At 37.1% G+C, this 72,089-nt stretch overlaps 1 protein-coding gene across 9 annotated transcripts; it reads right to left on the bottom strand.

The window, feature by feature from the left end:
• Positions 1-12,802: 12,802 nt before the first annotated feature.
• LOC105034517 (uncharacterized) lies at positions 12,803-66,464 on the bottom strand. Of its 9 annotated transcripts, none has more exons than XM_073254508.1 (30): positions 66,143-66,459; positions 60,181-60,405; positions 59,766-60,105; positions 59,136-59,296; positions 54,177-54,242; positions 50,841-50,970; positions 50,627-50,736; positions 50,422-50,517; positions 47,367-47,490; positions 43,647-43,714; positions 39,282-39,368; positions 38,975-39,127; positions 38,808-38,903; positions 38,573-38,632; positions 38,332-38,453; positions 38,133-38,220; positions 35,341-35,445; positions 35,157-35,261; positions 35,024-35,076; positions 34,881-34,944; positions 34,636-34,770; positions 34,406-34,518; positions 34,233-34,326; positions 31,338-31,557; positions 29,490-29,620; positions 27,189-27,335; positions 26,826-26,954; positions 19,999-20,097; positions 14,937-14,975; positions 13,378-14,046 (listed from the first exon to the last, which is right to left on the bottom strand). In XM_073254508.1, the coding sequence occupies exons 3-30, from the start codon at positions 60,004-60,006 to the stop codon at positions 13,909-13,911; spliced, it is 3,174 nt and encodes a 1,057-aa protein (XP_073110609.1). In that variant the 5' UTR covers positions 60,007-60,105; positions 60,181-60,405; positions 66,143-66,459; the 3' UTR covers positions 13,378-13,908. The 9 variants fall into 9 exon arrangements, with proteins under 9 accessions (XP_073110626.1, XP_073110609.1, XP_073110611.1 ...); XM_073254510.1 differs by adding an exon at positions 65,974-66,051 and having other exon boundaries at positions 59,766-60,405; positions 66,143-66,189; XM_073254525.1 differs by lacking the exon at positions 13,378-14,046 and adding an exon at positions 12,803-13,191 and having other exon boundaries at positions 59,766-60,405; positions 66,143-66,464.
• Positions 66,465-72,089: the final 5,625 nt, after the last annotated feature.

The raw sequence follows: 72,089 nt of genomic DNA, 5'->3' as shown, positions 1-72,089 counted from the left end.
GGGCTTGATCATTTATTGGTCCGATTCACCAAATCAAATCATGTTAATGGTTGGACCTAATCAGATTTTTTCAGTGGAGGCCAAAGCCTACTAATTAGGTTCTGGGGCAAAATTAATTACTAGAAGTTGTTTAGAGAAACAACTGGTTATGAACCTACCCATAGATGCACATGGGTTGACCAACCAAAGTTGGACTCGTGTGTTGTCTGAGTGGATTCTAGTACCCACTAAGGAATTAAAGTAATTCCTCGAATTGGAGGTTGAGGCTACCAATTTGTAAAAATGCTGGGAGAAACTTTAGACTAAAGTCCAAGTCTTTAGTATTAATAATTTATGTACTAATATAGGTCTGGTTTTCCTTTATGCAGCTATGGCCACTACCCTGTCGCTCCGGTCATTATTAGATAATGACAAGCTCATGGGACCTAATTTTGATAAATGGTATCGAAAATTAAAAATCATCCTTGAGCATAAGTGGATCCTTTATGTAGTAACGGATCCGGCACCTGAGGAGCCAGCCCTGAATGCTAGAGGGACGGTCCGAGATACTTACCAGAAGTGGCTCCAACGTTCGGTGCATAATGCTGGCGGCAAGGAATGATGAGTTCAGTCACAGGTTCGAGAATACCCAGCCATAGGAGATGCTTCAAATGTTGAACGACTCTTTTGGCACGCCTGACGATGTTGAAAGGCATAAAACTAGTTGTGCCATTTTCAATGCTCGAATGAGAGATGGAGCCTCAGTCACTGATCATGTACTGTACATGATTGAAATGATTGAGTGCCTAAGTAAATTGGGCTTTCCTTTGCACGAGTGGCTCGGTAAGGATGCGATCCTTAATTCTCTGCCCAAGTCCTACCTTCCTTTCCTTACTCATTTTCGAATGACAAAGCCTGCAGTGAACTACCACGGCTTGTTGGGGTTGCTACAGAACTTTAAGAAGGATCACCAGCTCTATAAGGAGTCGGTGAATATTGTGGGAGGGTCTTCTTCTGGTCGTCGACCCTTTAAGAAAGGGAAGAAGAACAAGAAGAAGAAGAATAAGAAGGTTCAGCTGCATGCTGGGATATCTGCACAGGGTCAGACCAAGAAGTGCAAGCCCGACCAGAGCCAGACGGAGTGCTTCTTTTGCAAGAAGCAGGGGCACTGGAAGAGAAACTGTCCTCTATACATTGCCTCACTGGACCCGAACAGACCAAAGAAGATGCAAGGTACTTATATGATAACACTTTACAACTTTTTCATTTGTGATACTACTGCCTGGGTATTGGATACCAGAAGCCCTTATCATATTTGCAATTCGATGCAGGGTCTGTAGGTCAGTAGGAGATTTGATGAAGGCGAGAGATTCCTGAACGTTGGAGATGGAAGCAAAGTTTCAGTTCTAGCATTAGGAATCATGAACCTTATAATCAATTCTCAAAATATAATTCTGAGTGAATGTCACTATTGTCCAAGCTTTTTATTAAATATTATTTCTGTAGGCCTTTTGGCCATGAACGGTTATCAATTTTTAATAAAAAGAAACGTTTGCAATATCATTTTGAATGGTGTTACAATATTTATTGGACAACTTTATAATGGAATTTACTTTCTATCACAACCTGTTGATGTGGTTTAAATCTCTGGTAAACATCCTAGAATAGATAATGTGTCAGAAGTCTATCTTTGGCACTGTAGGCTGGGTCATATCAATAAGAATAGGATAAATAGATTGGCTCAAAAAGAAATTCTTGAAGTAGTTGATTGTGAATCACTTCCAACCTGTGAGTCCTGTCTTCTTGGTAAAATGACCAAGTCACCTTTTACTGGAAAAGATGAGTGAGCCAGTGAACTCTTGGGTCGGTACATTTTGATGTATGTGGACTCATGAGCTCAAGTGCAAGAGGTGGATATTTCTACTTCATAACCTTCACAGACGACCTATCGAGGTATGGGTATGTCTATTTAATGAAGCATAAGTCAGAGTCGTTTGAAATGTTCAAACTATTCCGAAATGAGGTAGAAAAATAAACTGAAAAGTGTATTAAAACTCTTCGATCTGATCGAGGAGGTGAATACCTTTTCAATGAGTTTCTGACATATCTTGGGGAGAATGAGATTCTCTCTCAATGAACTCCTCCTGGAACATCACAGCATAATAGTGTGTCTGAAAAGAGGAATCAGACCTTGTTGGACATGGTTCGATCCATGATGGGGTTTGCTGGTCTGCCGATCTTCCTTTGGGGATATGCGCTTGAATCGATTGGTTACCTTCTAAATAGGGTTCCAAATAAGTTTGTAACCAAAACGCCATATGAGATATGGATAGGACGTAAGCCAGTACTCTCGCACCTTAGGGTTTGGGGGTGTCCGGCTTATGTTAAACATTTAATTACGGACAAGCTTGGACCTAGGTCTGACAAGTATAATTTTATAGGGTACCCAAAAGAGACCAAAGGGTATTACTTCTACCTAGCTAATGAGCAAAAAGTGTTTGTCAGCCTTAAGGCAATCTTTTTGGAAAGGGAGTTCCTTGATGAAGGGACTGTTGCCTCTAAGGTCGAACTTGATGAAATTTGATAGGTGAAAAATCCGACGCAAGTTGCTGAATCGGATTTGATTAGATCAGATCCGGAGCCCATTGATCAAGCATCCTTAAGGCGATCTGGTAGAGTACCACATCAACCGAACAGATACTATGGTTTCTTGGTCTGGGATGATGATCCTATCGAACTTGATGAAAATGATGAGAATCCGATCACCTACATGAATGCAATGCAGAGACCCGACTCTGAGAAATGGCTAGAGGCCATGAAATCCGAAATGGAGTCCATGAAGGTCAACGATGTGTGGACATTAGTTGACCCACCCAAAGGAGTAAAACCGATAGGGTGTAAGTGGGTCTTCAAGAGAAAAAGGGGCGCAGACGGAAAGGTGAAAACCTATAAAACCTGTCTGGTTGCCAAGGGATATCGTCAACATTATGGTATAGACTATGACGAGACGTTTTCTCTTGTGGCAATGCTCAAATCCATTCAGATTATGCTTGCAATAGCTGTCCATCTGGACTATGAAATCTGACAGATGGATGTAAAGACAGCTTTCCTAAACGGAGAGCTGGACGAAGAGGTGTATATGATACAACCTGAAAGATTCACATCCACAGATGAGTCTAAGGTGTGCAGACTACAGAGGTCCATTTATGGACTTAAGCAGGCATCCCGGAGTTGGAACATACGTTTTAATAGGACGATCAAGACGTATGGCTTCATTAAGAATGGAGAAGAGCCCTTCATTTATAAGTGGGCTAATGGTCCAGTAGTGATATTTCTTGTATTGTATGTGGATGATATTCTCTTAATCGAGAATGATGTCCCTGCATTACAGGGAATAAAGATTTGACTGTCATCACCGTTCTCCATGAAGGATCTGGGAGAAGCTTCCTACATCCTAGGGATAAGGATCTATAGGGATAGATCTAAAAGGTTACTTGGTTTATCCCAGTCTACGTACATAGATACTATGCTGAAGAGGTTCAGCATGAAGAATTCCAAGAAAGACTATCTACCGATAGGCCATGAAATTTCTCTCTCGAAGAGGGATTGTCCGACAACACCTCAAGAGAGAGAGCGTATGGGTAGGATTCCATATACTTCGGTAGTGGGATTTATCATGTACGCAATGACATGTACACGACCAGATGTGGCATACTCACTAGGGGTAGTGAGTAGATACCAATCTGATCCAGGAGAGAATCACTGGAAAGTTGTTAAAACCATCCTGAAGTATTTAAGAAATACTAAGGACCAGTGGCTTATTTATGGGGAATCGGACTTGAGACTTATAGGATTTACAGACTCTAATTTCCAGTCTGATCATGATGACAGCAAAAGTGTATCGAGATTTATTTTTACCCTTAATGATGGGGCTATCTGCTGGAAGAGTTCCAAGCAACACACAGTGGCTGATTCAGTTTACGAGACGAAGTATGTCGCTGCATCAGATGCTGCCAAAAAAGTGGTGTGGCTGAGAAAATTCATCATCGAGCTCGGAGTAGCACCCTCCCTTGTTGGTCCAGTTCTGCTCTACTGTGACAGCTCTGGAGCCATTGCTCAGGCGAAAGAACCCAAGGCACACCAGCGGACGAAGCATATTCTGTGCCGCTACCATCTCATCCGAGAAATTATGGATCGAGGTGACGTCGACCTTCAGAAGATCGACGAAAAGGAGAACCTGACCGACCCATTCACTAAAGCCATTGCGGTGAAGGAGTTCGATGACTACAAGTCGAAGATGGATATTAGATACTGCACCGATTGACTTTAGGCCAAGTGGGAGATTGTTGGGAATAGTGTCCCAAAGCCAATCGTCAGCCTGTTGACGGTTGTCTCATTTTTGTATATGTATATGAATTATGAATAAATAAAAATTATTTTGATATTTTTCATCATAAAATATTTTATCTTCTAATGAACTCCTATGTTGTGGTGAAGCCCTTAGGACTATTTAGACTCGACAAAGGAGGATTTGTCGTTTAGTCCTTAAATCTGTTCGCGACCAAATGATACGTTGTTACCAAGGACGACAATGTTTATCAAGCATAGGTCGTTGTATGCCATATAGGTTGGTTGTCCTCTTAACCAATGAGTGTGGAGACACTGGTATGGCATACAGGTGAGATGTAAGGATACATCTGCACTGAACGTGACCGACTCCGGAGCTATTTCTGCTGTCAAGATTTGCTCCGATGGAATATGGGTATAAATGTTCCTCCGACCTAAGACCACCACGGTGACTTGCAAGCAACTCACTGCACTTAGGCACTGGACTATCTGAATTTCTAATTCAGTGACGGAAGGCTGCTGGGTGTAGTCAAGTACTTAACTTGTCGGTGCGTGTGTCAAGATGGGATTGACCACTCCAATTTAGGAGATGTATACAGTCGTGTTTCAATTTAGCAAAACCTTGGCTAGGGTAATCTTTGTGAGGAGTCACAGGACTGTTTGAGTTGAGCACGATTCGGATGATCTAATCAGAGTTGATAGTTTAACCCTTAGTCGTCCTAAACACAGAGGTCAAAAGGATGAATTATACAGTAACCATATTCACGTAGATTCTGAGTGTTGCGATTGTGACTATTTGACCTATCCGATCATCGGGTACCATTGCTAGATGGTCACTTCGATTAGTACAGGAATTGGTTCCTGTGCTATCGGCTTAGGTTTGAACCTGTGGGGTCACACACATTAGAGGTTCCTATCTGATTTGATGGCTGATGAAGAGTCCTAATGCTCATGGACTATGAGTTCTATGTGTTTGGGACTCTGTGATCGAGAATCAAGATTCTCTGATCATGAGTCCCACACATTTTGGGTACCGGGGTCAAGAGTCCCACTGGTTTGGGACTCTTCGATCAGGGTTACATATCAATGAATTCTGATGCCCGATTACCCATCGAATTTGGACTCAATATTTATGAGAGATTTAATTAGTGATTTGATCATTAATTAACTCAATTTGATTGAGTAATTATTTTTAGATCAAGTCCAATTGAATTGGATTCAGTTGGGTTTGACCTGATTAGGTTAAGAGTTGACCTAATCGTCGAGATGGTTTGGTCCCTGATTTGATCAGGGGTTGGGCTTAATCAATTTTTGATTTGATTAAGATTTTATTGAGCCTAATTAAGCCTAATTTAGTTGGGTTTAAATTAGTCTAATTGGGCCTAACTTATTTGGTTCAATTAGGATGGTTTAAATAATGAAACCACCTTGACCTATTCTCCCTGCGCCACCTCACTTCCACTGCGCCCATTTGAATTCACGAGAAAGAAGTTCTCATGAATTTTTCCTCACGCAAAGCCCTCCTCACGCCCTACTTTAATGCGCCAAATGAGTAGATAAGGATGATTTGTTGGCCATTCAAATTCAAAACAAAGTTTGAACTTGAATGAGCAACCAATCTTAGCGCCTTGACCTTATCCTCTTTTAGCACCCCATTTATTACATGAGAAAATATTTCTCATGAAATCACTCACGCACAAATTAAGCCACGCCCTCCTCTTCTGACGTCCTTAGTGGATAGGGATAAATTGATTTTTATTTGAATTCAAAATTTTATTGGAATTCAAATGTGCAATTACTCATCTTTATCCTCTCACGTGGATAAGATGTTTGACATTGTTTTAAAAGGAGAAGAAGAGTGGGGCGTGTAAAAAAAAAAGAAAAATTTTGGAGAGAAAATCTAGGCATGAGAAATCCTTGTGTGCAAGGTGAAGGTCTATATCCTTCCGAGAGAAAAAGGAAGAAAAGAAAGAAAAAGTGTGCGCAGGGTTTCAGTGAGTTCTTCAGGGTTTCAGCCTGGAGTTTGGGAAGTGAGAAGGTGAGCTACAAATATCGTGAGCCCACCAAATTTTAGAAAGATCTTTAACATCCTCTCAAGCACGTCTGCTGATGATCTAGAGCATCCAAAGAATCGACAGACATCGATCGAAGGAATTCGATCAGCATCGGCCGTCGAAAGGGCTCTACAATGAGCTAGCACTCGTGAGGAGTCGATCAGATCGGAAGCTTCGTGTGGATGATCCATAGAGGTCAGACACGCTGTGTGGCTACATCGCGATGATCAGACTCTCCCGATGGTGATCAGATTGCGGCGATCTACTATCCGCACAAAGGTATTGTGTTCTGAACACATTATAGTAAAGTATTTACTGTTCAAATTCGAATTTCAAACTTAAATGCATGCATGTTATATATCATATTTAGATCCTAGTGTAGGATAAATTCTTATTAATTAATTAGATTAATTAATAATTTTCGCTGTAAAATAATGATTTTGAAAAAGTTTTAAAATTACCATTTTATCCCTGCACTGAATTTTCCCCACACCACTTTCCTTCTCCTACTAGACTCAGACATCCTACTCATTTTCACCTCCACTATCCTTTTTGATCTCATCTTTTTCTACTACCTCTCTCTTGGAACCTCCTTTGCTCCATCGAGATAGACTAAGGCATAGGAAGGTACCCCCATCAAGAAACCCCCAACAAGTGGACTTTCTTTGTTTTTGGTATTTCAAGGTACACCAGGAGGTTGAAGCATGGATCCGAACCTTTCCAATGGCTTCTCAACTTCCAACTAGCTTTCAGAGTCCCTAAATCACTGCTTTCTACTCCTTATCCCTAGCTCTAGCTTATCGGCCTGAGCCCTATCAACCCTCGATGGAAATAGAATTGGTGCTAACGGAAAGGTGCCTGAAGCTACAATCTGAGGTTCTGACCATTTATCTTGATCCACCATGAGATCTAGAAGGGCACAAGTGGCACCCTCTACCATACATCCTGATGCGCTTGTGGAGTCCAATTACTCTGCCACAAGCATCCATCAAGCTCTATTCCCAATGGAGGTGTCGGTTGCTCCAATGGTCATTGCTAAGTAGTTCCAAGTCCTCCTATAGTAGGTCCAGGCCCTGACTACTAAGATGTTGTGCCCGCAATAAGTGGCCTCCCAACAACAACACCAGTAGCAACCCAAGTGCTAGACGATCAGTTGGTCCAGGCATGCCCGAGCCATCCTCCTCCACCATGGAGTTTGGAGTGGAGACCACTCTTGCTCCCTAAGTCCGGAGAAAGCTCCTTAAGGCCATTGATCTTCCCATGGGATCCCAAAGTGGGCATCCCACCATTGCCATCCTTGATCGCTGAGCTCGAGGAGACCACCTTGCAACTGTCATTCTTGCCCATGGAGTCATGAGTGAGGCAAGGAGCACCTACCCAATCCTCCTTCTTTAACCTTGTAAGGCTAGATTGCAACTTGGTTGGTGTTTCACCGACCTGAAGAAGCTTCCTCAATGTAGGATGATAACACCGACCTGAAGAAGCTTCCTCGAGGTAGGACGATCTCATCTAGAAACTCTAGGTGGATCAGTACCTTGAGGTCTTGCGCTTGAATCAGTCGATCTCAATGAATGAGTGGGAGTTCTCCACCCGATCTCCCTTCTTGCTATAGATAATGGAGGAGCCCATTCCTCGCCATTATCAGATGCCATAGCTAGAGACCTGTGACAGCACCATCAATCCCTACAACCATCTGGAGAGCTACAAAACTCTGATGATGCTCCAGAGGGCCACTATCTTCATGATGTGCAAGACCTTCCCTGCCACTCTTCTGAAGATCATCTAGATTGGTATGCTGGGCTTTAATCGAGCTCCATCCACTCGTTCAAGGAGCTCAGCCAACTCGTTGCTGCTCACTTCAAAAGCAGTGGAAGGTAGAGGAGGGGGATTGACCCCCTCTTCACCAATAAGTAAAGGAAGGATGAGTCCCTCCATGACTACATCAACTACTTCAACATAGCTACTTTAGAGATCCACAACCTGAATCACTTGGTCATGATGTCAATCCATAAAAAGGGGTTGAAGATCTAAAGCTTCTTCTCCTTAGAGAAAAGGTTCCCCCATGAGTATACCGAGCTTGTCACCCATGCCAACAAGTACATCAATATCGAGGAGTGCATGGTAGAGAAATTGAAGGAGAAGAATGAAACAAAAGTAGTAATAAAGAGGGGCAAGATGATCTAACCATGCCCCAAAAGAAGTCTAAGAGAAATAGGGATAGTTCCCACCGATCCTAGAATCCTTGAAGGTTCGAGAGTTCACGCCTCTCAATGACCCCGAGGTCAAATATCAATGGAGATCAAGAATCGAGATATCATTAGATGACCAAGAAAGATGAAGTCGAATGCCCAGAAAGATCCAAAGAAGTACAACCATTTCTATCGAAACCACAAGTATGACATGAAGGACTGCTTTGCTTTGAAGAAAGAGATAGAGGCCCCAATCAAGTGAAACTTCCTCAAATCCTATGTCCGTCACCCTCAATCTGAGGAGGCCCCAGGTCGGGAACAATCTGCTCTAGAGCTTCTGGTCGACAACAAATCAATTGCTCGAGTCATCAGCATAATTACCGATGGACTTGCAGTCGGAGGCACTAGCTCATCTGCAAGGAGGATCTATACATGTGTAGCTTGGTCTGAGAGTCTAGCACTAAAAAGGTAGAGGTCAGATGTGGTGATCTCCTTCTCAAACTTAGATGTTGAAGACATCCTGTTAGCTCTAGAATTGATTTGGATAATATCAAAGGTGTTTGAGTGCAAATTATGTTTACTAATGATGTTTTTGAGAGTGATTGTAGGGTTTCTCAAGGTGTCTAATTGATTTATTCAAAAAGAAGCCCTCTCAAGAAAATTTATGTTTTCAAATTAAAGACATTTAGTTGGAAGCAAAAAAATTAAATTTTCAAAGAAAAGTCTAGTCTAATAGTATCTCTCAACAAACCTACACGTGTACAAATTAAGTTTATAGAGATAAATCGAGCCTAGAACAAGTTTAACCAAGGAAAGCAATTTAAAACACCATGTGGCATGGTTGGCACATCTCTAAGTCGACCAAATAAGGAGCTTAGCTGATCCAGTCTCAGTCCAAGGAAAAGAAAAAAAAATTAAAAAAATCATAACAAGTCCCTTAGCCGATCATGTTTTTATTTTAGTTGACCAAGACAGGATCATTGCCGACTCAAACTTTCGGATAGCCGATCAAATCTCAGACTTAAGATGAAAATAGAAAGATAAAGATTTAAAGCATTTTTTCTGAATCCACTCTATGATCAAGTTAGTCGATCAAGATTGGAGCTTAGCCGACTCAAGAAGAAATATAGCCGACTCAGCCCCAGAGACGGAAGAACATAGAAAATAATATAAATCAGCAAGTCTTCTGAGCTAATCTAGAAATTAATTAGCTGATCAAGTAATCAAGTTAGCCAACTAAGAAGAGATATGAACCAACCCAATCTCAGACAAACAGAACAATAAAATTTTGGCATCTACTACTATACCATCTCAGAGTTTTTATTTAGCTGATTTAATGTTAAAGGTTAGCAGACTAAGAGCCTGAATGAGCCGACTCATTAAATTATGATAGAATAACAGCTAGTTTTGCATAATTTTCAAACTATATCTAAAATGGTTCTAACGGCTATTTTCAAGCTTCCAATAACTAGAGTATTAATTATAAATATTTTTTAGATCATAAATATGAAGGATTCATGGAGAGAATAAAGGATATGAAGTTTAAAGAGTTTATTGAGTTATTTTCTTGAGGCTAGTGTGTGGAACATAAAAGCGAAAGAGGAAAAATTCAAAAAAGCATTCAATTCAATTCTTTCTGCATTCAATCCATTTGAAAGAAAGGAAGAGAGCATTAATCTAAGATATCTACTCTTATGCAAAAGCATTGAAAACTATATGAATCCTCTGAAGCAATCAACAAAGAAATCCAAGCATTGAAAGCTCACTTACCTCAACTTCTTCAAAGCCCAAAAGGAGTTTTATTATTTCTAAACTCTATTCTTTATATATTTCTATTTGTTTTATTTTAATAAATTTCTTAAGTATAGAAACTTGGGTTAGTCCAAGCCTAAAGTTGGATGGTATAAGATTTTAATTAGTATCTTTGCAAAAATCAATCGGAGTTAATTGTAAGTCCAAGATAAAATAATCCATTGTAAGATTATGGTTGGTACTAACTCGATTGGATTGTAAACCCATAAAAATAATCAAACTGTAATATTAAAGAGATTATAGTTGAAATTTTCAAGTAGATTTACTTGAGGAGTGGATGTAGGATCCTCCACTAAACTCGATTAAAATCATCAAAAAAAAAAATTACTCAATTAATCTTGGAGAGAAAACTTCATAGAGAGAGGAATAATTCTAGAGAGAGAAAATAAAAATTTTTAAAGAGAAAATGGAGAGAGAATCATTTCAGGAAGAGAAAAGGGGAGGGAAGAGAGAAGAGAGAGAGACTCTTTCTCTCTCTTTTTTTTCTTCATTTCTTTTTCTTCTCTTTCTTTCTTTTCTTTCTTTTTTTCTCTCCTCTTTCTTCCATGATGAAACATGGGATTATTCTTCCCTTTTATTTTTAGAACAATGGAGCACCACCGGCATGGCTGTGGCCATGGCAACTGAGGATACAACGGCACAGCCCGAGGATCCCAGACCAATGGTTGGTGATGACCATCGGTACTAGAGAAATCAAGGAAAACACATGGAAAAATAGGAGAAAATATGGCTCCATTTATCCTAAGAGAAATCCGGCGATTGCTGGCTGGAAACTGTGGTTTAAGGCTAAGGAAGAGGAAACGAAGGGTGAATGAGGTTTGCCGGTCTCTTACCTGACTTTTTTGACAACGGTCAGGCTAAAATTTGGTGAACTCCTTCGGCAAAATCTGGCATGATTTCTGGACAGTGAGCCTCCGATCAATGATGGGATGGAAACTTTTCTTCTCATCAAATAGAGCTCGATGGGAGGAGTCCAACTCCTCCCTGACTTTGTTTTCCATTTGAAAATCGGGAGAAGAAGACTCTTAATCAGAGCCTTCTTCATCCCCCCTTTTCTTTCATTTTTTTTTTTTGGATGCTTTAAGATTTGTGCATTAGATGGGGTATTAGAGAGAGAGAAGGCTTGGAAAACATGAGAATAGGAGCCCTTCTTGTCCTTGTCAAGGCCCCATGGCCAAGTTCTTTATATACGAGAATCCCAACTTTGTCACGACCCTCATCATCCACATACTCCAGCCCTCCACCTCCACCCTCATCTCCTTCTCCGCCTTCACCTCTACCTTCTCCCTCCCCTCCACCTCAAAATTTAGTCTGTCGTCCACCCTCTTATCTCTCTCTTTTTTCATGATAATTTTTGTGATGTTTTTCCCCTATTTTCCTTAGGGAAGATGGAGCTTGACATGGCTCCACATTTCTTTTAGAATAGCTCATAAAGTCTCTTCCTCTATATTCTTTATTCATAATGCTTTCCAAGTATTTGTAAGAACTCCTACTCTTTTTAATACTCACCTTGGAATTAGAACTTGCAGTTGGTTGGAGTTCACCTTGATAATCCGAACAAAACCAAACCAAATATTTTAGATTGGTTTGAACCAATTTTCCCTTCAGATTCATTTGATTTTAGTTTCAATTTTAGAAAATTGATTTAAATCAATTCAGTTTTGAAAATGCCCCTAAACTGATCCAAACCGTGCACACCCTAATACTCAAGACGACTCTTATCTTATGCATGATTTTATATTCTAGTTGCATTGGATTCTCACAAGAATCGACATGGGATCCCATAGCTTGAATGAGCCACCAAAGATGAAATGAGCTGGATGGAAAACTAATAGCCATTCCCATCTTCCAATTATTGCGAATCAAATGTGACCAAGAACAGAGATTTTCATTAGATTCATGGACAGAAAATGTGACTAAGAAAATGGCGTGAGAAAGATTCCTTAGGTATTGCTTGACATCATTTTCACTTTTTTTATATTTAAAAATAAAAAATAACAATTTTATTTTATTTTTCTATTTTTTAAAAATAGAAACATATTTGGTATCAGTTATTTTTTAAAAATAAAAATGCCAATAGCTGTAGAGATGGTGGTAGGCATGAAAGTAATGTAGATAATAAAAGCCGTTGATACTAATGATAACAGTAATGACGGCGACAATAGCACCAACAGGGGAAATAACAATGATTGTACAAAAAATAGAAATGCTGTGCTATAACAGAGGTGATGACAGTGAGAATAATAGTGAGAAGTTGATCAAGAAAGTAGTCTACAACAATAGTGACAATAGTGATGGTGGCTAAAAAAAATAAATTTTTTATTTTTAAAATATTGAAAATAAAAAATTTTTATTTTTATATTTTTTATAACTAACCTTACTGTACTGTTTTACACAAGTAAATAGAACAAAAATCCCACAGCAAGCCAATAGTGTAAGTCCATTATTTTGACGACCAAACCAGTGACATCGGCCATCCCGTCAAGGCACAAGCTTGATACGGTAATACCGGGGTTCGGGATGGATTTTCCGTTCTTGTTCGCATACAACATTTTTCAACAAAACATGCCGTTCCAACATTATGATTCCTTTTGTCAGAAGCAAAGGGAGAACCTACAAAATACACATCCAACAGTCAAAACGACAGCACCACGATCAACGTCATAAACAATTACACAATTTCATAGCAGAAAGGCATTCAATCAAGAATCTTCATAACGCCGCATCTTTTTTCCAGTATTCGATAAAATATCTCGCAGTGGTTCGAGTAGCAGAAGTCAGGGATCCCATTGCTACCACCATAGAGAAAACTGTTAAGCATTTGGAAACCAGCCAAGACAAAAATCAGAAATGAAGCGTTAGCAACATATTCCAAAACATGAATAGTTATACATAACTATAACAACTCAATCATTAACCAGAGATTCTAATACGCCTTTGAAGGGTGAGAAACAGAAGCTTCCACGATAAGATATCAAAACCATGGATGCCACATGAGCCGGTAACAAAAGTATTGGAATATGAAATAACAAAGGTTAATGTATATAACAACTCCAACAAGAAAGCAGTATTTACATCTTTTTATCTTTCTTCCCCTTGAGAAAAAGAATTAAATCTTTTAGACACGGATGTTTGTTTCGGACGACCTAATGACAGCCACCATCCCTTTTACAGCAATTTTACAATTTTGCTGTACAAAATAACCCTGTAAAAAACCCAACATATTTTCATTCGCAGTATAAATACGACCAAAATTAACCACTGGTGTAAACCTACATGGATACAACTCTCTAGAGAAATGTAGCAATCATACCCCTCCCCTTCCCATTTCCCGTCCCCATAAACACCCTCCACGGGGAGACAAAAGAACATTATATATTTTCAGCTGTAAGCACAACAGTGAGTACCCTCCCCTCATGACTGCATTAAATCTAACTGCAGAAAGAGGGTCGCATAATGGAATGGAGCTGGGTCTACAGGTCACGCCAGAAAGGTTTCTCCAAAAAAGTAATGCTAAGATGCTGGTACTATTTGACACGGAATTCATGTCGAAATATAGTGAGATTCTGAGTAAATTTGTCTCTGTTCTTTGAATCCAAACTTCTTGTGACATCAGCCATCAGCTTATCAAAACATAGTGAAAGGCGTTGCTGTTGATCCGACGGCTGCATTTAAGCAAACAACGGCTTTGTCAGAACACAGGAGCAAATTGAGACAAGTAGATTCCTAGGCATGATTCTTCAAAAAGGGGGGAAAGGGATTGTTTGGAATTGCAAGAACCGATAATTAACAGTCTGGTTGCAAGGAGAACCTCATCAAAAACTTCTTTTCTACAAAAATCTAGGGCCTGCTTGGTATTGCTTTTGCTTCTGCTTTAGTTTTCAAAAAAACTAAGAAGAAAAGCGAGCTTGACTGAACGCAAAAGCATAATGAAATGCATTTGTTTTTCAAATAGTATATAAAACCTTTCAAAAAGTGAAAATAAAAGCAAGGAATGACAGAATTCCAGATAAATTGCTATCTCTAATATTAATCTCCGGACAGTATTTCACTAATTTGTAGGCAAACAAGAACACAAAAACAACAACAATACCAAAGAGGCCCCAATTTTTGTTTGTTTCAACAGAAAATTGAAGCTTTGGATGGCTTATTTTTAGTTTTACAAACAAATATTTCCTTTTCCACGAAAAAGCACAGCTTTTTTGTTCTCATGAATTTTCTTGCAACCAAACATACTTAAATGAAACAATTTTTTATACATAAAAAACGGAGATAAGAAAATTTAAGAATTCTAACATAATTTCCAGCGGTATCTTTTCAAACATCAAATGCAATATCTCACTGATTAAAAAAGACAAGAACCTGAAAGACAAAATCTTCATAGTCCTAAAATCCTCATTTGCCACTTGGACTAGGCCCTAACCAGAGGCTCTAAAAGTAAAAATAATAAAAGAAATGTGCTAACATTTACAAACAAGTTGTCGGATAGCTGAACAAGGGCAAAGGAAAAATGCAATAGCATAAATGATCAAAAAAGGTTGAAATCGATGCTAACCTGTGAAGCCAAGATCTGTGCTCTCAAATCATTGAACATCTGCAGGTGCAGAACATGTAAAGTGAGCAAAGAAAGAAGCCAAGCAAGGTCCAGATATAGTAAAGGAAATCATTTGAGATAGTGGATTTCAAAATAACTAAAAACCGGACTAACCTGAACATTTGCATGAAAGAAAGTTCACAGAAACATAATGCCTTTACCATAAAATTCTTGTATGACAAATGACGATAGGTCAAGAAAAAGAATAAGCATGGAAAACCATACAAATGACGTGACCAAGGTTTTACATCCCGACGAGACGAGGACGGGCGGGCTCGGGACTCCAAAACCCATCCTTGCACAGAAAGAAGAAAGAATAAAAAAAAAATGAAGGAAAGACGAAGAAGAGGGAAAAATAAAAGGAAAGAAGAAGAAAAATAAAAAAAAAAAAGAAAGAAAGGAAGAAGAAAAAGGAAAGGAAAGAAAAGAAAGTAGAGAAAAAGAAAGAAAAGAAAGAAGAAAAAAAAGAAATAAAGGAAAAAAGAAGGGGAGAAATATGGAAAATATCCATCGAGAATGCTGTCGGGATGAAACGGGACAGCAAGGCATCTCCTTCCATGGAGAAACCGGGATACTTTTGTCCCACCTTGGACCTGACCATGACCATCTTGTCCCACTATAGTATATGATTAAAAGTCTCAACTACATCAGCAACTATTCTTCAGTAAAGAATAACACAATGAAAGTGCCTATAATGTTAGACATCTTTTATAAGCAACAAAGTTGAACATGAAAAATAATTAACCTTTGATAACATACATAGCATGCAACCATGACCATCATGCTCTAGTGATGTTGACGAATTAGAAGTGTCAATTATCTCAGCTACTATTCTTCAAATAGAAAGAATACAATGGAAGTGCCTATACTCGTATGTCTAAGCAAGTTCCAACATAAAACTGCATGTCTGTCTGGTCTAATTCTTTAATAAAAAATCAGGAATATGACCAAATAGAGGCATCTGCTAACTACATCAAGACTTACAAGGTCATCACTAAATATAAGTTTTCATTAAATGCTTGAAAGCTATCACAGATGCATTTTGTACAATATGGAAGGCCATGTATGTCACAAAAAAGAGTACTATCTTTTTCAGATAAAGAGAGATAAGGAGAGACATCAATTTATGGCCATGACATCCTGTTAACTTCGAACCACAATGTTGACTTTTATGGAAGACAAGGAAGCTGATTTGGAGGTTCAGGCATCCATATTTATGCCACATCTATCCAGTAAGATCCTCTTTATTATCACAAACATAATGAACCATGCAAAACTCAAAAACTTTGTGGTTAACAGTATATCCCTTGAGTCACTAAGGCATACATCAGTGGCATAATATCCTAAATGCACCTCTCTACCTTTTTATCTGACAGGAAACACCACCTCTCAACTGCATCAGCCAATTATGATCTGACTACACAAGTCATCCTACCAAATGAAAACACTACCACACTTCCATCTCAACATTCTCATGTAGACCATGATCATCCTATTTACTTAGAACCTCTTTACTATTGAAATAGTTTAAGTCACTAGGCATGCACCAGTCACATAACATCCAAAAATCACCTCTCCACTTTATCCATCCAAACATAATGCTATAACAAGCCTCACCAATCTCTCCATTCTTCCCCACAATTTATCACATCACAATATGTTGTATATGGCTTGTTCACTTGAATAGGATTTCATTTCCAGTTCCATTTTAATAGCATTTCCATATACTCTATTTTGAGGTAGTCATTTTAATATTTGTAACTTCAAAAAGTTTGCTCCATGTCCCAACAGAGCATAAAGTCCATCCACCTCACAACTACCATTATATGAACTACAAGTTATTTAACCACATTGAAGCAGAAAAATTAGAAGTTCATCCAAAATTAGTTTAAAAAGGTTTGGGCCTAATGTGCATTTATGTTACAATCCAAAGACACTACTCCATTATAATGATTAATCCATTTTGATGAAGACTATGAACCATAAATCTTTTCATAAGGAAGCATAACCCCCATCTTTGTTCCATAACCCTTTACCATACCTTATAGGCCACTTTTGGTTGTCACGAATGAGAATCAAGAATTATTTTCCTAGTCTCAAAATCTATTATTGGGAATTGTAGGGAATGATTAACCTGGTTCGTATGTTTGGATAAGTATAGGAAAAAAGCGAACTTGGCATAAAAAATAATAAATTATTAAATAAATCAAAATTAATATAACAAATATTATTTTATAAAAATATCAAAAATCTAATATTAATATCAATAACATACATTACTAAATATAATATTAATATTATTTAAAAAAATATGATTATATCAATGTTAGTAATATATTAACAATATTATATTATATTAATATTATATGATATTTTGGTAATGATCATGGAAATTATAGCATATCAAAGATATATGACGTAAGAATGTTTTTAATAATATATTTAGTCAATTTTAATATTAATATGACAATATTACTTAATTATATTAACATTCATATTACCACTAATATTAAATGAAATTAATAATATTATGTTAGTTTTGTAAAATATTATGATAAGATAATCTTAATATCATATAATTATTTAGGATAATATTATGAATATTATTACATTAATTCAATATTTACATAAAATGAATATTTTCACAATATATTATCACTATCTTAATATTCTACTAATAATATTAATATCATGAATATCAAAACATTATGTTATTAGATTTTGTTTATAATATTAGAATAATCATTAAAAATTATAATATATAAATAATATAATATCCTATAATACAAATAAGGGTAGAACATATAATATATAATAAGATTATTAATATTATTCATATAACAACATATTAATCTATTACAGTATTATACATAATTACTATTACATTAGTACAGTACCATATTATAATATAAATAATAATAATAATAATAGTTCTAAAATTATTAAAATGATTACAAAGATAATGAAAATACAATTATTGTAAAATGGTATAACATACTAATTATAACACTTGCAACAATTATAAATGTATTAAAATGATATAATGAGTATATCTCATAAAAACAAATTTGAGTAATATAGTAGTAGTTGTAATAATAATAATATATTGTAATATGATTAACAATATAATATTATATAATAAAAAAATAAAAAATGATATATAATATATGATATCATATTTTCCATAGATAATATAATATTATAATATATTTTAATATGCAATTAATATTAAATAATATATACAAAATTTTTATTGTTGCACAAATGCATAGATAGAATTTGGGAAAAAGACACCCAAGCCCATCCTTGTCTATAGTTTAACCCCCTTTTTATGAGAATTTGACTGGAAATCAGCATTCCCATGTCAAAGGAGATACCAAACATGGAATGGGCTTGTTAAGAGACTGATACTTATTTCCACCTTGGCCACAGTGTGGCTTGTAAGTTTTAATAGAACAATGGTTTTGCAATATTTGCCCTATCTTTTTTCTTATGAATGGTTATGACAACAATCGCTTGTAATTGTGCGGTACTCATTCAACTTTTTGAAAATTTGTTAAAATTAGTTAACCATGTCCACTAACTTCCACCACAACTTTTCAATTAAATCAATATTTAAAAAGTAAAATAGTATTCTATCCATGGCATGCATGAATCACTCTAAATGTTCATCCATCTTGAGTTGTAGCCATAAAATCCTATTATTAAAGCCATGTCAACCATTTTTCATCTCATATTCTAACCCTGAAACTTGAGCAACCACATACAAGTATCTTATTCACCTCTATATTTGATCTATGCATAACAATGTAAATAATCAGTTCATGTAAAACTAAATAAATTTCTATTAAACTATATTAGCCTGTAATGTTAACCAAGTTCCTTGGACTTTTCTTACCATCTAGTTTCATACAAGTTTGAAATAGTGATTTCCATGTCATCACCCCTACACTAACTCTCGACTCTTTCTTATTGACCTTCCAATTCTCATAGTAGCAAACATAATCATTATCAAGCATCATTCCCTGCCTTTAATCCACTTGAAATTTGAAACAGAGCTTCTCATCCTCTTGTAATTAGGGACCATTGCCATATAAGACAATAATCAAACAAAAAATATAAAGTTTTTCACCATAGTCATGGCATGTTGCTTATGGATGCCTTAACTAACCCTTGCCCATTTCTCACCATCATCAAGTCACACGGTGCTGTCTAATTCATTTGTTAGCAAAACAAGGCAAAGTTGTTAGACACTGCTTACAGCCAAACTTTATATATTAATGAGAGAACCATTTTTGAGTCTACTATGAGGAAGATAAAGTTTATTGGTTGTAGATTTGTAGTAAGTTATATTTGTAGAATCTAACTCATAAACATTGACTAATGACTTAAGAAATAAATCTTTCACGTCGTAATAGTTGCACCAAAGGAAACTATTAGATCATGTCAAATGGGAAGCACAAAAATTTTTGCAAAATAAATGATAAATAATCATATACCATTCATCCTAATAGCCAAGTTCCCCCAGTTTAGAGGTCAAAACGGGAACATATATAGGCATACAAAAAGCCACAATCTGGCTGACATACTGACTTCATTCTAATTAATTTGTTTGTCTCGAAATGTATAAAATAGGCCTACATGAAAACTTTATTGATGAAAAGAAAAATGATACCATGAGGTACACAGACAAACTAGTTTGCTTTTCATTAGATCCGTGCATTTCCAAGTTCCAACCAATAAAACTTCAGAACTTTTCAATTTCCTAGAACAAAAACATATGAACCCCATACAGATATTAACTAGATAATGGAAAAAAAGTTACATGTACAAAATTCATAAAATACGAAATACAAACAACATGAATTTAATTCTCATTAAAGTCTTTTTATCTATAAATTATGAAATAAATATGTCAGCATCTAATTCATGAATTCTTCTGCACAAAATGAATTTCAAGCATAAAGCATATATACAATATACAAACAACAATAGGTGGAAGATACAAATCAACAAAAGTCACCTGTTCGCTAATCAGAATTAAGCTCAGCATTGGTCTGCTAAGACTCCACTGATTTCCACAATCTTCAAATAAAACTATCTCAAACAGCGTCTTAAGTATCTGTTCAAAAAATGGAACCGATATATTAGGGAAATTGAAGGAATGGAATAAAGCAAGCTAAGGATATTACACAAAAGAAAGGTAGCTTGAATGTAAATGAGCATTCTGTATCCAACCATGTTACTAGTATTTATGTTCTAACATTGTACTACATAAATTAGATATTAATTTCTGTGCAAGTATTAGATATATTGCAAGGTGGTCCACCATAAATCTCCAGACAGACATACACACAAGGGGAGGGAGGGAAGAGAGAGAGAGAGAGTAGTGCAAAATGTGGTTCTGCAGAATATGCAGAAAGGAAACAAGTATAGTGCAACATTACATTCTATGCTGAAAACCAAGGTATGCTGAACCGGTACCGCCGGCCGTTTCGGCCGGCCGGCGGTACGGTTCGGTATGATTTCATACCGTACCGAACCGACGATCCGAACCGAAAGAAAAAAAAAGAGAAATAGAGAGATAGAGAGAGAGAAAGAGGAAGAAAAAAAAAGAGGGGAAGGAGCCGGCGGGGCCGCCGGACGGCCTCCGACTGGCCGTCGTGGCCATCGGAGGGCGCAGTCCACGCGTGCGGCGCCACAGGCGTGAAACAGGGGTATCGCCCCTGTTTCGCAAATTTTTTTAAAAAACATGGTTTTAAGTGAAGTCGGCAAACGATTTACCGACTTCACGATTTTTGTTTTTTTAAAAAAAATTCTTAAGTCGACAACCCAATTGCCGACTTCATAAGTTTAAAACAAAAAAAAAGAAAAAATCGAAACAAACGTCGTCTGTTTCGAAAAAGAAAGGGGAGGAGCCGCGGAGGGATTCCGCCCGCCCTCAGACCGTCGGCATCGGCTCACCGGCCACCGGGAGCCTCGCAACGGAGGCACCGTCCGTCCGATAGGTTCTCCGCCCCCCCTCCGAGCGCTCTCTCTCTTTTTTGCTCTCTTGAAAGCCCTATCGGACGATACAGGGCTCGGAACCCTCCGACGGCCGCAGCCGGCTACCACCGGCCTCCGACGGCTCCCACCTCCCTCCCTCCCCTCCCCTCTCTTTCTCACTTTTCGTTCTTTTTCTTCGGTACCGTCGGTGTATCGATTTTATCGGCCGAATCGTGCCGGTTCTCCGTCGGTCCAATACGAGATGGGGTGTACCGGCCGGTTTGGCACGGTATGGCAAATCTTGCTGAAAATATTTGTAATGTGAAGCTCTAATAGTAACAAAATGCATGCTTTCACTAAATATTTTCAAAATACCCAAAAATGCTAAAAATATCCAACAATAGCAAAACTAAAGCAAGTATAGTGCACCATTCCATTATATGATACTTTTGGTTTTGAGTATAGAAATTTGTTGAGACATAAGATCCCAAAGTTTGCAGTGGATTACAACCTCGCAATTGCAAACACATATTTTAAGAAAAGAGATGAGCGTTTAGTAACTTTGAAGAGAAGATCAAATATCACAAATAAATTAATTTTTTATTAAAAGAAGATAAAGATGAACATGTCGGAATTCTAAGATGATACTGTGAGAAAGTTTAACAACACAACATAGGTTGTTAGTCTTTGATTTATACACCAAGAGCAAGAAGAAAAGAAAACAATCTAAAAATTTGAATTATATATTTTAGGAATAAATTCTTGAAGGAAGGAAATTGGAATTTTAAGGACTGAACCAAATAAAACGTGGGATCAAATGACTACTTGTAGTAAGACAGTAGCAAAAGATGTTTTAGGAGAATCAAAAGGGAAAAGATGTACAAATAAAGAAACTTGGTTATGGAATATGAGGCACAAGAGAATTGAAATTGCAAAAAAAAAAAAAAAAGATTGTTCTAAATAATGGCAAAAAACAAACGATGTCAAGTATTTTATAAGATATCAAGAGAACAAGAAAAATGCAAAAATGCTATTAAGGTAAAACATGTAGCATATGATAATTTATATATTAGCTTGGGTTCATAAGGTGAAAATAAAACTTATAGAATAGTTAAGCTAGAGAGGAAATCTAGATATATCAAGTTGGATTCATTCAAAATGAGGATAATAAGAAATTTGTGATGGATGATGAAAATAAAGATGGAGATAGTATTGAAAATTATTAAATGAGGATTCTAATAAAGAAATCTTTATTGAAACTGTAAAATTAGGGAGTAAAGGTTCTAGTCATTCAATTCATAAAAGTGAAATGGAGATAGCTTTGAGAAGAATGAAAATGGTAAATTCATTAGGGCCAAATAAAATACCTAGAGGTTCGGAAATCATCGAAGATATTGGGTTAAAATGGCTTAATAATTGACTTGATGAAATTTAAAAATTAAAACTAAGAAAACGTCAGATGATTGGAAGAAAAATATTTTAGTACTTGTCATCGGAATAAAGATGATGTCCAAAATTATTTTAATTAGCAGGGAATTAACTTTATGAGTCACTATAAAATTATAAAAAGGGGCAATGAGACAAAGATTAACAACAAGAAATAACAGATGCTGGGCTTTTAGAAGAGATTGAGAAATAAAGAGAGAAAAAGTCTACATATAATCCTCATTAACTTAGGGAAAGCATATGGTGAAAACAAAGAAAGGCATCCATAAATTTTATATTGAAATAATTGGAGACATGTAGTGCTGGAGAATTGATATGTGTTAGGAGCTACTACAGTACAAGAATTATAGTTACGGTTACCATAAGCTTGCAGGATCAACATTAAGTCAATAGCTTTTTGCACCACTTATAGATGAACTAATATTCAACAACATGTATTCATTGTACATGTTATTTCTGGATGATATAGCGATGGTTGATGAAAAGACAACCAGATTAAATACTAAATTAGACTTACGAAAGAAAACTTTAAGAATAAGGCATAAAGATTAGTAGAATAGTGACAGTATATGGCATGTAAATTTGGTGAGAAATGAAAACAAAAAAACAAAACCAAATACAATTAATAACCAAAGGATACCATAAAGAGGTGGATTTTGTTACTTAGATCTACTATACAAAATGGAGAGAGATGAAGATATACATAATAGAATTAGTGTTAATTGGATGAAGTGGAGATGTGCATCTAGAATATTATGTGATATGTGTATATTTTAAAGATTTAAGGGAACTTTTTATAAAACAGTTAAGGCCTGCCATGTTGTATGGCTTAGATTGTCAAGCAATAAATAAAACATATGAAAATAAGTTGAAAGTAGCAGTCACGAGAGTGTTAACATGGATGGATGGTAAAACTAAGAAGAAAAAAAATAAAAAATGAAAAAATTAGAGGAGCTATAGGTGTTTCATAAATTAAGAATAAAGTTAGGAAAAATCGATGGAGATGGTAAGGATAATGTAAAGATCCAAGAAAGCTATAGTAAGGAGAGGTATTTTAATCTGTTGAAATGGGTAAGAAAAGAGGGGGGAGATCAAAGATAGTATGGAAAAAGGTTGTCAAGAAGGATGTGGATAAAATTAAAACCCTAGTTTGCCATACCCTACCGAACTAGGTGGTACCATACCAGATTGGTGCCAAGACGCACTCTGTACGCCAAACCAGCCCCGAACTAACATAGTAACATGTTGGTACTAGTATGGGGCCCAATACCAAGATGGCGAATCTTGGTTAGAACAATACTAGAGGTAGCCATAATGAAGATCCATAAAGCCAATCCAAATAATTGGAAAAAGGCTTTATGATTATGATTAGGATAATGCACATCTTTATACTCATGATAACAACTAGACTTAATTCAATCCTCTTAAGGCTAAACACTTTGAGCACTTCGTCTTGATGCAATTGTTGGCAATGTTGTGGATTTGCCGGTCTCACTAAGAAAGGGCGTTTCAACATGTATCAACAAATAGAGACAGCTCATCCATGTCACAAATGTATAGACAAGGGAAGTGGTGGAGAAAGGCTAACAAATAGAGGATGGGCAAAAGAAGAGCAATGGAGAGAGAGAGGGAGAGACCAATGACTACACCAATGTTGCCACGATTGGACACCCACCATCAAGGTTTTCAAAACCGATACCGAACACTATTCCGGTGGGCCGGCGGCACGAATCGGTACGGCCTTGTATCGGACCAAATCAGCACGAACCGACAAAGGGACGAACCAGGGAGGAAAAGAGAGAGAGAAGAAAAGAGAGGAAGAGAGAGAGGAGGGGAGGGAAGTAGGTTGAGACGACGGAGATGCCGCCGATAGCCCTCGAAGGGCTGCAGTAGCCACCACAACTCCACATCATCCACGAGAGAAAAGAGAGAAGAGAGAGGGGGGAGGAAAAGAAAAGCATGGAGGGGGGTTCAGTGGAGAGGCCGCTAGAGAACCTCCAGCTGGCCACCGTGACTGTCAGGCGACGTAAATGCCCTCTACAGCTCTGCAGCAGTGAAATAAGAACGATCACCCTATTTCACGAGCTTTTTTAAAAATGTATGACAATAATGAAGCCCGCAAACTCACTTCACTGTTTCTGAGCTTTTTTTAAAAATTATTGAAATAGTGAAGACGGCAAACCCATGTCAGTTTCACTGTTTCTCAGCTTTTTTTTTTTTAATTTGAAATAGTGAAGCTGGCAAACCCACTGCCGGCAAATCCACTTCCGGCTTTAATATTCATCATCGTTTTTAAAAAATGCGACACAAAGAACAGGGGCGGTCGCCCCTGTTCCACGGTCGCGGCTCTGCCTGCGCATTTTTCGCCACCCGGTGGCCACGATAGCCACCTAGTGGCGTCGGAGAGGGAGGAGATCCCTCTCCGCCGCCATCCCCGCCGTCTGGTAGCATCTCCCCCCCCCCCCTCTTAGGGTTAAAGATCCTATCGGGCGACACCAAGCACGGACACCTCCGACGGCCTCGATGGGCCAGCGCCGCCCTCGGCGGACCAGCGTTGTTCGGTGTTTCTCTCCCCTCTCAATCTCTCTCTCTTTCTCCCTCGATGCCGACGTGTACCGCTTTCCAAGCCGAAACCGTCCTGATTCTCTGTCGGTCCGGTTCGGCATACTCTGAACCGTCCGGTTCAAGATGATTTTTAAAACCATGCCCACCATTGCTACTGCCATCATTGCCACCTCTATTGGCCCTCGCTACTTCCTTTTGATGCATCAATTGCAATCCATCCTTGCCACCTTGTGAGAAATACTTCCATCCTAGATGAAAGGAATGGAGAAAGGAGATAAGCAAATGCATTGATCATGTCCGATGAAAACTCTGAAGGTGAGGGCCCACACAGTAACCATATGGCCCTAGCAACTGATAAGGATCACTTGAGAACCTAATATAGCACATAACTTTGCAGAATTCTAATCTTAAACCCCGAAATGGAAATCTTTTAGTAGTTGACCTACCTACACGACTCAGGCATAGGCCTTTCATTGATAACATAACTTCAAGTTTCCTTACCAGGTCCATTGAGCTCATGAGCTATCATACTGTTGTTCTTACTAAGGTACTAAATGTTTTGTGATGAGGATTTCCAACTTGCATAGCATTATATAAAAAAGGCGACAAGTCAAATCATAAGTAAAAATTGACCAAACCAATCCAATAATTTTAGATATTTAGGCCATAAAATCATGACTAACTCCCAACTATTCTTGTTCCTACTTCCAAGCCAATGGTTATTGCATCACAATCACCTTGGTGTTTGAAATATCATTGTTGAGTCATAGTATTACAAGAGTATGGAAATAAGTTCGTTAGCCAAGTCTACAAACAATCAGCTATCAAGTGTCTCAAACCCACTAGTAACTAGCTCAGATACCAGTTAATCATCTAGAGAATATTATGTTGGCATAACCTAACCCATTGATATTTCAGCTTATGTCTATGCATCCTGTGAACCTCATGTACGGCCACTTAACCAGGAAGCAACTATGCAAGGCATTTTACCTTCAACTATTGTAGCTCAAATCGCTAGCTTAAGCAATGGAGTGGTGTGCCGAGTCATAATTAGTGCTCATTTTAATGGACATAACATGTGAGGATACCATGATGGCTTAAAAGAAATAATCAGTCTCACCTGTAGACTAAAAAGTGATACCAGTACTACCTCTATCTCATTTTTTTTCCTTGTTCCAAGTGCTGTCAGATCAATTGATATATCTGCTTACCTCAAAGGGCATATGCGGATCCAACCTCTCTCCACATATTACCAACATGGATTCTGAGACATGTCCTCATTTATCCTAACTAGATTATGGTTACACCCAAAAAATAAATAAATAAAACTGAGGCTAATGAAGTACAAAATGAAGAAGATAATTCTTGACATGATTTTCAACTTTTTATAAAATCCTATTTTTGGAAGAAAAATTGGATTTAGACTAACTTCCAACTAAAACTAGGACAAATCCATAAATATATAAATTAGATCCACGTCCACCTCTCCCAAACCTGCAGCCAGCTATTTTGTTATAACTGAAATGTTGAGCAAGGAAATGTTGTGCCTGCTTTCAGTCCATTTTAATTGCTTAGTGACAACTGTTCATTGCAAGTTTGTAAAGATCTATCCAGATTTAGTGAAAGATGAACTCTGTATATTACATGAAAAGGGAAAGAATAATCAATTTGTTGATACACAAGAAACCATTAAAATCAAAACATTATTTTAGTTCATCGAATCCATGTGTACATGAAAATTGACAAGGAAAAAACTAATGAGTTACCAACTAATAAAAACATCTTGTACTGAAAAAAAATTAATAAGCACATCAGCAAATGATTTCTAGGTAAAGCAAGATGACAAACACTTGCCTTGGGAAACAAATTGGGGCACTCCACAACATGCCTAGCAAGACTCAATGCAGCTGGCGATGGGGGCACCTCTGCTGCCGTAATGTTATTGAAGTAAAATGCAGCAAGGTTATCAACTGCAGATGCACACTGAAAGAAAAAGAACATTAGTTAAAATAAACCAGAATTTACAAGTAATTACACATATAAGCAACAAAAAATGTTCTGTTGATAATGTTATAATCATTTAGCATATTAATAATTGTTTCAACATTTATGATAGGTGTTTGAGTGAAGAAAGGGAACATGGAGAATGCAAAATTAAAAGCATAGAAATAGATAATTTGTTCTCAAGATGGACGGACCAGTTAGTGCAACACATACCTGAGATGAGATGCCAGCATCCAAGCCTTTTAAACCAGATTCAAGTGAGCCCACAATATGCATAAAGGTGCTTGCATCCAGGTTCAAAATGAAGGAAATATGGTTGTTGAACAAAACCTCCAGAAAAGCAAAGTAAGCCTTCGTAAGCTGAAAGAGACGAAACAATCATATGTAAAGTTCATTTGACAAGGTCAAAACCATAAGCAAAAAAACAAAGGCAATTCTTAAGGCAGTGAAATCATTATGAGACACCATAGCCTGGAAAATTTAATACAATATTATGACCAAGACATGTTTTGAACAAAATTGGTTGCATACTGTTACATCAAATCAGTTTCAAACTGTCCCCAATCCTGCAATAAGAATGGGAAGCATGCTGATATGGTTCTCCAAGCTAATAAGACAGAAATATAAATAATATACAAAAGCACATAAAATTACCAATTTTGGACATATTAGAATATGAAATATAAAAATATAAGATGTACAGGATTTTTATTTTTATTTTTTTTTAAAAAAAAAGCCTTCTCTGAACACACACCAAATCCTAGTCAGAAAAAGACAATTATCCTGAAAGTGATTTCATGTTACCTAATCTTGAGGTCCATGACTTCTCTAGGCCATCAAGTTTATAAGAACCAGGCCAAGGCCTAGCCTTCCAAACAGAGGCCTGGATCCAGCTCACGTCCAGCAGATATAATTTTACATTCTAAATCCAAGTCAATTAAAAGGAGCTTGATGTTGCCAGTATGTTAGAAGATCTTTTAGGGGGCAATAAGAATGGTGGCCATAATAATTACCGGGGTCTTCTATAGTGCTCCAAGCATTAGGGGAAGATGATAAAACACCCCTACCAACTACCCAGTCTCTAAAGTACAAATTATTTGTTGTTAAAAGCCAGACTAATAGACCCTAGAAATGGACTACCCAGCCAACAATGACAAATTCATCAGATTGCGGAGTATCTGGACTTCAAACAGATAAGCTAGGTCTATTTCAAATATTTCAGAAATTAAAACAAAATAAAAAAAATACAATCTAATTACCAAGTGAAGAATTATGACAGCATACAAAAAGATCAATTCAAAGACAGGAAGAAGGATAAGAAAGAAGTAACTAATAACACTCGACAGTTTTAAAAATAACTTGAGATGCCTTTTATGCCCAAGTACAAATAGTACATCTGTTTCTTAAGCAAATTATTCTTTGAAACAGAAAGATGTGTCTGCTGACCAACATAGAAAATTTAGAACAACATATAGTAGACGCCTCCGAAAATCTGATTAGACACTAGAATGGCGCTATGCCTGAAAAACAACGAGCAGAATGTATTCAAGCCAAATCCAGCAACAGTGAACATGATGTATGATTTTGACGCAGTATAGCAAACTGTACAACAGACCCCAAAACATGTGCACTTATTTTATGAACTATGTATTATATACGTCCATCAACTTTTGCTAATGTACTAGTATAAAACTAAGGAAATTGCCAATATATGAAAATTCAGTAACCATGATAAGCATATGACAGACTAATGAATTGGTGACAGTTACATAGTGGAGCATCTCATCTACTAAATTGTACATCAAGGATTGGATTTTATCAGCACCGAACTCACATTTCACAAGCTCCAATATTTACCTATGAAAGCTGCCTATAACTATCATGTGTACTAAAATTTCTTAGATGAGAAAGGTGTATAGGCTTGTTGAATATAATACCAGTCAGACAGATGAACAAAGGCATTCAGCCATTTTTTGAAAAATGGATGTATAAAGGCATCTTATGCATTATGTCCAAAGCCTTTCTGATATAGACTTGAATAGGGAAGCGTACTCCGGCATCATCTTTCAGTTGATGTAGTAGTCTCACATTTGTAATCGAGACATCAAATTTGTAATAAAACCATGAGTTGAAGAACATCACACGACTTTTTTATCCTCATATCATACAAGTAGAAAGTATATTCATGAGCTCAGAAAAAGCAAAAAACATATGATAAAGAAACATAACCATGCATTTACAATTTACATACAAAGATAGTTCTTTTCCGTTTGAACATCACCTAGGAGAACAGATCATATTTTCATGTATTCATGAACATAGGACCCAAAATTCAATTTGCAGTAATGCTAGAAATGATAGTGTAATATTAGCGAATACATAGACATCAAGCTTGACCTATTTCACACTCAACAAGACTAAGCAAGAAACAGAAAAAATACAAGCAACTACAAGATGATATTGTCAGACAACTTAAAAGAAGACATGTTTTTCACGCCAAACCAGACATCTCACCTTTCGGAATGCCAATATATCAGGCATAGGAATTGATAGAGTCATCTTTAGGGAGACATCAAGGGCATCCGCAAGTGCCCTATCACCATATAATTCAAACACACCGAAATTGACATAATTCCCGGCCAATGCTGTGATAGATTATATGAATAGCATTGATTAACAGCAAAAAATCATAAACACTAGATATTTAGGAATACTATCCACTGAAATGCAAATTAGATGGAAAATTCAAACTGACAATAAGAAACAGTAATTAAAAAAAAAAAACAAAATATTAGCCTGCTAATATTTGCTGTCAAGCAATTGACTTGTTTCAAGTGTGCCATCCTCTATCAACTTTGATGGTATTAAGTCGTTAACCAGGAAAAATCAATGCACAACTTCATAATGCATAATAGGGATAGGAAATACCAACCACTTGCAGAAGAAAATATTTGGACTTGTAAAAGCTACCTTGCGAAAGAAAAAGTTCTGAACTAATGTTGTTATGGTTGTAATACTGCTCCTTTTCCATTTAAACTCCAACAGTCAAACCAAATTATTTCACATGTAATCTCATTTGGTTCAACCACGGGGTCAAATGCCAAGAGGTACTGGTAGAAAGTGACCACTATGTTCCAATGTCAACAATTCAACATTGTTATGGCTTCAACATGTAAACCAGTATAGCATTGACAACTGTCATAAAATGTTCTCAACAAGTTTGCAGTGCCAGCGCCAGTAGCCATACAGGTTAGAGACTAGGACAGTATGATACTAATACTGTATGTACCATACAGCAGCAACAAATGGTACAATTTTTTGGTGCAAGCCATCAAAGGTAATACCAACTGCCAAGTGTCAGTACAGTCCTGTAATTAGGAATACAATCTTAATTACATTTAATATAGTTAATTATCTGAACCCTTGCATAGTCAAAAAAATGTTCCCATATACAATATTCGGTATTTTTGTGCATAACTTCCTAATATGTTTCCATTTCCTTTCTTTTTCTTGTCACTCTTTCTCAATGTTTCTATTCAATCAGCATGCCCAAATTCACCTTAAAGCATAGCAGCTAACATATCAAGCAATACCAGTTTAACAGCACCATTGAGCCAAGGCAAATGCATCACATAACGCCAGCATTTGGAATCTTTGAACAACTTCAAATTCTGTATCTTTAAATTCTTTCATCTGGAAAACCAACATAATATCCACTTTGTTCATAATTAATCACTTAAAACTGCTTGTCCATGGATAATAGATACCTCAAGCTGTCATCCAATACCAGTATCAAGCAATTATGCTGAGGTTTATGCAAACTGGTCGTCCTTATGGCCGAACCAATAACAAAGGCCCATAGCAGAATCATAGCACAATAAGTATGCATCCATATCAATGAACATCAGCAATAACAAAGACAACAATGAAAAACTGGCACCTCAAACTGCCATGCAATATTTTTGCTAGCACAAGGTTATAAATGTTGCATGCCAGTGCCAAGCCCGCTTGACATAGCACAGTACATGCAGGGTCATGTCATGCCAATGCTTGGCATGCACTAGCACACATAATGACCAATTATGTGCCACACCAAGTGGACATGAGGTGAAGGCCTCAGTCAAATCATTAACAAGAATGCATGCTTAAAAAAATTGTGGAAGAGCAAGATCAATTTGTCATGTATTAATTAGCACAATTAAGAAGCAAATAGGCATTAGTTAATACTGATCAGGTGAAAGATTATGGACTTACATTCAGTACAAAGAACATTGTAAAGACAAATAACAAAGTCATGGTATTAATATTTCCAATTAGCATTAGGGAAATGCATAAGCATGAAGAAATGTAGCATGAACTCACCCCTTGTAAGAATGACTAATGAAATCCATATTCCTTTGTATTTGTTAGGATAAATATCTGCACTATTTGGAAGAGAGAGGATTCTTGATCCATATGCCACAATTAACTTGCTGACTTCCCGAAATAAAAGAATCCCATTAGGGGATGACGAATCAAAAGTTAATCGCTGAGCTTTGTTTAAGACAAATTCTGCCACGAACTTTAGCAACGGTGTTGTAACCTGCAAGAATCGATTGTGTTGTGGACCTACCACTATGACTACAGGTAAACAATGCCAAGGAGAAACAACACTAAAGAGAGACAGAATATTTCACATGACAAAACAAGATGGAAGACTCTGGCAAGGATCAAAGAATCTACAACCGAGCATACACATCAGAATGTGAGAAGTTGTCAATCCAAGTAATGGCAATGAAAGGTTTTTCACAAACAACTTATTCCATTCTCCAAGTACATTTGCCCCATCTTTCAAATGTTTCACATCTGGATTTTCTTTTTTTTCTTAACTTTCCTAAATCACTCTTTACCAACTTTATGGACCATAAATCTTTTTCACTATGTAACTAGTTCTAAAATCTTTACAACAGTTAAGTAGAAAAATGAATAAATGTGGACATGCATGCAGAAAAGCACAAAATGCACTAGGATGCTAGAGAAGCAGCACATATACAGTATCAAATTTAAACATGAATGAAATTTGCTACAAGCATGGACACATGGTATCGTTTATATTTGTCTGGATACAGATTTAAAGATAAATTTTTTGTTATTTTGTTAACCTACTTTGATGAGCGCTTTTAAGACACCTCACTGTTAGTATTTCATTTGTCCTTAATTCTAACTTCTTGGCTATGAGTTTAGGTTCAATGCACCATCCCTAATTTTGGGACTATTAGTTCAGGCCATTCAATGCACCCGCTTCTGACAGCCCTAAACCTGCTCTTTATTTTTCACCTTTCTTATCTTCCCAATTCCAAGGCTAATGTAACACTATGTGATCTCAAATGTTGCTCACGTTCAAACAACTGCGCTGCCAATTATGGATATCAGTTTCAAGATTCAGTTGACAAGCATATTCATATTCACATATGCCTACCACGAGTGAACCTGGAGTAAATACTACACAACCGATGCATCATATAATGGTAAAAGCCTTTAAAATTCCTGCCCAGATACCCCTCTCAATCCCCACTCCAACAAACACCCTTTTAGATTTCAGAAAATACATGGTGTTATATAAATAAAGCCTTTGTCAAGAACCAGGGAGAATCTTTGATTCATGTAAGCCTATCCTGTAGATGAGAGCCTACAGGAGAGAAACCTATAAAAATAGTATGTATCAGTTAAGTATCAGTCTACTAATTTGCAGGACACCCATGGTACTAGTACTGGACTGTTGACAAAAATATTAAAGCCCTGATTGACATGATAGAGGGATACTTGCATCTGTGAAGGTCCCCATATAATCATACAAGATAAAATGAACATTCCTGCAATATAACATAAAATATATTCAACTACAAGAGAAGAAAGCTTCATAACAAGCTTCATATAGTGCCCTAGAAGGCACTATGGTTGGTCGTGGTTTGTTCCCACAGAATATCGAGAATTCAAAATAATCAACTGAAAAAATAGATCAAAAACACCATATGATAGTGATAATCCCCAGTGAAGAACTATGGAATAACAAAATTATTGGGACTAGAAAAATAATATAGAAAATACAGAAGTGTCGGAAAAGATGAGTCAGTGTTGACCAAGGTGCACCAAGCACTTTACATAGGTGCTCAGGCAAGACGTGGCAACCACAGAGCACCTCAAAGACACCAAGCAAGGAGTTCAATGAAGCACCATCTAGGCAAGAGCCTGGCCCAAATTAAGAGGCATTCCGGCAAGCATCTCTCTAATTCCAGCACTATTCTTTATAACCCTTTTCTGGTGAATGCTTGAAAGCAACTCTAGGATGTAAATTCCGGCAAGCATCTCTCTAATTCCAGCACTATTCTTTATAACCCTTTTCTGGTGAATGCTTGAAAGCAACTCTAGGATGTAAACTATTTTTCTTTTAATGTTTTGATTAGAAATATATCTGGAGTAGTGGTATCTCAATATCACATTTGAACTTTGAAGCTAGTTTAGGAAGTACAGTGGTTTGCTTCTGCTGCCTCTTTTTTCCGTGGCATCTTATGGAAATGATATTTTGATATGATGTTTTGACAGAAGTGGAAAATGATATCTAATCATTGTTTTAAAAGTAACATCAGAATATAAGGATGAAAGTGGTATGGATAATATCCGTCCGGATCCATCTTCATATCCAAATCAATCTAGATATGGACAGAATTTTGAGGATCTGACTAATATCCGTATCCGGATCCATATCCGTCAAAGAAAAATGGATATGGATATGGATATCAATAGACAACTATCCGATCCGTATCCGAATATCCGAATTTACCTGTAACCCTAAATAATTTTATATAGCACTTACTAATTTTTAAGAAAAAAATACAACCATATAAACATGCTATAAACATGATTTATCATCTATTTAATAATATTTTTGATTGTACAGTCATAAAGTTTAATTATCCAACCTATATCCGTAACCATATCCATACTTTCAGTATCCAAATTGTATCCGTATCCATTTAAAACAAATATAGATATGAATTTTTGCATCCAAATAATATCTGTATCCATATTTGTATTCGTCAGACAAAACAGATATGGATATGGATAGACTGGTATCCGATCCGTATCCAATCTGGTTTCAGCCCTATCAGAATGAGAAGAATATGATACACATGCAGCATCAACACAAACAAGCAGCATGACTGGAGATGGAAAGAGGCAAAATTACCAGCCTTCACATGGTAATAACTAACAACTCACCTCTGGCACATCAGTCCAATGTGAGATGGCTTTCAGGAGAAGTGGCATATGTGATGGATATAACCAATCAAAAAGGAGCCCATATGTTCTACGACTGAAAAATTACAACAACAAAGATATCAATAACATCATCTCATCCACGCTTTAACTTTAGAAATGGCAAGAAATGGTACCTATTTGTTGCCATTGCAATTCCTCTGAGATCCCTCATCAAACCAATAAATGCATATTTTACAGCATCAGTGCGAAATGCAGCATCAGGAGTTGACTCCAACCTAACCATAACCTGTGATAGCACAAACGTCAGTTCAGACCATAAGAATAGCACAATAGAACTGTTGATGCCAAATGAAAGGAGAACTCATAGAGTTATCTGGAAAACCATCAGCGAAGGACTCAACACCTGCAAAAGTGGCTCCATTGAAGATTTAAATTTCACAGGGCTGTCTTCCATAAAAATCAAGTAACCAAGAGTATAGTAAAAGGTCGTTCTACTGCGGAAGCACCTGTATTCTTCCAAGAATGGAAAGTTTTCCCTCTGAAATGGAAAATCATGATAAAAGCTTCTTTATTGAGACCTTCGAAAAAAATTTCCTAGACCAAATAGTAATATAAGAACAGAAAATTTTATCTGGGATATGAAATTACTGTGTGATGCCCAATGATGAACTTTACGGTCTCCAGCTTAAGCAAAAGCTTTCCAGTCATATATCTGCAAGCAACTCCAACTAATGAGAATGTTTGCACCCAAGTATGGAGAAACAGGACAAGTTTTGAGCAACAGAACCCACCCAGATGCTAGTTCCAGAAAAAGGGACAAAGTGTGCCCGATAACCTCCTCACTCTGCAAGCATATGCAGGATGAAATTCCATATTCGATCCTTAAAGCAAGAAATTGATACAGAAGAATACTTGAACATTCACCTCTGTGTAGTGCTTAAGATTTGTAGCAATTTTCCCAATGATAACATTAAGCAGGACCAAATGATCATTGAGACCAAGAAGCTCTGATAATCTTGAATATAACTGCTGCAACAAAAAGGAAAGGCATCAAAATTACTCAAAAATAAATCTAATAATACAAACTTGAACATTGGAATATCCTTACCCTGGACGAATGCACAGCTTGATCGCCAACATATGACTTTCGAAAATTCTGAAAAAAGGTGATAATGGCACGATCAAGTCTTTGCTTGCTTATCTCACCATATCTCTGAGGGGGGGAAAAAAAGAATTGCTTATACAGTTAACTATGATATCACTCAAAAATAAGGTCAGAAACAGGCACAAAATTAACTGACTTCGAATTAAATGGTGAAAAACACTGGCAGGATTTATACTTATCAAGGATTAAGTGGTGCAGAATACACTGAAATAGAATAAAATATGCAGCAAAAACCTCTGATAGCACTAGTAAGAAAAGGTGCACAGATACATCAACAAAAAAAAAAAGGCAAGAAGAAGAAGAAGGAGAACAGGGGGAGAACCTAAAATACATACTTTCCTGAGACAAGGGACTTAGAAAATTACTTATATGGAGGAGAATGTCCTTGTGGAAATGAACAGGGATATACATAAAAATCCAACCTCAAATGGTCCAAGTATCACACAAAGTAAATGGCATCCAAATGTTTTATGAATCAGACATGATGCAACAAACAATATCTACTTTCTTTTTAAAAAGCAAGACCTTATAACAAGATAAAAAGCAGCAAAAATGTAGTACCAAAAAGGAAAAAAAAATTTATCCTCAAACACATAACCAAAGAATAACTAATTCTACTTCTACTAACAACAGCTGATCAAAGAATCAGTCAACAAAGTAGAAATGTAGGGAAGGAAATCAGGTTTGGACCACCTGAAGGGTGGTTTGAATCCAACCGGTTAATGATACCAAATCTTATAAATTGACTCATCAACAGATTGTCAACCTTAATCCAAACTTTTAAGGATCACACATCAGACACAAACATGATTTTTTATCAATGGTTATATAGAGTTGTAGTGTATAAATTTATATATTCATATAACGATCAATCTCCCTTTCTTTCATCTGAAACATGGCGGGAATGCCACATCCAGGTTCGAACACAAGTCTATCAGATATTGATCTAAGTATCTAACAATGGATATTCATCATTACTATACTATAATAATATAATATCATTAACTGGTGCTTTGCCCTAATGGTCACACGCTCACACCCCTTTGCCTCGCAACCATAGGTTCTAGGTACAAGTCTCGAGGGGTACATCCAAAGCATCTAGACCATTTGGATGCAGACAATTATAGTAAGGGAATTGCAGGTGCATCTTCATCCCTTTCTCTCACGAAAAAAGCATTATGATATACTAAATCTTTTTCAAGCTACCAGCATGGAACACAGTAGCAAATCCAGTTGACCGTACTTGGAAGATGTTTAGTCTGGTTAAGGGCTGAAGCAAGCCTGATCCTACCAACATTATAGCCAACTCCTGCTTCAGCCTGAGAATGAGCCAACAGAACCCAAACTAGACATCACTCCCAAACTTTTAACCCAAACATAGAAGGAAAACTAAGAAAAAAAATATCTAAATTGTCATCATCCATAAAGATATTGATTACTTTAGCATAGGAATTGATTGTCTTGTCACTTGGTACTAGTATCAAATGCAAATCACAAGCTAGACGCAAGCCAACCAAAATGGGACAAGAAGAATATTTCGCCTGAATTTGTGAGTGAATCAAAAAAATGAAGATGTTTCAGTATGTTATAAGATATATACAATCAGATGAGAGCAAAGTTTTGCCATGCCGGTACTGGAGTCCAGACTGATCAGCCAATGATACAGTTTGGTATACGCCCATGTCATTCCGAACCAACACAGAGAGAGGCAAAGGGAGAATGGGAGAGAAAGAGAGAGGAGGGAGGGAAGGAGAGGGAGAGGGAGAGGGAGAGGGAGAGAGGGCCTCTGGAGGGCAGTTGAGCTTGCAGCGCCACTATTGAGCTCAGTGGAACCCAAAGGAGAGCAGAGGGACGAACGAAGAGCGGAGGGAGGGACGGAGAGGGAGAGGGAGAAGAGGCTGCCGGCAACAATGTTTATCGCGCAAAGTCGACGACTTCAATTGAAAATCCCAAAAAAATTTAAAAACCAATGAAGTCGGCAACAGTTGCCAACTTCATGTGATAAACTATAAAAAAAAAAAAAGAAACAAGGGCCAAAGACCGTCTTGATTAAGAGGGCGAAGCTCCTCCTACAGCCTTCATCAACATGATATTCGGCATGACAGCCTTGCTAGCACTCTGGAGGCCTCCGGCAGCCTCCTCTCCCTCTCCTTCCCTCCCTCCGCCCTCCGAGTTCTGCCGAGCTCGACAGTGGCACAGCAAACTTGGCAGACTCTGAAGACCCTCTTTCTCTCACCATCTCCTTCCCTCCCCCCCCCCCCCCTCTCTTTCCTCTCTTTCCTTCTCCCTCCCCCCTCCTCATTGGTTTCTCATTTCGACACCAGAACTGTCCTGATCAGCCACTGGTACAGTTCGGCACAACCCAAGTCACCCAACCTAGGTAGTTCGGCAAATCATGGATGAGAGTGTAAAGGACAGTCAAACTAAATACAGATTATAATAATTTCCCTCATCCAATTCCCTTCTGGAAGCATATTCGGCCAACCAACAAGAGTCCCGGATGAATATCAAATCATTTTTCTGCATTTTCCAAACATCCAAATTAGATTCTCCAACTGTCATGGTGTCCATGTCATGTTTGTACATGTACTTACCACCAAAGAGACAACAGTAAATAACCAGATGCATGTACAAAAGCTTATGTGAATGATGACAATCAAATTATTAGTCCATGCTAAAGTTTATAGCTCATCACAAATTCTGGCTGGCAGATAAACTCATGTCCATTTATTTACCTGAGAATGCAAGCCACTGTCTGTGATATTTATCAACTGTAAAACACGTGCTGCAAGTTCTGCATCTATTAATTCCTGTGACTCCGTACTAATACAAACAAGGTGAGAAAAGATAACATTACTCCCACATAAAACTTGAACACGGCTTCTCCCACTTTAAACATTATTTAGAGAACCAACACAAGAAACATTGACATACCTACAGACAGTAGTCTGTCTAATCTTGAGAATAGCAGCAATAATATGGACTATCCATGCAAGCTGCCCTTCAATCACAGAAAGCTCGTTGACATCTCCAGGAACTGGAGATCTTGCTCTTTCCTGCAAATGTCAGAAATGCTGTAGTTCCTCATGTATAAGAGAGGAAAAAAATCTGACCTTCCTCTAATAAATCCAACTAAATCAAAATAATAATGGCATTCAAATCTACAAAAGCATACCGTATAAGCCTGCAGAATAGGTTCCACAATCTTTATAATGTATAAACTACTGCTTTCATACTGCAATTCAGGGGTAAAATAACACATTAATTAGGACAATGTAAACTTGAAGACCAACTTTCTACATGTTTCAAAGACTAACATGACACAATAAACATTAATTTTATCCACAGACCAGGGAGCCAAATATATATTGAAAAAGCTAGAAGAGCACAAAAATTGAACAGATGCCAACCTGGAATCTACACAGGTAAGGAAAGCAATCCAGCTGATCCTGAAGAAGTTCGACATTGTCCAATGGATTCTCTGAGAGGTCATCTGGAAAACCGGCCTGATAAGGAGATAGTCAGTATAGGCAGACCTTTTTGCAAGTGAAAAGGAATCTAGAAGAAAAACTTCTACCTGAACAGAACTGAATCTAGAGGTGATAAAGGCCTCAGTGATTTTAGGCACAGTTTCATCCAGCAGACTTGGTGTGTCACCCTTCAAATAAGGCACAGATGTCACCAACCTGGACCAAAGCCCAAGAAGGTAGTACACACTACTGCTGGCCCACTAGCACATGGGCAATAAAGGGAAAAAAACAATAATCAGTTGTCTGAGTTGTACAAATCTCGCTATGGTCAACAGTCAATAACCGTCAACAGTCAATAACAAGCAACATTTGATTCCACTAAAAAATGAACAGAGCACAGGATTCCGAATGAACCTGCCATGACTGCAATGATTTTGTTGTGAATTCTGCGACTAAACGTATCCAATCACCATAGATCTCTACGTTCAAAAGCTCAGACAACTGAAGCATGCAATTCAACATATGAAACAATTAACAAGCAGTTAATGCATAGAACTTATGCTCCCATCTTTGACATCAATTAATGTAGGAGTTCCAAATCATCCAATTAGAACACAATCAGGCATCTACATGTCACATCAGGTTAAGTCAATCTTCAATAGGAAAACCATATTTATCAATGTAACTGAATTAGGTACATGCAAAAAGCATGTTCAATCTGATTTAAAAGATACGTTTAAGAGACATTGCATTGAACATAATAACGAACATATTGAGATCATTCAGAATGCAACTCAAACCTAAGAGGGTGGTCCATACAGATTGATAATTTACTTTTATGCCAAAGTCTCACTGAAACAAATACAGATTGATAATTTACTTTTATGCCAAATTCTCACTGAAACAAAGACAAACAAAGTGAAATATGCTCACACAACATTTGATAATGTCTTACCAAATTCTCACTGAAACAAAGACAAACAAAGTGAAATATGCTCACACAACATTTGATAATGTCTTACCCTCTTCCCCAGCCAGATAGCCCAAAGTAGCCCACCAGAGTCACATCCAGAATGACACACTTCAAGAAACAGTAGATTTATCAGAGGTTACACCAGTCCAGACAAAGTTTCACAATAACATCTGACTGGGAAGGCATGAAGAATACAGTTTAACCTTTTCTATCTTGTAAAATGTTTAGCATCATTCTCATCTATTATTGATGACGCACGAAGTCTATACTCATAATATTCCAAGAGCTTTCTGGCAAAGTCATACTGACAGAGGTACATATATCAGTAAGCAAATTCCAACTTTCATTGCTTAGAAGCAGCAAGATTTTGAGCAATTAAAAGATCAAGGACCACAAAAGCGGACGCCAGATCAGTCTTGATTTTGATGCTTTCAAAATCTCAGATGCAGTAAGTAATGAAGAAAGTTTGTGTATTCAAAAAAAAAAAAATGAAGAAGATACAAGCAGACAACAGGCTTTAATTTTTAATAAGGACCTTAAAGATATATATACATCACAGTGTACAAATACAGGTGATTCCTAGTTTGGAGAATTTCCACTTAAATATCCATAAATGAATGTCCACACATATTGTTATGGAGCTCAAACTCAAACCAATATGAAGCAGGTGCCAAGCTTCCTGCTTTCAAAAGGCGAAAGAAGTGCAACAAGCTTACTTCCTCAGTCAGTACTTTGTCCATGGATGGAACACATGTTTCAAATTATATGCATCAGCTGTAGTAGCAAAACCAAATTAGTAAATAATCACCCAGTCCATTCAAAATGTCTGTATATAATCCCATTCCATACAATAAATCTATAATACTTTCTCATCACTTAGCTCCAAGGATTCAGATCCCAGCGGGACGTCTTGCTAGCATCCCAGAATCCCAATCGGGACATCTTCTGTCCCAAGTGTCAGGATGGCATCGCATCCCGTTCCATGAAAAAATCGGGACAGTCCCATCCCATGAGATTTAAAATCTTGCTTGGCTCAAAGTCCTCACCAATCTTGAAAAAGAGACCATCAGATCACTCCAAGTTGGCAAGGAAGAGATACTCAAAAAATTACATGATATTCATCTCAGACAAATACTCTTGGATGCTTAATAGAACTCTAGAAATGTTCTTTAAATGATTATGGTACAAATATAAAGGAAATGGTGAGAGAACCATCATTTGTATCTACGTAGCAAGGAGCAGGAATGTGTTTCATTGAGTGCACGATAAAATAAATGTTCTGTTTTCAGTTTAACATGCCCTGGACTGGGAGCAAGAGAGGGAGCTAGGATAGGATTCAGAAATGCATTCAGCACAATGATGTACCATTACCTGCTTCTAGGATTTAAGCATCAAGGGCCTATTTGGCTAGTCAAACAAGATTGGGCTGAATTTCCTGCTAGATTCGTGGATTGGAAAGCCTATTTGAGCATAGCCCATATCAACCCAACACCCCCCCAACCCAAATCCTATCGGAAGGAAAAAAAGATCACCATGAGTCTTTTTATTTCTTCCTATAGACCAACATATGCCCACAAGCTGGGATTTAGACTGACTTCTGTAGGCCCTTAAAAAATATGGGCTAGCAGGCCAACAGGCCGGATTGTTGCAGGGTATCCCTACAGTCAAGGTTTTGAATCCCATAGGATAAAGCTGCTCCAATTTTTTCATGGAATGGAATGCTCCCTCGTCATGTCCCATCCATCCCAACACTTGGGACAGGGAATGTCCCACAATGCACCAATCAAGAAACTAGGACAATGGCGGGATGGTCCCATCCCGACACTTAAAATGATATCCCATCTCGATGTCCATGGGACATCCCACCAGGACTTGAGTCCTTACCCACAGGAATATCCAAACAGGCCCTAAAAATAATTATTATATGTGCATGCTTCAAAAGGAAAATCAAAAATTTTCTATAGAAATATGAGCACAGCGGAAGAAACTTGATATAAACTAAAGCTAAAGCATGGAAAGAAAACAACGAAATCAAATGCATGCAATTAAAGATAAAATAAATTCCAAATAAGCAGAGTCCACAAAGTTTAGTTAATCAGTCCAATATGAATAAGAAAGCTTCGCAATAAATACCATGTACACATCAATCTATTTTGTTGAAGGGTCAGCATAGTCCACATCATCATGTTAACCGACGATCACAATAATGATAATGACAGCCATTTTCCCATCAAGGTGGATTTGCAATCAAGCAAAACTGAAAGTTGGCTGGGAGTTGAAAGTTCTATTGAAGAATTAAGCAGATTTGTTATGGTTGGTTGTAAACCAGACCTCCCATTAAAGGTGATTGTACTGACATTCTACCTCAAGCCATTGGCTAGCGACTTGGCATATTGGGTGGGTAAACATTTCTACCCTCGCTTGCTACCAAAAGGACTAGAAATTTACGACAATAGATAAATAAATGAACAATAAAATTAAGCAAGATGATAACTGTTTGAGTGAAGGCAAGCAATACATGAAGAAGTAATATACTTCTACCTATTACCTATCTTTGTTTTTTTTTCATTTTTAAGTTGACTTTTGCTACTTGTACGATCCAATTCCATACACATTTCTGGAATATATTACATAGATAAACAGCAAATCCAACTACTTGGGTTTCGTTTATCTTCCATCAACATACATTATGGGCTGTCTTAATATCTGAATAACATTAGACAAGTCCATAAATTCTTCACAAAAAAAATTACATATCCATGATACCATGATACTATATAACATAATTTGAATACTAGAAGATTTTAAAGGTATCAACCTGACAAATTCAATTTCCTTAAAGGCAGCCTACAGGATTAAACAGTCAAACAATGAGGACCTTTTCAGCCGCAATGATCATGGTTCTACTTTTTTATGTAAAAAACTGGGAGAACTCATCACCAATTATCACAGTTCATGTTAAAAGGAACAGAATTAATTTGGGATAGTTACATCCAAAAACTATAAAAGCAGAAACACAAATACCTAGTTTGTAACATATGACTACAGGGCTACAACATAATCAAAAACCACTGCACTATAACTCTTACTCTCTTAGGAAACCTTTTAACCCAAGAAGTTTACACAGTAGTAGATTTTTGCTGGTTAAGATATGTACTCGATTTCTACTTGGAAACATCGTCTACAATATCCATTGCAGTAGCCCTAGAATTACATATATTGCACAAAATTTTAATGAAACCATGATGTTATTCCAATACAAGGGAGAAATAGGTACAGAAATGTCAGAAACTGATAAATAATTAACTATAATCAACATTTCACATGCTAAAAGCAATGCATGTAAAATCTCATTTTCTGTTGTAAGATGCATGCACAGGCATACGGCACACACATGCATGGCTATGAGGCTACATGCATGCATGTATGTATGTATATGCATGTACATATACTTTTGTATGCAGTTTGTCTCTACATACATTTGTAAATGAATGAAATGTGTCTATGTATGTGTATATGTATATATGCATGTAAATATGTATGTATGTCTGCATTATACATATATAATTATACAATTGTAATACTATACAATATACACATAATTATATATATAATTGATATTTCGAAGAAAAAATGGAAACCAGTAGAAAGGTCAATGAGGCAGCCAGTTCTACTACATTCTTGCTCATCACCTGATCAGTCATGCATTTGCATCTTCATAGTTTTGCACATGAGTAATCAACTGATACTTGAGGAACTGTACAATTATCAGAAATTTAATCAGGCAAAAAGGCACCATGGTTTACCTGGTGGTTAACTTTAAAACGACCCAGGAGGAGACAAAATTCATGGTAGTTATCATGATCAGCAAGGCCTAAAAAGAATAATTTTGAGAACATATTACTTATTAGATTACTACTATAGACATGAGACATGTTTCAAAAAGTGGTGAACAAAAATAAATTTTGCACCAGTTACTAAATGGATAAAGACGGAATCTACATAAAAGAGGTACATATGTGAAATTATTTTTAAAGATACTGCAGCACATAATAGATACAGTTAAAACACTAGTTGTAAGATTTGAGCAACATGACAAGAAAAGATCAGAGGATTATAGAGTGAGAATCCAGGTCCAAACTTTCTAAAGCTTTGTGTTCCAGCAAACAGCAACCAAAATCTATGAAAGAATGTACACATTCATCTACAAGACGTAGTTATGAGTAGGATGCAAAATCCTCAAGAGGCTAAAGTTGATTCATGCTTCACAATTTAGTTTACCAAAAGAATCTGCAGAACTTTTACGGACATCTTTAGTCGGAGGCATGTTAGACTAGGAAGAAGTCAGATTTAATTAGCCGAAGACGTTAAATTCCTTCGATCTTCAAATCATAGCATGGAGTCAATGAGAGGGATATATATCTTTGTGAAGGTGGGGGTATCAAGATCACACTCCAAGTTAATTGAAGGTGGAGGTATCAAGATCACACTCCAAGTTAATTGCCACCAACATGTATCATCTACATTTACCAATATTCCTGACCAAGGTTTGCTGTCTCTATGCTGCACTCCGTACCAGTACCACACTGGAACAATGTCAGTATGCCTGTTATGGGGATTGATTCAGCATACTGTGACTCGACACTCTCCCTATACTGAGTCTCGGTTTGGTACCAAACTACCAATAGAAGTACTATACCCCTATTAAAGAATGATACGCACCATACGATGAACCATGTTCATGACCATAATGAACCAGATCAACCCTATATTATGCATTGCATCTATCTGTATTAACATGGTATCATCCAGTTCAGCAAACCATGAGTCAATACAGAGGTGTACTGCTTTTTGAGCCCGAGCAATATGTGAATGGTACAGGGTGTCAGGGACACAACAAGATTTGAAACCTTTTGGTTGACGTATTTACATTTTTGGTCCTCACCATGTCTTAAAAGCCGGCTCCTATTTTAAAATGCAAAATTAAAGCATGCTATCCCATATCAACCTGACATAGAATATTATAGTTTTGAGTGCCTGTAAGCCTATAGAACGACCATGTTGTAGATAGAACAATAAATTAGGACATAATTATAGCAGAGAAAAGGCATATATATTGCATAAGTATTGTTAGAAAGCCTCAGTGATTCCTTGTTTCTTCTATCTCCATTTCTTTTCTTACCAATTTTAGTCTTTTTCATCTGAAGGTCAACCACAATAATTATTTAGCCTTAACCACACCATATTAACCACTGGGTCAAAATGGCTGGTATACCAATATACAGGCCAGCCGATGGAGAAGAAAACTTTTATTGTCAGAAAGTATCTATTATCCAAAAATCAGATCATTGAAACCCTGAAAACAATAGAAATGTTCATTGCTGTGAGGGAACTGAACAAAGGAAGCAACAAATGAATGATTTAGATGAAGGGATCATCCATTTTAGAGCAGACTTTCTAAATAAGAATGGATGCAGTTCTGAGATCCCCAAATGGATGGCCAAGACAAAGGGGAAAATACTACTGGTGTTTCAATCAAAGCTTTCAGCAATTTAAAATCCTCCAAGGAGCTTCCTTCCTAATGAAGTCACAGGTATGAAACAGAAAGAAGAGAAAAGGCGGGCACATATGTTGGACCCCACAAGCAAAACTAGCCAAGTGAAACTATCCTCTCCCATACAAATTCAAAAAGAGCAGGCTAAAAGAGAGTTCTTCTTAATTTAAGTTCTAATCAGAAGATGGAGATCCGCAGAACTTTTAAGGTGTTGACTAGGATGTGTAACCAAACCAGTCAAACTGCAAAACCGATCCGAACCACTAGGTCTAGTTCGGCTTGGGTCAGGCTTTTTAAGATCTGGTACGGTTTCAGTTTAGTTTTGGTTTAAATTTTGAAAAACCCAATTTAAACTGAACCAACTCGCAGACATATATACAGATAAATAATAAACCATAAGCTGCCCTATTTCCTCAAAGGAGGTTGTAGTCCTATCCCATTTAGCCCATTTAGCCTATCCATAATTTTTCCATTTAGCCCATCCTACATGCTGCCCATTTAGCATGGTTAGAACACAAAATGGATAGCAGCCGTTTTATCCTATTCCATAAGCTGCATATTTGGCAGAAGCCCAATAGCCCACAACTCATATTACCGAACAAACCGAGATCGGTTTGAACTGGTTTTTCCATGTGGTTGGTTCGGTTTCGGTTTCGGTTTGAGAAAACCGATTCAAGTTTGTTCGGTTTTAGGATTGATCCTAAACCAACCTGAACCAAACCATGCACACCTGCTAACTAGAAAAGCTGCAAAAGGGATCAACAAGCAAAAGAAAGTCTTTTGTCGATCATCAGTCAAAGATACAAAAGGACAGAATCCAGCAATAAGGAGACTTCACATTCTGCTGAAAGTCCTAAAAAGAAAGAAACTATCAGGACTATATCATTTTAGAAACTTCCTTTCTTATGCAGAAGGGAATAAAATGATAAGTGCCAGCTGCTCTGCAAGGCCCATAAGCAGTTGCACTCATACGTGGATTGTCTCCTCAGCCCATGTGTGGAATGATGACATAAAGCAACTGCATAAACCACCTCCACATATATATATATATATATATATATATATATATATATATATATATATATATATATATATCCAGCTGCATATGTGCCTTATGCACTGAATTTTAAAACAGTGGTAAATTCTCACACCCAAGTTGCCACATACAAGCTCATGGCAAACACCAGAACCAGACAAGTTTAATTTACTTATCATTAAGTAATGCTCACATGTAAATTATTGCGTGATGTTATCTCCAACATAAATATGTGAGTAGTTTCTAACATGGGCAATAGCCTTAAATTCAAGTAGAGACAGTTGTCATCTAGTAACTTCTTCCCTCTTAACAATATGTCTAACCTTATAAACAGAATCAGAACCACGACGGGTCCCTAAAACCCACAATGGAGTCCAGTATGCTCTCTTATCAACTTGTAATCCAATTTTATACTATCCAATCACCATAGATATGGCCATTTTCATTATTTTGAATTGCATATTTATACCTTATGCTCCTGAAAGTTACCCAGAACTTTTAACTCTTTTCAAAGCCAACCTTGCGTACATGCTAAGGTTCATGTAATACCCTATAATTTTCATGTGTAATGTTATCGGTTTGCATGAAATTCACAAAAAGTTGTCTGATCACATCTCCTTCCAACTTTTGGTCCTATGTTTCTTAGTCCTTAACTTTCCCAACTCTATATGCATACCACTTCTTCTCTGAAGCAACAATCTGGAAAGTGTACATCTCTAAAATTGAGTACATGTGTATCCTAATCTTTTTGTTGTTCGACACCAGTTGTAAATCACCTACTTATTGGCAATTGTTGGACTCATGATGGCGATGTGAGATCCGTAGGGAACGTATATTAAGTTCAATTTAGAGAAAAAAGGAAAATATTTTACAAAAACAAAAAAAAAATAATGTAGTAAAGTATCAATGAAAATGACGGTGCTCTGGAACATGAACCTTGGCCTGTTTCAAGTATTTCTTTGGTGCCCGCCATTAGATGAGCCAGAAACTGTGATCGTGCAGGGTCATCTGTGAATAAGGACCGCCTTACAGAAGCAAGCCTTACTAAACATTCCAAAGCCTGAAAAATAACAAAGAAGGGTAACAGGAGAATTGGGAAGTCAGTAATAGGAACCAGTTAAGAATAGCAAATAGGCAAGAGAAGAAGAGGCAATAGAGACATCCAAAAAATTAAACAAAGTTAACTTATGACCTGGACACTGGACAGTGATTGCAAACTTTCAAAAGAGCACAAAAAAGGAACAGCAAGTGAAATCGTATTGACTCTAAGATAACATAAGCTATGGAGTAATATTAACATTCCAAAATTATCTGAAAAGAACAAATCATGAATTAACGACATACTAGTAGTTATGATACAAGCAAAGAATTGCAAGAGGAGCAAGAGAGGAAAAGCAGGACCAAATAGATAAATATTGCAGATGAACAGATAGACAGATAAATATCCAAAAGAACACATAACAGGAACAATATGCGAAATAGGATTGACTCGAAGATAACATACTGTTAGGGAGCAATGTTAACATTCCAAATTTATCTAAAAACAACGAATCAATGAATTAATAACATACCAATAGTTACCACACAAGCAAAGATATAAGCGAAGCTAGAGAAGAAAAGGAGGACCGAAACAGATAAATGTTGCAGCTTTTTCATAGCAAACAGCTGCTGATTGTCCTAACAACTGCAAACTTTTAAAGCAGTGAAAGGTACAAAAATAGTAATTTCCAAAGCAAAAGGAGCTGTTTGTTTGTTTGTTTGTTTTAAACAACAAGAAAAAAAATTGTCCAGCAATCAACAATAAAGTTGCTCAGTTGCTTGTCAGACAATATCAATCAAATGGCTGCACGAAGAAAAGCTACATAACTATCTTTTGCTCCTGATTAATTTAAACATGTTCCATAAATTAGCAAAATCATGCAAATAAGTTACCTAAACTCAAATGATTTTAACTCAATTCCAATGATTTTAACCCATTATGGGCACAGAATAAACCTGAAATCCAATCCTAAGTAAGCTTCTTTCTTAATCTAGACATAAAATGATAAAATAATTAAAATCTGCCAAAATTAAATCCAACCCTATAGAAACCAAATAGAACAACCTAGGACTAAAAAATACTCCATACAAATGGGCATAGAAATCACATACAATGGCAGTGCCTTACCAGCATGTCAGCATGTGCTAAGCACTGGTATGGCATATACTCTGCAGCAAAGATCGCTGACTCGGAACCAGACCCCATGCCGGCCAGCTGACAGTATGAGTTGGTACTTCCCCATACCTAAGCCCGAACCGACATGGAAATGAGGGATGAGCCAAGGAAAAGAGAGAGAAAGAGAGAGGGGAGAGGGCCAGAGGGAGGGGAGGAAAGGGAGGCCGGCGGTGGCCACCAGAGGGCTGCGGAGGCCGCCAAGGCCTTCTAGGCTCCAGGTCCTCCATGAGAGAAAATGAGAGTACAGAGAGATAGAAAGATAGAAAAAGAGGGGGGAAGGGAGAGGAGAGGAGGGAGCAAAAGGCGGCGGAGAGTCCGCTAGAGGGCCATTGAGTAGCTGTCGTGGCCGCCAAACTACCCAAAATAGCCCCACAGCCGCCATGGGTTCAAAACAAGAGTTCACCCCTATTTCGTCGTATTTTTTAAAAATCATGATATACAATGAAGCAAAAAAACACATTGCCGGCTTCACTGTGTATTATATTTCTTAAAAAATAAGACGAAACAAGGACGAACCCTTATTTCAAACCCGCTATGACCACATGGCTATTTTGGGCCATCCGACAGCCTCCCTGCTGCCTTCTGCTCCCTCCTCTCCTCTCCCTTCCCCTCTCTCTATCTCTCTCTTCTCGCATCTCGTGGAGGATCAGGAGCCCTGAAGGCCTCGATGGCCCTCCGACGGCCTTGGCAGGCCATTGCCAGCCTTTCCCTTTTCTTCTCTTCGCTCTGCTCCTCTCCTCTCTCTCTCTCTTCCTCTCTTTCCTTCTTCTTTACTCCATTTTTGCCAGTTTGGTTTGGTTGAATAATGTTAACTCTTGCACTCATCTTAGATTGAAGAACAATTATCTTCAATTATACTAGAATCTTATTAGGAGCATATGACTATGAATCCCATTAGTCTAAATAATATGACAGACCATCTAGACCACAGATCATCATCTAAAACCAAAAAAAAAAAAAAACACTAGAAACAAGATGAAAATTGTGAGGGAGGCATCTTACCAATGAATGAGAAGCTGTCAGTTATAAAGCATGAGCTGATTTACGGAAAAAATTAATAAAAATTCATAGCAGGAATTATTCATCAAAGAGGCATACCAGCAACCATAATCTATGAATCCTAAGACAACTATGAACTGAGAAATTTCGATGGATTTGGATTCTCAAAAACCATCAGTCATGCTAAATCAAAGGGCTTGCATTTCAGCATAATCATTCTACTTTAAAAAATTATTTAGAAAACAAAGGAGTCAAATAAAAAACTTTTAAACCGGTAGAAATTTGCATCAATGGAGATGATTAAGGAGATCGTGTTATAGAGAAAAGCCAAGATATACAAAACATATCAAGCCAATCGCTATTATGTTAACAGTAATTTAAAAATGGAAGAGGTCAGCAAACAATAAAATGCAGCAAATAGTGACTACCTTAGTACAATTCAAAATAATGAAACTCAGGAACTATAGATACTAATATAAGTATAACACATGCCTAAGATTCTCATCATGCACATCAAGGAGAAGTACTTTTCAGATTTCATTACTTAGATTTTATGAACAGTTGCAGGCAAAAAAAATGCCAAAAATAGGTAGATCAATGGCATTACATAACGGTTTCACACATAAAGTCTTCAGAAATCTAAAATTGGTAGAAGAAGTTGCCTATTGAGGAGGGTCATATGGTTACACTACAAAGCAAACCGATTACAAGAATGAAACAGTAAGACATGATAACTGTAGAATAAGCAAATACGAGATAGGCTTTTCACACATATACCTCTTTTGAAAGTGGAGGCTCTGTAATTTTATAGTAATCAAAGAAAATCTGAACAGTTGATGGATCTTGCAAGACTGGTCTCCAGGAAGATGGGATCTGCAAGAATCAGATGATATATATAAACCATGGCCAAAGCAACATAAGGAATGAAATGAGGCTTATTAATGCAAGAGATCAAATGTATGTGAGAGAAGCAATATGATACCTGAACAGTACCAAACTCTTCAGAGCTTTCATCTAATGAAGTCCCAACAAAATCAAAAGACAAGCACCTCAGCGAAAGAGAAAGAGTGAGCTGCCTTAACACATTAGACACTGCATAAGCATGGAATAGAGAAATTAAAGAAGTAATATTAAATGCATAAGGAAACAAACCACATGGTATGAAAATCTCCAATAAATAAAAAGTAGAACAAAACCTTGCATGTTTCCGTCATTTTTAAGTTGACGCAATGAAGTCAGAGATATTTGGAATATCTGAAATAATGACTGATCCCTAAAAGAGCAGGCAACCCTACGGTGTTGTGTCAGAGGAAATCCAGGGTTTGGCTGCCAAAGTAAAGAATCAAGATGGTGAAGAAGCTAGCACAAAATTATTTACATAGATATTATATACTTCAATTAATTACAGATAACAAGTTAAAAAGTAGCATAATATCATTTATGAGTCGGTGAAGCTTGACATGTAACAAATTCCAACACTAGCTAGCTATTCGAACTCTACATCCTTGATAAAATTATTGATCTCAATCCCTATATGCACAGAAAACTAATAGATTTCTAGTATTGCTATTACAGCTGCATGGATAAAATTTAACAAATACGACTACATTTTTAGATGATTGACCAAAAAGATTTAACAAATATAGGCATAGAAAAGATTGTCCCAGTGTACGAGGCTCCCACCATTGGGAGGTCTAGGGAGGGTTAGATGCATGCAACCGTACCCCTGTTTGTAGAAAGGCTGTTTCTATGTTTTGAACCTATGATTCAGGTCATAATGAAACAACCTTAATATTGCACCAAGGCCAACCCTAGATTGACCAAATCAAGCCATATGGCCAAAAAAATTGAAAAGCAAAAGGTGTAGGCATGTGAAGATCGAGAAATCTAGGCATGAACTTATCTACCTACTCTAAGTCTTAATCCAGCTCATAAAAAGAGGTAAGCAGCTTACTTAACTCCATATATGTCCTCATTTTAGCCATCCAAAAGCTTAGTTGGTTTTTGAAACAATTTAGGCAATTATATCCATCTCTTATAGCAATTAATGCCACTTTTTCGATATGCTATCCTTATCCAAAATTACAGTAAATCAGAATTAAATAATTTTGACACCCCTTTGTTCTCCTTCCCATCCTTTCTCCCTTAAATTTTGAATTGCACCCCCTGGTCCTCTCTCACTCACTCTCACAACCCTCCCCCCTCCAATGTCAACCTCACTCCAACCAATTCTCTCTCTTCATTTGTCACATTGTTGCACCAAAAAAGGAGTGAGCCAAAGTGGAAAGCCCAAGGAGGAAGTGGAATTTAGCCCAAGACGACAAAGAGGGATTACTTGAAGAATGAAGATGGCATAGTGATGAGACCCTCATAATTTGGAGGTTTAGATAGATAAATGGATTAACAGAGAGAGAGAGAGAGAGAAAGAGAGAGTGTGGGATCTTAAGCAATGAAGGGAGGGAAAAGAGAAGTCCATTAGAGTTAAGAATGCTCACCAAATACCCAAGTAATGGACCTCTTCTTAAAGGATTAGATTCCACTATAATAAAGTAACAACATTATCATGCACTTCAACCATGAATTCTTTTATGTAGGCAAAAAATAACAACTTATAATAGTTTCTTATTTCCACCATAACAAAACACAAAAGACAATAATTAAAAGTAATCTCAACTAACAAAAGGGACTCCTACCATTGCAAGTCCTAGAGAGGGCTAGATGAATGCTGACTCAACCCGGCATATGGAGAGGTTGTTTCCATGTTTCCAACCCATGATTTCCAGGTCACAATGGAGCAACCTCACCACTGCGCCCAAGCAACCTTACTTGGTCAAATCATTGTTCACCAAACAAATAATTATTTTCAGCTAGCACATAGTTTTAAATTTCAAAAAATATTATTTATGCACATGAACAATGGCCATTACTTCCATTATGGAGCAATTGTTAGGATAAGATAATGGCTTAGAGCATGTTTGGTTCACCATAGGTGGTTGGATATGAAGGTCGTCAATTGCCCAAAGTGACTTCGGACCACACCCAAACGAAAAGATTTTGGCACTTATTTTGGAAGTCGACGAATAAATTGACCACCATGTTGACTACTCCCACCAAAAACATGGAAATTGCTTTTCCAATCTAAATTCCCTTCACTTATGGGGAACAAAACACCCCCTTAGTTGCAATTGCTATTCAAAAGCCCAGTATACATGCACAAAAGGTCATGTAGACCACTAAAATCATTATAATGAAAATTATTTTAAACATTGTAAGGACAAGATAGTGCTTAAAATCTTGAAAACTCGAATTAGACTTGTATTTCTGATAATCCAGATGGATTAGAAAGTACGCAAATTGAGTTAATCATTTAGTTGCCAATTAATGGTTTGGATGATTCAAAAACAGTCTGAACAAGGAAATACAACAAGGAGAAAAAGACCATCTCTATATACAATTCTTTACATAACCATAAATTCTATGTAAACAAAATGTATATTTTAATCTCTATATACTATTCTTTCAAGCTTAAATTAGAAACTATAGGTATACTATAATCAATACAAAGGAACATATAAAAAGATGAACTTTCAAATGGTAGCGCTTCTGAAAGTCATTAAAACTTCAACAAGTCTACTATCACATCTCAAGTCCAATTTTTAAGTCCCAATGAGACGGGTGGCATCCCAGCTGTCCCATCCCATTCCTATAAGAAAATGGGACCAAGATGGGGTCTAGACTCCAAAACTCATCTGTGTGGAGAAAGAAGAAGGAAAAAGGAAAGAAAAATGAAGAAAATGAGAAGTAAGAAGAAAGAAAAAGAAAAAGGAAAAAAAAAGGGAGAAGACGAATGAGAGGAAGGAAAGAAGGAAGAAAGGAAAGAGAAAAAAGAAAAAGGAAAGAAAGAAGCATAGGAAGGGATAAGGAAAACAAAGAAGAAGAAAAGGAAAGCAAGGAAGGCAAGGAAAAAGGGAGGAAAGAAAGAAGAAAGTAAAGAAAGAAGATCAAGAAAGAAAGAAGAAAAAGTAAAAAAAAAAAAGGAAAGAAGGGGAGAGAGACGGAGGGTACATACGGGACTCTTGACCAGGACTGTTATTGGGACTAGGCAGGACAGTGCGGCATCGTGTTCCATATAGAAACTTGGACACCCCATACCACGGGATTTAAAACCTTGCTCAAGTCTATTCGGATGTTTTCTATCACAGGGATGCAAATGAAAATATGTTGATGCATATTATTCCATAGTGTCTAACCATGTACTACCATTTTTCAAGAACAGATAACATGAGAAAAGAACCACAGCCATGTCTAGCATTTTATTTAACCTGATATTCCATGAAAACCAAACATAAGAAAAGAGTTTATAATGCCAATAATTTCAGGATAAACTCACATTGCTGAGAAAATGTATAACAATCATCTAAATTAAGTTTCAGAATGTAATTATGAGTTTTATATTTTAAGGACAGCCATGCCCAGTTTTTGCATGCGAAGAAAAACAAGCTAGGATTAGAAAATCCTAGACAAAAAGGAACCTGATTCATCTCAGATACAAGTTGATTTAGTATCTTCAAACCAATGGAGTAATGATCTGGAGTTGCCTGAAAAATAGACATTAGTTGATGCATCACAATTAGCAGTGAAGCAGCAAATGATAGACTTATGCAAACTTATAATAACAATTATACCCTGTATTAAACAAATAAAAGAGGCTATCACAAGGTGAGACATGGTAAATTCTAGAACATTATGATGACAGAAATCATTGAAAGCAATATAAACATCAAATTGCTTAGTAATGAACACATGCTTTGAAGAAACAGCTGCATTTGTCCACAGTATATCGGATTATAATACATTATAAGGAGTAGCATCATTATCATCGTCATCATCAAAAATGAGTTGAGAGCCTAGAAAACTGAACTTATTAGATTTTTCCAACAAAACATTATGATCTAAATCTCTCACAACCATTGCGATTTCCATATGAACATTAGTTTACAGCAGAAGAATGCAAAACTTCTTTATATATCAAAATTCAGTGGAATCAGAAAAAAAGATCTGCTGATGATTCTTTTCTTAATTATAAAGGAATCTTCTAAAGCAGTCAGAAAGAAAGGAATTCAAATGGGTATGTAAAGTATAATTTTGTCATTGATCCCACGGCAGAAGCATTGAAAGAGAGGAACTATTTTTTTTTTTTTTTGTTGAGAAATACGACAAATAGAAGCCGATCCAAAATTGGGTCAAGGGCAGGATTGCACCCAGGTCACTCGTATCCAACATCCTGCAACTTTGCCAACTCAAACAGTTGGCATCTTCAGCATTTGGAGTAAAATTGAAAATGCTGAAATATGGCTCGAGGCAATAATGAAAGTTAACAAATCAAGCAAAGATTTTATAACCCTTAGCCACTAGAGTCACCACCACTCTAACAACAAGATCATTCATACTTTTCATCAAAATGATCACCAAAGTCATCATAAGATCTTCCTCTCCCTTTTACCATCCCATAAAGAAACAATTCAAGCCCCTTTTCCTCACCAAGATCTTTGACCTCAACTGAACCAACTATCCAGCACAGTACCTGTGAAGATCAAGCAAATGCAACAGAATAGTATGATAAATAAGAAGTACAAAATAACAAGAGAACATGTTTTGGCAAAACAGGATGAGACATTACATGGAGCATGTGCCTCAGTTTAGTAAGATAGCTAGCCTGCGAGTTTCAGATTACGAATAAGATCAAATCCCATTTGCAGGGGCTACCCAAATATTCTATGCAGTGTGCCAAATTGGGTAGCTTCAAGACTAGATTGGCCTTCATGCCCCCTTTTATGCAACTAATGTTTGATCATTAAAGAGGACTTTCTCCACAGAAAAATACATTCTATTCAGTTCTCAACTGAGATAAACAAGGGACACTTTATACTGTCCTTGCTTTAAAAAAGGGTACACACCCAAAGGCACTAGTGGTCTTAAACACACTAGATTCTGCCAAAAGGTTTTGTTAATTATCTTAAAACTATAATTAGAAGAGCAAGTCATCCTCAGACAAAAACACTGGCTCATGAATTTAAGATTGCTCAGGAAAAGGTCCCCTGTCTGGAGGCCCGAAAAAAGGAAGAGAAATTAGGTATTATGTTGGTTATATTGGACATGAAAAATGCCAAGGCAGTCTAAAGTGGAAAACCTTCTAAGCGCTTCCAAAAATTATTTCTATCCTCAAAGGAATTCTTCAATTAGTTCATATATTTACTACATAGTGCATTATACTTCTCTACCTTGGATACTTGCCAAGTGTAGGATGAGGCACCAGGGTACGCAATATTATCTCATGTTCCGCATGATCCTTAAAAAGAAATTGGCTTTTGGTCTAAATTCCCTAATTTGGTATGTGCAAATAAAATATTGAATATTGTGAACGAAAAAGATTATTGACTTAGCCATTTCTAATATAAATTTTCTTCATTATTTGCCCACTTTAGTTGTTAAATTGATTGCGAGGTATTCATACTGAAGGTCTTAACTTAGAAGCACAAATTAATGCAAAGGTTTCCTCATGGCATCAATGGAGGACCAAGAATAGCTTACAGAGAGCAGATGCGACAAGGGGAGGAAAGGCCGCTCAATTTTATGGTTTTTGACAAGATCATGGGGATCAAGCAACAGTTTAGAGTAGCAAGCTGCTTCTTATTGCTTTATATAAAATAAAATACTAAACAAACAGTAAGCTTAACTGTTCAAATATGTGTATGTCTACCAATAGTGCAATTTTATCCATTAACAAATTGCCTTATGATTTACGAAAAAAGCAACTTCCTTGGTAAAATCAGTAAGATTGGATCACACATAAACCTTTTGAACATTTCATTGACCAATGATTAAACAGTGATCCCCAGTGCAACTAGGTTAAAATATAGGTCCGGTGGAAGGTGTATTTGCAATGAGCAAGCAGATTCCAATGTTACTCAGCTTGAGGATAAGACGTTTGATGCAGAAGCACTCTTTGACCACTTGATGTTTCGCTTCTTAATTTGAGTATAACCAATGGTAGTTTAAGTATTTTTATTTCAATTTTCTTACATTTTTAACTACCTGTATAGGCTACATAATTGGTAGGATTTTTTTTTCATTATTTAGTAGGATCTTTGTAAATCTTCAGTTACAAATTGAATTAGGAAGGCAAAAAGTAATTAGGATTGTGTTTTTAATTGATTCTTTTGGCTTTGTAAACAGGTTTTGTACAATGCAAATTTTGCAATTTGGAAAAGTTTGTAACCATAAGACATTATCACCTCTTAACATTGGGGGAAAAGGACGAAGATATTTTGAACCAAACTTATGAGTTCCTCATATTTGTGTCATGACCCCATAGATTGAAAGATGTGTGCTACAATTGGTTCACAAAATAAAGGTTCGCATGGGATATGAATTCCAGGTTTGGGCAATCCAATATTTGGTTTGTACAAGAAGAGACAAAATCATATTTTCTTTAAATTATCATTATCTTAGATAAAGGAACTGCAATTGACACTTGAATGGTTGGAATGATCATTCCTTAGGATTGGGAATGAATATATCACTTTGGCATTAACTATTAGTAGGATTTATGGCATAAAATGAGGTTGACTCATGTATTTGGTATGAATTAATTAGCAGCAAAATGAAAATAATGATTTGGTCAAACATTTGCATTTAGAAAAATCACTACATTAGGATGAAAACTGAAAACAAAAAGGGGCCAGTATATAGAACAGCAACTTTTAGAAGTCCATTATGTACATATAATCATAAATGAAACAACAAGGAATAATAATTGAAAAGAGCATATAAAATGTGTGTTATATTAAATACTAAAAATAAAAAGAAATGAAATAATATGTGTGTTAAAAATGCAAACAATAGAAGTAACCTAACCAAAAAAAAAAAAAGAATGTAGAGAGGGTGTTTTTGTGTTTTGAACCTGTGACCCCCAAGTTACAAATGGAGCAACCTAACAGTTGCACCAAGGCCCTTCCTCAAAATATACAAACAATAATTGAGTCAAAAATATAACTTATGCAAACACAAAACAGAAGTAAAAAATATTTTACAGAAGCTCATCAGGATAAATGCAACAAAAAACATAAAATATTAAAACTAAAGTTAAAAAATAGAAAATTTAGAAATCCATTATATTAGGCAGCCTCCAAACCATTATATTGGTTGTTATTTAAAAAATTTGTTTTTATTATTTGGTCGTGGATATATTCAAAAAACCAATACATATTAATCTCGTTCTAATTATAAGCTGAATTAAAGATTACATGGAATTTCCATTCCTTCTCTGTAAACTCCTTGTGCCAAAAAAATGGAATCGGAATAGTGCAAACCAAATGTAGCTTCAGAGTTTTAAGGCTTACAACTGAACAATTCTCCAAAGCAAATCCTAGTAACATAGTTTCTCTTCCTTCACGGCTCCTTTTACAGACAGATGTCATTTTTCGGGGGTTATAATCAATTTCCCATAAACCAAAGGTGAAAATTCTTTCCTATGATCATGCATATTCTTCATATCACCAGAATAAATTTTCTTAGTTCACAAACAAGCTGATCTATATTTTTTTAGAGAAACTCCAATCAGCACTAGGCTTTAAAAAATTCTCAAGTCTCACAAAGACCGCTTTAAGCCCTAGATTCATAACGCTGAAGTTAGGTGCATTCCATCTGTTAGATTTTTACCTTTCTTTTTAGGAGCATCACTTTTGCTAGTTCACTTTCAATAAAAATTCAGTCTGAACCAGAGATTTCAGCAAGTTTAGCCCTGAGCCTCCTAAGACCCCTGTGTGCTACAAGACAAATTTCCTAAAATGTCTTTGTCAGGGATGCATGCTTCTGTCTATTTCGGTATCACATGCTAAGCTCTAGGCTTGGACGGAGGACTTGGCAATGAGAAAGCAGCTGTTGCACAATTCTAGGCTAAGGCATTTGCCATGTTCATGACAGTAGTATGCTTGCTCATCTCTGATGACTGAAAGTAGGTTCTCTAGCATGAGCAGGTTAGTTTCTAGACTTAGAAAAAGGTTGACCAAGCAAAAAGCAAAGGCATACAACTCCAGGCTAAAAAGAGTTAACAACAAAAGGAACCAATAAGAAGATAAAAATTACTTCTAAAAAATTAAAAGAATAAGATTTTGGCGAAGTTTATCATGATCTTCTAGTCACCAATGCGCAGCATAATTCAAACTCTGCTCACTTCATGTCAGAGTTGGTCTCTAACCGCCAGAAGCCAATTACTTGACAGAGGAAAAGATAAAGTATCTTGCAAAGTGAAATTAGAATGGGAGAAGCTTCAAGAAAGCATGGTGAAGTTGCTGTGACATTAACAAACATGCATCAACAAATATTAGAGATGGTAGACACCTATGTTGCTCCATACCTCCATTTATTCAAAGGTCATGAATGTACAAAAAGACACAGAAAACTAATTCTGATTATAAGATAGCATGTACCTGACTTAAGAAGTTTGTTGCCTCCTTAACAACCTCTCTGAATCTGTCATCATCAAACCACCCAAATTTTGTAATTCGACACAATAGTTGAATCAGAGATCCAATAACAAAAGTCTGCAGTTCAAGTCCTCTAGTCGCTAGATAGTTTATCACATAATTCCCTACATACAAATCACAAATAAGTCAATTTCAAATAGTGCAAGAGAAGTAGCAAAAGCATGTCTACATGCACAATATATAATGGTGGTACAAGACAAAAGCATGATTAAAAAACTAGATGAAAGGATAATTAGATAACAAATTAATTTTACAGGCTTCATTATATCTGCCAAAAGCAAGATAATGCTATTAGCAATTTAATCATGTGCAGAACAAAATATACAATTGCAACAACAATAAGGTGAAAATTTTCATGTCCCATTTAAACAGTTAAGCAACAGATTGTAAATAATGTCATAAAGAACATACAATACAAGCAACTAAACCAGAATGTGGAAAAGGAAATAAAGTAAATCAATCGAACTGAACCTGGCCAGAAATTTAAAAAAAAAATAAAAGCCTATTTATTTGTAAACATTAATTCTATGTGCATGTTAAATTGTTAATATAGATCAGAATAAAGAACATTACAGATATCAAGTCGCAACTGCAAAGAAAGGCTGTGCTCTGTCACTTGCTTCAACAAGCTTGAACTAGCCAGCATCCGAGCATAAGGAGTCAAAGCATTGTCCAAAATGTATTGGCACTGTGAAATGTAATCAGTGTTCACAGAAAAGCATTTCAAGGTGCTCTCAACATGTGCTCGTTCGGCTGAATCCTGAGTAGTGTAAAGCCTTTCACACAAGGCTTCCAGCTGTGCTAAGCTCTCCATTGATCAGAAAACAACCAGAATTTCCAAATTTTCAGGTGATCAAGAATCGAAGACTAATGGCAAGTTGGTTCTCCGTCCCGCGTAAAATCGAAATTACATCTACGAGTTTTGATGAAAGCTGTCACAAATTCGGTAAGAAAGCATGCAGATAAAACACAATCTTGGTTCACATACAAAATATTAGAGTGCCAACAAAGTTGAGATGCTGAAATACATGATACTACCACGACTGTAGCTTTACATACATATGTACAACATGGAATGTTTCAAATGAAATGTGTCCCATGATATACAATGGTCAAGAGAACCTCAAAACTAAACAAGACATAACAGAAAAGGCCTATGAAGTAGATCGACTGTGACTATGCCCCAAGTTCAAGTCCGTGGGAAGCATCAATCCTGCAATAGGAAAATGTTGATCAAAAGAAAAGGCCAAGACAAGTTTTCAAATACTCAGAAGAATAAACAAGACAAGCCCATTTAGCACTAATTTTGGAGGGCCAAAAAGCACTCTTGAAGGATCAAAAGCCATTTGGATGATTTTGACATGTCTAGTAAAAATGTTGAAATAACTTGCTAGCACCTCCAAATGCTAAAAAAGATCTACTAAGGAAATGATCCGATTTGGAGCTTTTGGGCAAAAGCTCTACTTACATTGTGTTAGGAAGCCTTTTTTTAAGCAAAAATTTGGCCCAAGAAACCCCATTGAATCTCAATGATGGAATTTTCTAAACAAATTAATTTAAAAATAATCTGTAAGTCAACAATCCTATAATAATAGTTTTGATAGTACAACATAATAGCAATATGGTAGAATATAACAAAATATTAGATTACTATCATCATTATTATATCATTATCATAACCATATTATAACAATATAATACTTACTTACTATAATAATATAATGACATAATACTTTTATAATATGCTGAAATAATTATGTAATATTCTTAAATCACAGTAATATTGTTATAATATAATAATACTATAAAAAAGGGTATATTTTTATAATTAATTTTAAATCTATTATTCATTGTTTAGGTCAAATATCAAAACAAATAATTTATGAATTAAAACTTTACAATAATAATTTTGTATAGTATGAATAGTTAAATAATTGAGAAGTACTATGTAATATCATTTATTATCACTTCCTTATACCACAAGCACTTTCGTGTTGGTTACCAAGCAAATGTTATAATTCCATAGTACTTTAGAAATGTAGTTATCAAACAGCAAATAATTTCTATTAAAAGCTTTATTAAGGAAAGCTCTACCAACAAAAGCTCTGCTACCTACAGCAATGCCAAACAGAACTTTATACTATGTTGTATGTGTTAGATGTATGCCCTACAAACCAGATTGGCTGACAAATGTACACATTCTAGGGGCATAATTTTGTAATTGAATTTTGAAATAAATAAAATTTAGATTATTTTTCTCTTCATATTGTGTTTAAATTGTGTCCATGAATCATCTGAGGAATTAGCGGATGATGACATGTATTCTCAAAAATTGAGAATTTGAGGCATGTGTAGTTAATTCCTAAATACTCCCGATCAATAGATCGTCATAGGGATGGTGACGGATCTGGATAGATCGGTGCACAAATCGTTTCTTTTCATGGGTAGACGAATCTCAAGTCAACAGTGTAGGAACACTGGAGCGAGAGTGCAAGTGTTTTATAAAGATCAAGTATACTGAGTATGACCAATATGAGAAGTCACTAGGATAGCTACCCACTCGTCGGTGACTTGCTCAAAGTTGCAGTAGTGTAGATAGTTTTTTGACCTACGGTGTCTCGACTGTTCACAGTGGAGTTGCTGTAGTTTGACTGCACAATCACTTGGTTACCTAGCCATTCAAAATCTTGCGGTGTATGTTGGCTACAGTAGGTCCATTGTAGGAATAGGATGTATACCAAGATGGGATCTGTCAATCCTGATAGATAGAGAGAGGTCCTATGCAGTTCATGAGGCTGAGTCTTAAAATCCATAGCCATGGTAGGTGAATGATGGAAATGAATTTCTATAAGGTTTCACATGGACTCGAGTCGATTGAAATTCGACATATGGTGGACGAATAGGTTTGACGAGTTATCCTTAACCTACATCTTATCAAGACTCACGACAGAAGAACCGAACTACATGATAACTATACCTAGAGGTTCAATATTTCGTTCTGCTGGATTGTCACTACATACTGCTAAGTATCATTGGTGGATCGTGAGACTCATCGAGCGTCATCTTGATGATCGATGACGCTTGATGGATAGAGTTGGAATCGTTCCAACCCATCGAAAGGAGTTTCGATGATATTGTGATAAAGATTACAGCATATCTCACTACCAGACAGAATAGAACCTATGAGATCACACACAAAAGAGATCTTTGTCCGAACAGATGGTTGATTAGCGATTATGAATCGCTATTAAGTCTAATCGTCAATGTGATTGATGATTAATCCAGTGCACGAGTTGCAACAAAGTAACTGGCTAAGAGTTGGTGAGTTGAAAGAGATTAATTAGCAATTGGATTGCTAATTGGCTCAATTTGATTGAGCAATGAAACTGAAATCAAATCTAATTGAATTAGATTCAATTTAGATTGATTTGGGTTTGATTAGATCAAGCCTGATTGAGTTATGAGATAATTCAATTGTAAAAGAGATCAATTTCTGATTTGAGCAGAACTTAGGTTCAATTAATTCCTAATTGGATTAAGATTTTATTAAGGAGATTGGATTCCTAATTAGATTAGGTTTACTATTCTTCCTGGGTACAACCAAATCAGATTTGGTTAAGTTTAATTGAAGCACCAAGAGGAGTCCCAATTGATTGGGAGTCTCTTCCTAGCGCCATACGAAACCCTAGTGCCCCATCTTGCGCACGCCCATAAAAGCCACACCTTTTCTTCACGGTAATCTAAGTTTTGCATGAAGAAAATCAGCGCCCAAGCCCTCTTAACGCCCCCCCCCCTCCACGCCATATTAGGATAAGTTTTAATTTGATTTATGTCCTTATCAGATAAGGATCCTACTTATCCAAATCAGGTTTAAACCTGACCTTTTTGGACGCCAACAAAAAGGGTTTTTGTTTTGCGTGTTGAAATAAATGGTAATCAGATTTCTATCAATAATTCACTTCTAAGAGGGGGCGTGGAATATTTTCTAACGTGAGAAAACAGATAAGATGGGCGGTGGACTTTCTTTTGGCATAAGAGAAAAAGAGGAAAAGGTCTCCTCTTAGGCGTGAGGTATCCCTAGGGTTTTCATCTAAGGTTTTGGGAAGAGAGAAAAGGGGTTTTCTCCAAAAATTTTCTTCTTCCTCCTCCACATATTCTTCCTCCTGTATTTCTTCTCTTTTCTATAGAGCCTGAGAGATCTAGAGAAGGATTCAAATCAGCCATTAAGAGACGTCTTCTATAAGGGAGCTAGCACCCCGGTGAAGACGCAGGCCTCTGATCGGATCGAGGGCTTCGTGTGAAAATCCGTGGAGACCGGACACGTGTGCGGCTCGACAAGGACCTCATCGGATTACCACGATCATCAGCAGCGATGATCATCGACCCGCACGAAGATATCGAGATCCGATCTCGGATTTTTATTCTTATTTAAATCTGATTTAAATTTCAGCATCTTAAAAGCATGTGATCGATCCTATTGTGTGTAGATTAGATCTACTTCATGCATGTTAGATAGATTAAAGCATTTAATCTAAATCAGATTTTATTCCACAATGTTCATATTTTTTAAAAATTAAAAAATTTGCGTATTCTAATTTCTGCATGCATGATCCCGAATGTGCGACATCCTTCAATATGATTCTAAATTAAAAAAATTGTAAGAAAGCAAATGATCTAATTAATTCAGGGAGCATATCCAAAAATGAAACTGAGCATTCAAGAAATCTATTACTTTGGCCAAATGCAACATGCTAAGACACCATCTAAAGTGCTTTAGAGAACATATGAAAGCTCTACAACCTCAAAGAAAAGAATAGGAAAACAAGATTAACATGCAGCACCCTCCATAGACAAATTCTTCTGCAAACAGTCCATCCATTGGTCTTACCATCTCGATCAAGAAGTGGGTTGAACAATAGGACTAGATCTCTTTTAAAATATCTAGTAATAATTTGCAAGATTCTCTAGGATGGATTAAACACCAAAAGGCACAAGATCCTTCAATTGATTTCATTAGAAATTTCTAAATTATCTCCATGAAATTGCAATGAACAACCATAGTTTGCAATATTGAACTATACCGTGCCATACCAATGTCTACCAACTCATACCATTAGGGAACTGATACCTAGTATGCCTCCCTTACCAAGTGTTGGTACTAAGAACCATACTGTGCCAACACTTTACCAGGTGTGCATCAGTATGGATACTGAAAGCAGTACCAAAAACACGGGTTTTGATATAATCAATTTACTATTTATATGTACATATGGGGGAACTCATAAATAATGTTATCTATGGATGGCCCACCAATTCCTTCACCTTGTTTCATGTTACATGTTAGTAATCACAAAATAACAGCCTGCAAACAGAAAAAAATAAAGCCAAGAAATATCAAAACCTGCAAAATTTGTCAACATTGTCCTTTCCCAAGAGGATTAATAAATAAGAACATGAGAATAAGGACTCACATTATGCTTTGGGCCCCGCTTTTTGTGCTCAATCTTTCTTAACTTGCATTAGATCTTTCTTAACTACAATAAATTCCTCTACCACCTCAAAAGTAAATCATACTCATTTTAAATCAATTAAAACAAATTTAAACATCCTATCACGTCATCACATCACTTACTTCTTGAAGACATGTAATAGAGAGAAAATTATAACGAACTTCCTAATATGATTGCACAAGCTGGCCCATGTAAACCTTTAAAACAACAAGTAGCATTCACCAAAATAGGCATAAAAACATTTTTGCATCCGTTCTGATAACAGCGAAGAAATGTAGTAAACAAACATTTCCCATCGATCTTCTTCCCCTCTAACATAGACTTTTCATGAGGCACTCTTCATACTTGCATGCCACTAATCAACAACAGTTCAATGTTCAGTCACCAATCTTATCACCTAAGCAATTGTCAACCCTAAAGCTACTACTTGTACCTCTTTCTCAACCACCAAGCCAAATCACGGCATACAGATACCCAAGCTCAGCTACATTTTACAAACTCAGCAAGAACAACTGGGACTTGAGTCCTCTCAATCCAGAGTGACATCCTCCACCGTCCTGAGAAGTCCAAGAACCACAAAGCACCAATTTTATTGACAAGATTCGACAGCAAGAATCCCAAACAACAACACAAAGACACCGGAAAAACTGAAACGTCTCTAGTAAATTTTTTCAAGGAATGGCAGGCAGTTATGCCCTTGCTTTGCATGCGTGGTATGCAAGCCCTCTCTTAAACCACCCCTGGTTGTGGGGGATAGAGGCAGGACCTCTACCTTCTACCCATGTCCTTTCTAGCTTTCTTGCTTCGCTTAAACACAGCTCCCAAACCCTGCTAATGCTTGATGGAAAAGTACACCTAGACGAAGAGTTAGGAAATTAAGTTAAGCATAAAAATTTCTCATCAAAACGTTATTATTTGTTGCCAAAACCAGAGAATTGAGCACTAGCTCCATTCGCATTGCGCCAATCAAGTTTCCGTGCTTCACACGATCTCGATCAAAATTGCTTTTTTCTCACCGGCTTTGATTCCTCTATTAGCACACATGCGAGCCAAAATTCAATCCTCTATCTCCGAACAACAACATAAAAAAAAAAAAAAAAAATCAATCATCCCATAAAAGCTAGCGATTACACGAGCAGGCCAGAGATACTTCAATCCAAAACATGCATTACTAACTCGAATCGATTCCTTCAGAGATTCTTGATGAAGTGATTCTCTACAAACATTTCATCAAAAAAATCCAAAAAAAGGGGGAAAAAAAACTCAGAAACCTCGTGCTCGGATATATTCGCGGAGAACAAACAAGAGCGTGGGGTGCGATCGCCAACTACGTGGGGTCGAGATGAGCACTGGAAGAGGATGGGGTTTAGAGAGACAACGGAATACAAGCAGAAAATATATCCAGGATAAGCATGATTCCAGAGAGGAAGAGGACGATACCTTCGATTCCGTGACTCCTTGTCGCTCCTCCCTTTTGCTCCCGATTTCGTCTCCCCGTCCAGATCGCAGCCATATGAGTTTTAAATGGTGTGGCCCAAATCCGAAGGGGATGGACAGAATGGCGTAAATAACACGATTGTTGTGGGTATTTTCCTCCCCTTGTTGTGGGGAGAATGCGAAGTCGGACTTCCCCCCGTTTGCGTCTAGAGATTTCGTCTAGGGTTTCCTTGGTTGCATCGCACCCGTGCTTTCAAGATCAAAACCGTCCAGCACAGAACCAGTGGCTCGTCAGGCGGTCCTTCTTGTGCTGGGTTGCCAATTGCCGACGCTGTTTGAGACATTCCGCCACAGTTTTTGCGTGCAGAGGGAATGGACAACGAACAAAAATCATACGGGACGGAAACCATATCATAACGGATTTAGTTTGGTACCACATTTTTTTTATTATTTTTTACTTGTTAAGGGGAGAATCTAAAAATCAAATAAGAATTTAATTTTTTCTATTAACAAAATTAATTAATTTCATAACTAAAATAATAAAAAAATATATATATTTAAGAAAGATCTTTCATAACCATCCATGTCATTTTTTTTCTTATCAAACCTCTCCATCTATTGTCTTCCTCATCAAAGCATTTCTCCTATCCATAAGATTTTCCTCCTAAGTCTATTTCTCCTCTTCCAAATCTAACGCGTTATCTCTCCTATCCATAAAATCTTCCTCGAGTCTCTTTCTTCTCTTCTAAATTTTTCTTCTTTTCCAAGATCATTGCATTTAAAAGTTCATATAAACAGTGTACTGGTGTATATTAATTTTGGTAAACTATGTATCAATTTATCTATAGATACATGTTGGGTCATTGCTGAATGTATATCAAAAAAATCTTAGAGCATGTATTAGTAAGCCATCTAATATGTATCATTTGACATATGCTATATACTGATAAGTATTATGTTCTGAAAAATTATGTATTGTTTTATCTAAAAGTGTATATTGAGACATCGGATTAATATTTTGCTAGATGTGTATCAACAGACCATTTATTGTATACTAATGAATACTATGTTTGGTAAACTATGTGTCAATTTAGCTATAAATATGTATTGGGTCATTGCTGGATGTGTATCAAAAAAGCATATAGTATGTATTGTAGGTCCAAGTGTGGTCTTCCCAATCCTTTGATAGCAAAAAAAAAAAGCCAAGGTTTGAAGTTCATGAAGTATTCGTGGGAGTTCTAGGACCGATTTGGGTCCTAGGGATGAGGCAATCTTCTCGGTCTCGAGGCCCAGAAAATATGGACCTTGAGGGACTAATCTACTTTTGGACTAAGTATGGGCCCAATAAAGGTGAGAGCATGCAAGACATGGATGTACATAGGCTTAGATGAGTACCATCACATATTGGTTAGCCATGGGAGTTATTTGGGTTTGGTCTTGGGTTAAACCAATTTGTACACATAAATATATGTGATGTAATCTAATTACAAGGAGAATAGAACCATTTTTTCTCCCTAATCTCTCCCTCATCTTTTCTTCCTCTCTCTTGTAGTTGCCTCCTATAGAAGAGAAAACCCTAGCCACCACCTATAAAGGGAAAACCCTACATGCCCTAGGGTTTCAAGCTTGGATCGCCTCCATCAAACTCTAGCAACTTGCCTTATTTGTCTCTCCTCTCTTGCCGCCCCCCCCCTCCACTTTCTTGGGATTATTCTTGCTAGTTCCAGGTCTCTATGCTCTTGGGAAGGTGCTCTAACATCTAGTATTAGAGCTTTAGATCGCATGGAAAGGAGGAAGAAACCAAAAGCAAAAAAGGTCTTCAAATAGAAAATCTGCAACACATCACTTCCAAGGTATTCTCTTAGTTCTTCTTTGTGGATTATTGCATTTGTGGCTAGATCCAACCATCACAAGTAGCATCAAAGTCGACTTTGAGAAGTTTGATGAGAAGGGAACCTTTTTTCTGTAGAAGACTGGGGTGGAAGATCTTTTGATCCAACATGAGTTGGATCTGACGTTGGAGGATAAGCCGGAGGGTATGACAAATAGACAGTGGATGTCTCTTGAAAAAAGAGCATGTGTAACAATTAGAGGTTGTTTGGTGGATTCGACATTGTATTCGGTGTTAGAAGAGAGAACTTTCAAGGGGTTATGGTCGAAATTGCACACCATGTACATGAAGAAGAACAATGCAACAAGTTAGTACTGAAAAAATAATTGTACAGCCTTCAGATGTAGGAAGGTGGAGATATCATGGTGCATATCCTGAAGATCGACCAGATTAGTAATGATCTAATGAATCTTAGGATGAAGATGGATGAGGAGGACAAGAGTTTACTCTTACTATGCTCGCTGCCCTCTTCTTATGATCCGTTGGTGATGATGCTGCTGTATGAAAAAGAGACATTGTATTATAAAGACATTGTCTTAGTGCTTACATCCAATGAGCAGAGGGAGAAGTTGATCAAAGAAGGAGCTCCCTAAGAGGGCTTGGCCATAGGATAGAGGTCTGGAAGAGGAAAGGATAGAAGCAAGCAAAGAGGATGGTCTATGTCTTGGAAAGACAAGAAGGAAGTTAAATGCTTCAAATACAATGAAGTGGAGCACTTTAAGCAAGATTGTCCGCTTTGGAAGAAGAAGCAAGGAAAAGGGAGTGGTTCTAATTCACTGAGTGTCGTGGCTGATCTCAAGATGGAGGATGATCTCTTGGTGGTTTTGGATGGTCGTAGGAGTAACACAAAAGTTTGGACCCTCGATTCAGCCTATTCTTACCACTACACTTCGAACCGATCTTGATTTGCTATATACACTAAATCGTGGAGGGGAGTGTGACACTAAGAGATGATCATCCTGTTGGGAATAGTATCCCAAAGCTAATCGTCATCCTGTTGACGATTGTGCTCTTTTTTTGTATATGTACATGAATTATGAATTAATAAAAATTATTTTGATATTTTTCATCACAAAATGTTTCATCTTCTAATGAACTCTTATGTTGTGGTGAAGTCCTTAGGACTATTTAGACTCGACAAAGGAGGATTTGTTGTTTAGTTCTTAAATCTGTTCGCGACCAAATGATACGTTGTTACCAAGGACGACAACGTTTATCAAGCATAGGTCGTTGTGTGCCATATAGGTTGGTTGTCCTCTTAACCAATGAGTGTGGAGACACTGGTATGGCATACAGGTGAGAGGGTACATCTGCACTGAACGTGACCGACTCCGGAGCTATTTCTACTGTCAAGATTTGCTCCGATGGAATATGGGTATAAATATCCCTCTGATCTGAGACCGCCACGGTGATTTGCAAGCAACTCACTACACTTAGGCACTGGACTACCTGAATTTCTAATTCAGTGACGGAAGGCTGCTGGGTGTAGTCAAGTACTTGACTTGTCGGTGCGTATGTCAAGATGGGATTGACCACTCCAGTTTAGAAGCTGTATACAGTCGTGTTTCAATTTAGCAAAATCTTAGTCAGGGTAGTCTTTGTGAGGAGTCACAGGACTGTTTGAGTTGAGCACGATTCGGATGATCTAATCAGGATTGACAATTTAACCCTGAGTCATCCTAAACACAGAGGTCAAAAGGATGAATTATACAGTAACCATATTCACGTAGGTTCTGAGTATTGCGATTGTGACTATTCGACCTATCCGATCATCGGGTACCATTGCTAGATGGTCACTTCGATTAGTACAGGAATTGGTTCCTTTGCTACCGGCTTAGGTTCGAACCTGCGGGATCACACACATTAGAGGTTTCTATCTGATCTGATGGGTGATGAAGAGTCCTAATGCTCGTAGACTATGAGTCCTACGTGTCTGAAACTCTATGATCGAGAATCAGGATTCTCTGATCACGAGTCTCACACATTTTGGGTACCGGGGTCAAGAGTCCCACTGGTTTGGGACTCTTTGATCAGGGTTATATATCGATGAATTCTGATGCCCGATTACCCATCAGATTTGGACTCAATATTTATGAGAGATTTAATTAGTGATTTAATTACTAATTAACTCAATTTGATTGAGTAATTATTTTTGGATCAAGTCCAATTGAATTGGATTCAGTTGGGTTTGACCCGATTAGATTAAGAGTTGACCTAATCGTCGAGATGGTTTGGTCCCTGATTTGATCAGGGGTTGGACTTAATCAATTCCTGATTTGATTAAAATTTTATTGACCCTAATTAAGTCTAATTTAATTGAGTTTAAATTAGTTTAATTGGGCCTAACTTATTTGGTTCAATTAGGTTGGTTTAAATAATGAAACCACCTTGACCCATTCTCCCTACGCCACCTCACTTCCACTGCACCCAATTGAATTCATGAGAAGAAAGTTCTCATGAATTTTTTCTCATGCAAAGTCCTCCTCACGCCCTACTTTAATGCACCAAATGAGTGGATAAAGATGATTGGTTGGCCATTCAAATTCAAAACAAAGTTTGAATTTGAATGAGCAACCAATCTTAGCGCCTTGACCTTATCCTCTTTTAGCGCCCCATTTATTACACGAAAAAATATTTCTCATGAAATCACTCACACACAAATTAAGCCACGCCCTCCTCTTCTCACATCCTTAGTGGATAGGGATAAATTAGTTTTCATTTGAATTCAAAATTTGATTTGAATTCAAATGTGCAATTACTCATCTTTATCCTCTCACGTGGATAAGACATTTGACATTATTTTAAAAGGAGGAGAAGAGTGGGGCGTGTAAAAGAAAAATTTTGGAGAGAAAATCTGGGTGTGAGGAATCTTTGTGTGCAAGGTGAAGATCTATATCCTTCCGAGAGAAAAAAAAAAGGTGTGCGCAGGGTTTCAGTGAGTTCTTCAGGGTTTCAGCCTAGAGTTCGGGAAGTGAAAAGGTGAGCTACGAGTGTCGTGAGCCCACCAAATTTTAGAAAGATCTTCAACATCCTCTCAAGCATGTCTGCTGATGATCTAGAGTATTCAAAGAATCGACAGACATCGATCGAAGGAGTTCTATCAGCATCGACCGTCGAAAGAGCTCTACAACGGGCTAGCACTCGTGAGGAGTCGATCAGATCGGGAGCTTCGTGTGGATGATCCGCAGAGATCAGATATGCTGTGTGGCTGCATCATGATGATCAAACTCTTTTGACGGTGATCAAATTATGATGATCTACTACTCGTACAAAGGTATTGTGTTCTGAACACATTACAGTAAAGTGTTTACTGTTCAAATTTGCATTTCAAATTTAAATGCATGCATGCTATATATCATATTTAGATCTTAGTGTAGGATAAATTTTTATTAATTAACTAGATTAATTAATAATTTTTACTGTAAAATAGTGATTTTAAAAAAGTTTTAAAATTATCATTTTATCCCTGCACTGAATTTTCCCACACATCCATGCAAGGTTGTTGGTATAGGAACCATCAGGGTGAGGATGTTTGACGGGATTGTGAGGACTTTGACCAATGTGAAGCACATCTCGGAGTTAAAGAAAAATCTAGTGTCACTGGGCTACTTGGAGTGGAATGGCTACAACTTCAGTAGTCATGCCAAAAGTGGAGTCTTATATTTTCAAGAGAGTAATGATTGTGATGAGAGGTAGAAGGTTGGAGAACAACCTATATAGGATGGATGAATCTGTGGTGATGGGAGGATCCAAGATAGCAGCCACAGCACATGATAAGCAGGATGAATATCGGTTGTGGCACTTCTGCCTGGGCCATATGGGAGACCAAGAAATGAAGGTGCTGAGTAAAAGCCGCAGCACATGATAAGCAGGATGAGTATCGTTTATGGTACTTCTGCCTGGGCCATATGGGAGACCAAGAAATGAAGGTGCTGAGTAAAAATGGGTTGATTTCAGATCTGGATGGTGGAGTTCCAGAGTTTTGTAAGCCATAATAGATGGGCAAACAGTATAGGATAAAGTTTGCCATCAACACAACCCACAGTGCAGGTCCCCTTG

This window comes from Elaeis guineensis, chromosome 1, assembly GCF_000442705.2.
Source record: "Elaeis guineensis isolate ETL-2024a chromosome 1, EG11, whole genome shotgun sequence".
In the NCBI taxonomy this organism is placed as follows: Eukaryota; Viridiplantae; Streptophyta; class Magnoliopsida; order Arecales; family Arecaceae; genus Elaeis; species Elaeis guineensis.
Note: the sequence above shows the minus strand (reverse complement) of the source record. Positions and strands in the feature narration are given on the sequence as shown.

What these genes read in the sequence shown, in the direction of transcription:
- LOC105034517 (XM_073254507.1), bottom strand. Translation starts at nt 60,006, where the DNA reads ATGGAGAGCTTAGCACAGCTGGAAGCCTTGTGTGAAAGGCTTTACACT. An exon ending in TTTCTGGAACTAGCATCTGG is followed by an intron (nt 34,945 to 35,023) that starts GTGGGTTCTGTT and finishes AGTTGCTTGCAG; the next exon opens with ATATATGACTGGAAAGCTTT. An exon ending in TCATCATTGGGCATCACACA is followed by an intron (nt 34,771 to 34,880) that starts GTAATTTCATAT and finishes TTTCCATTTCAG; the next exon opens with AGGGAAAACTTTCCATTCTT.